The sequence below is a fragment of the Epinephelus lanceolatus genome, chromosome 4, assembly GCF_041903045.1.
Source record: "Epinephelus lanceolatus isolate andai-2023 chromosome 4, ASM4190304v1, whole genome shotgun sequence".
Taxonomy (NCBI): Eukaryota; Metazoa; Chordata; class Actinopteri; order Perciformes; family Serranidae; genus Epinephelus; species Epinephelus lanceolatus.
In genome coordinates, this window is record NC_135737.1 from 22479047 (window position 1) to 22539994 (window position 60948).

The 60948-nt window shown below is 40.9% G+C and overlaps 5 protein-coding genes across 5 annotated transcripts; 4 read left to right on the forward strand and 1 right to left on the reverse strand.

The window, feature by feature from the left end:
* Positions 1-14225: 14225 nt before the first annotated feature.
* LOC144462787 (E3 SUMO-protein ligase ZBED1-like) lies at positions 14226-15440 on the forward strand (the record flags this gene model as incomplete). The annotated part of the gene is made up of 2 exons (XM_078167470.1): positions 14226-14873; positions 14982-15440. Coding segments are annotated over 2 exons (1035 nt in total), but the record flags the coding sequence as incomplete, so codon positions are not given.
* Positions 15441-21947: 6507 nt separating this feature from the next.
* LOC117250920 (extracellular calcium-sensing receptor-like) lies at positions 21948-26070 on the forward strand. Its single transcript, XM_078167499.1, has 11 exons — positions 21948-22177; positions 22481-22710; positions 22787-22878; positions 23079-23258; positions 23373-23561; positions 23669-24124; positions 24265-24474; positions 24589-24712; positions 24916-25109; positions 25235-25516; positions 25604-26070. Exons 1-11 carry the CDS (start codon positions 22005-22007, stop codon positions 26024-26026), a joined length of 2553 nt encoding a protein of 850 aa, XP_078023625.1. The 5' UTR covers positions 21948-22004; the 3' UTR covers positions 26027-26070.
* A 4704-nt stretch (positions 26071-30774) lies between these two features.
* Positions 30775-35114, forward strand: LOC144462682 (extracellular calcium-sensing receptor-like). The gene is made up of 11 exons (XM_078166783.1): positions 30775-31040; positions 31332-31573; positions 31740-31831; positions 32162-32341; positions 32453-32641; positions 32766-33227; positions 33367-33576; positions 33691-33814; positions 33919-34112; positions 34278-34559; positions 34662-35114. The coding sequence occupies exons 1-11, from the start codon at positions 30775-30777 to the stop codon at positions 35082-35084; spliced, it is 2664 nt and encodes an 887-aa protein (XP_078022909.1). The 3' UTR covers positions 35085-35114.
* Positions 35115-40195: 5081 nt separating this feature from the next.
* LOC117259191 (extracellular calcium-sensing receptor-like) lies at positions 40196-44696 on the forward strand. The gene is made up of 11 exons (XM_033630443.2): positions 40196-40461; positions 40659-40900; positions 41048-41118; positions 41410-41589; positions 41714-41902; positions 42037-42594; positions 42753-42962; positions 43076-43199; positions 43349-43542; positions 43693-43974; positions 44065-44696. The coding sequence occupies exons 1-11, from the start codon at positions 40196-40198 to the stop codon at positions 44485-44487; spliced, it is 2739 nt and encodes a 912-aa protein (XP_033486334.2). The 3' UTR covers positions 44488-44696.
* Positions 44697-53909: 9213 nt separating this feature from the next.
* On the reverse strand, positions 53910-60737 carry LOC117260065 (extracellular calcium-sensing receptor-like). The gene is made up of 11 exons (XM_078167038.1): positions 60568-60737; positions 59999-60293; positions 59762-59848; positions 59220-59489; positions 58708-58905; positions 58299-58574; positions 57722-57946; positions 57507-57630; positions 55078-57413; positions 54937-55009; positions 53910-54207 (listed from the first exon to the last, which is right to left on the reverse strand). The coding sequence occupies exons 1-9, from the start codon at positions 60735-60737 to the stop codon at positions 56503-56505; spliced, it is 2556 nt and encodes an 851-aa protein (XP_078023164.1). The 3' UTR covers positions 53910-54207; positions 54937-55009; positions 55078-56502.
* Between the last annotated feature and the right edge of the window lie 211 nt (positions 60738-60948).

Sequence of the window (60948 nt, forward strand, 5' to 3'; positions counted from 1 at the left end):
CATCTGCCATGTCTGGGCCAGATGCAAGTAAGATACTAGCAGTCCTGATATGCCTGCTGTTGTACTTTGTGTCTCCTGCCTCCAAGTTAAGACTATAGTTGCTCTTGCAGTGTTCCGCTCACCTTGGCCTGGTGCTGAAGCTTTGATGAAGTGGTTTGGCCCAGGCCAGCAGAGAGGAAGTGTACGCGTCTTTACCTCTGTACAGGTCAGAGTTGCAGATGCACCTGTTGTTAACAGAAGTATGACTCACTACAGCATTTTACATACATTAACTTGACATTGAGCAATTCTATTTCTTGTCTTTAATCTAGGTTTTTATCTGTATTATTTGGCTATCACTCAGCCCCCCAGTGCCTCAAGCTGACTTGGATATCCTGGGGTTAAAGGTCACCCTGAAATGTGCCATGGCCTCTGTGGTGGGCTTCTCTCTGGTTCTGGGTTACATTGGTCTGCTGGCCTGGACCAGTCTCATTCTTGTCTTTCTTGCTCGGAAACTCCCTGACAACTTCAATGAGGCCAAACTGATCACCTAATGTCAGTTGTTTGTTTTTGCGATGCTGCAAGTCAAATTTCCAATGCATGACAACAATGAACTTAACTGAATCTGATCTGGGGCCATATGCATAAAACTCTGTTTATAGCCTATTCAGGCCTAAAACTGCACGTGCGCATACAGTCAGATATGTGCTTTTTTTTTCCGTCAGACCTATAAAGACGCACCTATGCCTAATTCTGTTTCATGCACATGCACAAGCCTGATCTATACTCCCATTGGTAGCCACAAATGGATGGCCTTAAACATCTGTTTGCATGTCAATAGTTGACCTGTGAGCACTGGGTGGATATTTACATCACAAAAGACAAACATCTTTGATAGTTTTGGCAACCCTCCTGACTCTGATATATTCCCACCTGGGATAAACAATTTCTTTGTGAAGATCTATATCTTAAAGTAATCATGCTATAACATTTGTGAAACATTTTTTCTGTGTCATATACAATAAAGGGTGCCTTATGCAAAATTGTTAAACATGTACAAGACTAATCTGATTTGTGATGATGCTATGGTTTGTCGATTTGTTAACAAAATACAACCTACTGCTTTGTGTCATGAGGATAATTTTTCATGTGTTCGATGTGAAAAATAATGTTGTGCAACCACAATATTTCCAAATAAAGATGCAATTGAGAACATGATTCATTGACTCAGGTGCATTTATTTACATTTCAAACGGCAGTATTAAAAACAAATAGTGTTTACAATACATTCGTTCCGTCATTACCACATTTTACCTTGAATAAAGAAAAATACTGTTGTGACCTGACCGCGTGACAGGCCTCCAAAATGGCTATCGTAAATAATTAATTAATAGTAATAATAACTAGTCCATACCCATTGGTAGCGTTGTCACCTTCTACCTATGCCAATCCTCAATGCCTATGTGCAGTTTCACATAGATTGACCACGTCAGTGAGTAGAAAAACATGGTACAGACAGAATGACTGACTGACAGAATGACACACTGACAGTTTCCGTGATTATGTACAGCATACCATACCATGACTTAGTCATACCAAAAAGTTGAAGAAAAAACAACAACATTCGGCCACAGGGGGAGCCACAGCGATTGGTTGCATTTTAGCTATTTTTAAGCATTTTGCTGTTGTTATAGCGCCACCCAGTTGCCAATTAGAATTAAATTTCTCCAGTCATCTTGAGGCGTCCTGTTCTACATATCTACCAAGTTTAGTAAAAATCGATATGGCGGTTTGGCCTAGATAAGAAATAAGCTCTCTAGCGCCCCCATTTAGGTCAATAATGGAGGGGTCCCCTCAGATTATGTGTGGTCATATGCCTACAAAGTTACGTGGTGATCGGTGAAACCCTTGAGATGTTATATACCTTTATGTGATGAGCCACGCCCTCTGCAATATTCATTGCCTTATAGAAGTTTTTCAACTTTTGCCAAGAGGGAACTTTAGATATTGGTCCCTAGATTATGTTCACCGAGTTTCATGCAGATTGGTCAAACTTCCTAGGAAGAGATTGATTTTAAGTGTTTTTCCAAAAATTCAAAAAGTTCAAAATGGCGGAAAATCTATAAACTGGAAGTTATGGGTTCTTGAGGCAAATTTGATCTTCATGAGAAGAGGCATCTCTGTGCAAAGTTTCATGTTCCTACGACATACGGGGCATGAGATATGCCCATTCAAAGTTTGCAATTTCGATTGGTTGCTATAGCGCCCCCCTTTGGCCCAGGGCCGTGCCTGACCAATTTGGCACCCTAGGCAAGATATTTGCTGGCGCCCCCCCCCGACTCACGGTTCGGTTCAAACCTCGGTTTTCAAAAACTACTAAAGACACATTTCAAAAACTTCCTGAAAAAATGTCTGGATTTTATTAATTATTAAATAAATGCTGCATTGCAATAAAGAACATGAACATTACTTAAGTTATATTAACTAAGGGGCCGTTCAGATGTAGCGTCTTTTGCGCGCACAAATCCATTAGATTCAATGTAGACATGCGTCAAGCGTGCTCACAATCCAAAGCGACGCCGTAGTGGCGCGCAGTCGGTGCGACGCGTCTGTTATTTCGTGCGCGTCCGCGGCGCAGAGATGGAAAAATCTCAGCTTTTTCGAATGCAGCAACCGCACTGCATCTCATGTGAAGAATTAACCAATCAGCTTCACGGACCTGCTTCTTCCTTTCCGTCCAACGGACCTCACAACATCCTGTGGTGTGAAAGGCAGCCTTGCAATGGAGGAGCGACTGATTATTCTTGTCCAGGGATACCCAGAGTTATATGACCTGTCGTCATCCTACTACTTTGACTCCAACAGAAGGAACAGTGCCTGGAGAATTATCAGCTCGGAGCTTGGGATACTGGTGAGCATGATGATACGTGATGTAGTACTGATGTAGTTTGATCTGACGTTAATGTTTGCTCATAACATTTTCTTGCAAGGATAAACATTCCCAATGTCCTTCAAATGTTAAGCATGTTTCCTCATTATTAGAGACAACAATAAATATTAAAACTATCCAACAGTAACGTCCTGTCAGTCATTAACTGTATTGTTTACAACAGTGTAGCTCATAGCTAACTTAACATTACATGCATACGTTAATTGCCGTTATCATACGTTAATTGCCGTTATCATACGTTTGATTTGATTTGATTTTATCATACGTTAATTGCCGTTATCTTGACATTACATCTTATTTACATAGATGATGAGGTCAGAAAGAAATGGAAAGAGGACACGAAACACTAAACATAGTTATCATAATTTAAAGAGGGTCTCTCACCCTAAAAAGATCATTTTAGTTTAAACATTGAAAACGAAAGGAATCTCAAAATCCTGTCATTTAATTTCAGCTGTCAAAACCATAGGACGGCGCCATGTCTGTTGTGTCGCTGGACGTGATGTCAGCGGAGTGGTTGGTTGTCAAGCTAGCGATCGCAGTGAGGAGCAGAGATTTCAAAATGACAGAGAAAGAGCAGCCAACAGGAAAGCGAGTTAAGGGAGGCATGTTTTGCATTGCCCCTGGATGCACAAATGAATTTTACAGAGTGAAAGACCGGGAGAAGACTGTACACTTCCATCATTTTCCACGACAACCACTTGCTCTCCTATGTTGGCTAGCAGCAATCAAAAGGAAGAATCCGCCAGTTATTGGTAATGCTAGGATTTGTAGTGAGCACTTCGTAGCTGAAGACTACCTGGAGGAAAGGTTTTTTGATGAAGCAGGAGTACTGGTGACTCGTAGAAGCAAAAGGTTGAAACCAGATGCTATTCCCTCTATTTTTGTCTTTTCTGCCTATAATGATCGCTCTACAGACTGTCCCACACAGTCCACTTCAGAAGGGGCTGTGCGCCGTAAGGAAAGAGCCCAACGGCACGCTCAGTTGACAGTTCAGAGAGAGGTAAATACACGACCAACATCCCAGTTCATCCCCTCAATCACTGATATGTCTACATCAGAAATTCAGCAGCAGCACCATAACACTGGTGACAAACTGCACAGGATGGAAGTACAGTCACACACCCACAAATAGACTACTACTACTACTCCTGCAGTCCCCAAACTTTTTTGCGCCATGAACTGGTTTCATTTAAGACAATATTTTCACGGACCGGCCTACAATTTGTAGCAGATAAACACGGCGAAATAAAATGATACGACCGGCATGAAAACAAATGTAAAATGCATAAAAAATACAACTCACCATAACGCTGAATCAGTAGGAGCCCTAAGCTTATTTCTCTGCAACAAGACGGTCCATCTGGGGGTAATGAGCAACAATGACATCAGAGGCTCTTTAAAGACGTTTACTATTATTGCTACTCACTTTCACTAGCATGTGAGCGTAATTTTGGGGTAATGAATCACGTGACCGAGACAAGCGCTTGACATGTGTCAAGAGACAGACAGGTGTAACTGGGAGAGTATCCGGTAATTTTTCAAAATGAAACATCTTTCAGACTGATAATAACATGGCAATAATGTAAGTTACTTATGTGCGGCCCGGTGTCCTAAGTGACCACAACTGACAATATGATTTGTGCCCAGTTCCACTAGCACTTCTCCCCCATGTAGCCTACACTATTTGGATAACTTGATTAATCTAAGAAAGCCTGATCATTGATAAAGCAAAGCCTGCGGAGCTAGGTCAGGCAGACAACTCGAGCTGCACCAAGTCCTCATCAGCTGATCAGCCACACGCTCTCCTCATCATCCGATTGTGCCGGGGTATTTAACCCCTCTGTTTACCTGATCATTGCGAAAAAGATGATCATTCCTGGCTACTCTGCTGCTGTTGTGTGCTGCCTATGAAGATTTTCAATCCCACCACCTCCCCAGCATCCACCTGGGGCTCTGTTTCTATGATCCCCAGCAGGGGTCTGCTATTCATTCCCTGTCATGGAGATCATTTTCAGGGAATGAATTAATTGAGACGGTCTATCGCAAAACTTGCTTCAGTCATGATAAAATTATTCATGCTCTACTTCTCTATGCAAAATAATTATGCTCAATAAAGATATTGATTTCAATCTTTGAGTTGTCTGACTGAATTGCGGTCATATTGATTTATTGGTTTGTCCAATTATGTTAGACAGGAAAGAGAGGAACTTGTTTAATTTAAGAATTAAGTCTTTTGTGCATTATTTTATACCATAAATGCACTATCTCACCATATTTATATATTACAGAACTACCTGTCAAATTAAAATTGATATGCGAGTCCAATCCATGTTCTTTCATCAAGCCAATTAAAACCCAGGCTGTACCCATCATGTCTTTTTTTCACCATTGTAAACAGTTTAACAAAGCAAGTTGATTAATTTATGGTAACTGATAAAATTATGCTACTTAAAGAAAATTATGCTACTTAAAGAAAACTGAGATGACAGTTTCACAAGAATAACATTTTAATAATAATAAAACATTATGTTTCCTAAATAGGTTTTCTAAACTACATTTTAAGTAGTTTAAGAAACAAAACAAAACAGCATGCAATTAATATAATTCCAAACACTTAGAACATCAAGGTGGTGAGAGGCAGGAGGTAAAGTCTGCACACTTTCTCGAAGCCATAAAGTGTATTTCAGATAATGTTGTGATCCTACTTGGAAAAAGAAAATTGGAAAACATATTTACAAAATCATGCCCAGCAACAGGCTTACAAGCTTGATGGTGGCAGAGTGATGAACCATTCAGTTTGATAAACACCAAAAAACAATTAACTCTCTCTATGCATTGAATTAACATCATCTTATGCCATGGTCTGGGTTAATACTAATAATTTTCTGTGATTGGCTCACAAGTGTGCATCAAAACCGTTTACTCACACATAGTCTGACTCAATTTTGACTTTGATGAAACCATAGTTATAAGTCACCAGCAGCACAAATCAGAGACAACTCCTACTCTGGGCACAACTCTGTGAAACAGTGTAGACCAATGGATGAGGATTGGAGGGTTCAGCTGGGTCAATCTGGGAGAAGGTTGTCTGCCACAGTCTCTACCTTGCAGCTCTCCCTCTGTGGTCATTGTCTTTGCCCAACCCATTCAGCATGTTGTGATTGATCAACCTTAAGGTGTGAAAAATGGAAGAAAAAAAATAAGGTATTATTATATTAAATATATTTGTCTTTTGTTGTGACAGTTGAGGCAAAAAGTCACTCGTCTGGTAAACAGCAGCAGCATGACAGACAGGGAGAGAGAGATGATCCGTGTTGAGGAGAAGGAGGAGCAGCAGGAGGAGGCTCAGAATAACAGAGTCAGTGTGAGCACCCAGACTGATGAAGACATTGCAATTACTAAAGAGTATAGCAATACAGGCACAGTGACAGACAACATCCTACTCAGCAGCTACATTATCCATGATCATCGTTACAGCAAAACAGTAGACTGCATACCTCCATCACTACCACCACCAACTGAGTTGCGTGACGAAGAAACCGTGTTGTGCATGCAACAGCATGAGTGATGAGTGTGTGAGTGATGTGGAAAATGAGGTCTCAGTGAAGGAAATGAGCATCATGTCACACAAAGAAGCTCTTCAATGTGTGCCACTGGGAAGGTTGTGGCAAGTGTATTGTCCAGCCACCAACTTTAAAAAAATGTGAATTTGGAATACAGATCAAAACAGAATGTACCGACGGTCATGACAATGTCTTCAACTCTCAGCCTCTTGTAAGAGGAATGATGGAGTGTAACCTCTGTATCCCAGCCGCTACCTTAGCCACTGGCAATGAGAGCACTCCATTTCTGGAGATCTGTGAAGCCATTGGTCTGCAAACCATTTCAAGCAGAGAATGGTTTAACATTCAGAAGGCCTACGTCATCCCCGAGATAAATCATTTGTGGACAAAACACAATGAGGCTGTGCTGGCTGCATTACAAGATCAGCCACTTCTTGTCTCTAGAGACGGTCGATATGACAGCCCTGGCCACAATGCAACATTTGGCACTTACACAGTTCTGGATACCAAATCAAACTTGGTGGTGGCACAGGAGACTGTCATGGTCACAGAGGTCAAGAGCAGCTACTGGCTGGAGGTTGAGGGTCTGGAAAGGTGTCTGTCCAGCTTGCAGAGTATGGTGTGCAGGTCTCTGTTATTGCCACCGACTGCCACCCGTCTGTGCAGAAGGTCCTGCAAGAGAAACACACACAAGTGCAGCATGAATATGACCTGTGGCACATTGTCAAGAATCTGCGGAAAAAAATACTGGCGACCCACAATGAGGAGCTATATGAGTGGACAAAAATGATTACAAACCACATCACCAATGTCCACAACTGGACATGTGGTGAAATGATGGCCCGATGTGAGCATCATCCATATACTCCAGAAGAGGAGAGCCTGCAGCCCTGGCTTTGTCCAAACTCTGCTGCCTTTTAACACCTGCAGAAGATTGTTCTTGACAAGGCACTTCTGCAAAAGCTAGAGAAGACGACAAAGGGCATTCACACAGGTTGGGATGAAACAATAATCAGTTTAGTGATTACCATGATAACATTTCTGATGGTTAGAAGTACCATATCAAATTTGAACTATCACAACAATCGTATATGATTATGGTGCCGTTATAAGCACAGTAAAAAAAAATCCCTGCTTCAACCATGATTATGTCATGGATGTTATTTTGCTGATAAATGTTTATGCAAACAAAAATGCATAGTGATCCTAATTTAATTAGAGTTATCAATACAAAAGCCAAATGATTTCAGTGAGTGCCTCAACACTTTTTTTAACCAGTACACAATTTAACAATACAGTAATACAAATGATAACTGTGATAATTTTGGTCACAATAATTGCAATATGAAATTTTCATACCGTCTTTATGCACAGGGCAGCTTGAGAGTGTACACTCCTTGTACACAAAATACGCCACCAAGAGGAAAAAGTTTCTCAGGGAGAGCTTTGAGGCCAGGCTGAAGATAGCTGCACTGGACCACAACCTCAATGTCAGCAGAGCCACTGCAAAAACAAAGAAAGGCCAGGAGCAGTTCAAACAGCAGTATTCCAAAGGTGCAGGAGAGTATGTGGTGACAGCAAGGAAAGTCAAGAAAGAATATACCTTTAGGAAGGACATTGTGTCCGGTGTGTTGCGCAGGGCCAAGGCTGCGTCCATACGTGCGGAACTCCAACAGCACAAAACAGAGACAACACGCACCCTGGCCCAGCACAAAGGGGTTGAGAAACCTGAAAAGGCTCAATCTGTGGCAAGAAAGCTCAGCCGCTTTGAAAAACACAGGACACTAAACAGTTGCAGGTTGCTTGTTAAGTGAATCAAACTGAGCAAGTTAAGTTAGTTGTTACTTAAGTTAAGTAGTTAAGTTGTTTAATGCTGCAGTGAGATAGATGACATGATATTAAATTATCCATTTATTCTATAAAAAAATAAGTCAATTCTTTGTTACTCTGATCACTTTACAGGAGACAAAATTACTACTACCCCACAATTAATGTTCATTGTTAAAACAAATGTGAGTACTAACTTGTCTCTGTAAATTACAATTTTTATTTGCATGATGTGACAGAACAAAACCAAACCAATCCATATGTCACTTCAATACTAACCGACATTAAAAGTCATCATCGTCGTAATATTCAAAGCCGTGGTATTCTGGAGATGGGAAAGCAGTCCTGATGATGTTCACCACACATGCTGGAATAGGCAACCTGTTCCTCCTCCCAAGGTGTCCTCTGGCCCATAAAGTGAACTGTCTGTATGCAGTTAACCTGAACAGACTGACAAAAAGAGTTGTCTATCATTTGTTGGCCTAAACAAGTTATATTGTATGACATTACATGGAAAGACACGTGCTTTATCATAATGTATATCTTGTATCTCAGCCCATTCAACTTATATAGCTACATTCAATCACATTTACTCGTTTATTACCAGTTGCAGTAAGTAATTTACATACATCTGCATTAAATGTTAAAAGCACTTCTGCTTATGTTTAGCTATATTTCAAGGTTTAAGTAATTATCTTTGGAGTGACAGTAACGTATGAAAATGTGGTTCAAGCCAAGGAAATTAAACAAATTGAAGCCTGGTAACATTAGTGTGTTTTACCTGCTAACTAATAAGCATGCTAATGGCGCCAACAGTTGCATGCTAATGCTAACGTTCGTAACGTTAGCATGCTAACAGTTGCATGCTAACGTTGGTAAAGTAGAATAAACTGATGAGATATAACGTTAGTAACGATGGATAATATCAGACAGACTGCTTTTATCTGACAGACAGCGACTGCTGACATTGACATTACCTTACAACAAATAGCATCAACTTTTAGGTTAGCTTTAACCCACCTGCTGTTTATAGGCCGCTCCAATCTCTCTGCACAGACTTCACGCAGGGATAGCATGGAGACTTCCAAGACGTCCCTCTCACAACAGAGCATCTGGAAGGTGCGGGATATGGTAATGCAGGATAGCTCCCCTAACCTACAATCCAAATCTGCTTCACGGCAGCAGATAGACTCCGCGGTGGTCTGCATTGCGGAGCAGTGCCCACACATGCACCATGTAGTGTTGCCGACCCTCTCCTGGCTGCCATCCTTGTCCGGAGCAAAATTGAAACTTTCCACCCTCCTCCTCGTCAGTGGCTCAAAGGCATAGGCCATTGGATTTGATGACAGATCAATAATGTTATATCTTTCGGCTTCGTCCTCTGACATCTTTTCTCTCTGTAAATTTTCTAAACTACTACTCTTCTTCTTGTTCTGCCTACAGACACAGTGTCGTGAAACCAACCAACCACTCCGCTGATGTAGGGAGTGATGTAAAATAAAGATGGCGCTGAGCACGGCCCGAAAATCTCTCATAGTTAATTACCTGTGTGGTAAATGGATTATCCATTCTGGTCTGAAAGAATGGGAAATTGATTGACAGATGTGATTTGATACTGATACTGATCACGCCTGATCTTGTTAGATCTCGGAGAGACCTAGCCTAATCTACAGGTTCCCTTTAACTGGTATGCAAATCGCAAATAGCACTTTGAATTGCACTTTATGAACTCTGACCCCAATCCCCCCTACCCCATGAAAAAAAAAAAAAAAAAAAAACCTTGTCTGACTGACGTATGCTCCTAGGTTTCTTTCTATTTTGGATTGACAGATGTGATTTGATACTGATACTGATCACGCCTGATCTCGTTAGATCTCGGAGAGACCTAGCCTGATCCATGGGTTCTCTCTAACTGGTATGCAAATCGCACATAGCACTTTGAATTGCACTTTATGAACTCTGTCCCCCACCCCCACCCCCATGCAAAAATACTTGTCTGACTGACGTATGCTCTTAGGTTTTTATTTTTATTTATCTGTGTGTTTTGTTTCTCATGCAAATGTACTTTTTGCAAATGTACTTTCTGCAATTTGTTTATAATGCCTGTGCCTGCGGCAACCCAATTTGCCCATATTGGGACATAATAAAGTTGAAGTGAAGAAGTGAAGTGAACGTATCGTAAATGCATTTAAAAAGTGGATTTCTCTAAAATAGGCTGACTTTTCCGACTTTTTATTTCGTCAGTATGTCTTAATAATGCACACATTTCATATGCTGGTGTCTGTTCCGTTGTTTCATGTCCTCTTTAAGGAGAGGAAAGCAGACAAGGAGAAGAAAGGTGGCTCTGAGGGAGGAAACCAAAGGAAGTGGAACTTTATGAGCGCCCTTAGTTTTCTGGAGCTTTTTGTTAAGGAGAGGCCAACTTCTTCAAACATGCCCAAATCCCCAGATCTGCCTGTCTGTGAATTCACTGAGGTAGATTATAAGAATGAAATTATCCACAGATCTAATTTCAGTTTGTTCCACAAGTTTTTATGTTGTTGACAGTGGTGTACCTATTTATTATTTTATTGTTATTTTTTGGGTGCTGTAAGGTGATTAAACAGTTTGGATAATTCAAATATATTTACCTGTGTAAAATTTATTTAAATAATACATAAGTATTTGCCCCATCTTAAGACTTTTCTGCTAAAATGAACTTTGTTTTATCCCCATACGAGAGCCAAGGTGAGACCCTCATAACCCTCACCCTGGTTCCAGTGGAGCCAGGCACCCAGCCAGCGGGCAGCAGCCAGCCAGCAAGCAGCCAGTCTGTGTCACCCCAGAATCTTCTGCTTGTCACCCCTGTCTCCAATGGATGTGCCACCATGGGAAAGAGGAAAAGGAGCACCGAGCCAGACCTCTCCGAATTTCAGAAGAGCATTCTGGGCAACCTGAGTAAACCACAAGACTATGATGAACTCTATTTCATGAGTCTTGTTGGAACATTTAAAAGATTGTCTCAGCAGAAAAAGGCAAAGGTCTGGATGAAAATTGAGCGAGTTCTCTATGAGGCTGAGTTTGAATAAATTGGGGTTACATTCAGTAGAGACAGGGGTGACAGACACAAACACATTGTGGGATAACATGTTTTTTCTCTTTTTCTTTTATTTATTATTGTAGTCCTTGTCTAGTTTAAAATGACATTTTATATTTTTAATTACATGTTAATGTTATATTTTATATTTTTATGCATTGAAATATTTCCATACATATGTTTTATTGTGTTTTCAAATAAGCAATAAATAAACAGATCTTCTGAATTGAGATGATGATGCGTGTTTGTTTTTTTTTTACAAATATAATCCATTTATTTCATTATAATTGTATGAGTATCATGACCAAATTACTTATATTATATTACAAACTGTATATAATGATGCTGTATGCTGTTAAAATATTAAATAACGTCTTCCTGCCATGGCACTGCACCGTCAACAGACGAGAAATATTCTGTGAACCTCTCTCTGATGGCAACAGCCTCCCGTGAAGCATTGTTGCTGCTCATTCGACTGAGACCCCCCATCGCCCTGGAACTGCATTGAGGTTCTGATGTTGCCTGTGGATGGTCATTTGACAGACCTAACCTCAGAAGTTTGTGGAGGATACACGTGTCTTTGATGGCTTTCTCTGCAATTTCTGGTGTCACTCCCAGCACTCTTCTGTACAGCCGCCATTGTGTTGCCAGTATGCCAAATGTACACTCCACCACGCGTCTGGCCCGGGACAGCCTGTAGTTGTACAGTCTTTTTTCTCTCCCTATGTTTTGGCCAGGGTGTGGTCTCCTCATGTATCTTCGCAGGGGAAATGCTTCGTCAGCCACAAATACATGTGGTATAAGCCCCAGATGTTCAGCACCAGGGAGAGGTGTGTCATCTGGTAGGTCAAGATTGCCCTGACAAAGAGCTCTTCCAAATGCTGAAAACAGCCAATGTACCACCATCGCTGCTTCGGCCATAAGCCCCAACATCCACTACTCGGAAGTGATACTGGGCGTCAACAACTGCAAGCAGCACAATGGATCCCTTATAATTAAAATACAGGGATCCGCTGGAGGCAGGGACCTGGATCACTACATGCTTGCCATCCACTGCTCCAACACAGTTGGGGAAATTCCACAACCGCTGGAAATCGGTTGCGATTCTTCCCCAGCATTCCCTCTTAGGTGGTGGCATCTACTCCCCTACCAGGTTATCCCAAATGGCTTCACACACATCTTTTATAATGCCAGCAACTGTGGAGTGTCCCACACGGTAACTGAAGGCGATGGTCTTAAAGGAATCTCCAGTTGAAAGATACCTGTAACAAATAGAACGTGTATATATATATATATATATATACACATTTATATATATATATATGTATATAGTGTGTATATATACACAAATAAGAACATAACAGTAGGATTTAAAGGCATTCCTAGATTTGGCATGTGAGAAACTGGCTGAGGCTTATACTGACAAAGGTAAATTTAATTTAAGATTGTTTATATGATTAAAATGAGTAAACCCAAGTTTAGAATTAAGCAGAATTCTGTAGCACAATAAAAAAACCAAATCTAATAATCGATTATAATATCATATGATGGTGTGATGTGACATGATATATGATATGATGTGATATATGATAGGGCTGAACGATTAATTGCATTTGCGATAATATCGCGATATGACAAAATGAGATTTTCTAACCGCAAGGGCTGCGATTTGACTGGTCACGTGATCTGGTCACGTGACTTGCGAGTGAGCCGAGCGGCGCAAAGCAGAGCAGGCAGGGAGAGAAGTCAACGCTGCGCTTTAACCTGCTGCACAATGGCCTCAGGCTCGTCAGAAGAGCGCACAGCTGAAAGTCTGGTACCAAAGTGGGGCGGCACGTCAGTTGTGTGGAATTATTTTGGCTATAAAAAAGAAGATGCTGCGCAACGTCAGGTATTGTGCAGAACGTGCCTTGCTACTGTTGCTACCTCACGAGGTAACACTACGAACCTTTATCAACACTTAAAAAAAACTCACAAAGCCATGTACGATAGTTGCATGGCTAGAATGCCAACGACCAGTGCTACAACTTCAAGTAAGCAAAGTACCAGCCGACAGGGATCACTGACCGAACTGTTTGAAAGTATCACTCCTTATGAACAGAATTTGAAACGGCACGCGGAAATAACTCAGGCAATAACGGAGTTCATAGCGAAAGACATGATGCCCATTAGTGTAGTGACCAATCCTGGGTTTACGGCTTTGGTAAACACAATGGATAAGCGGTACAGAATGCCCTCACGCACACATTTTAGCCAGGTTGCCATACCTGAGCTATACAAACAATGCAGACAGAGAGTTGCAGCGGAGCTGAAAACAGTGGAGTTTTTTGCAACAACAACTGATCTGTGGTCGAGCCGTACGTCGGAGCTATACCAGAGTCTAACGGTGCATTACATTGACGAAGACTTAAATCTCAAAGCTCGCTGCCTTCAAGCATTCTACTTCCCGGACAACCACACGGGGGAAAACATTGCAGCCGCCCTGAGAGAAGGGCTTGCCAGCTGGGATCTACAGGAAGAAAACCACATCTGTATAACGACGGACAACGCATCGAATGTGGTGATGGCAGCACAGATAAATGAATGGACCAGACTGCAGTGTTTTGGGCATCGATTACATCTTGCCATCGGTACGTAAATTAGTATCATGATGTATGTCGGCATGTGTGTGCGTGATTGTGTGAGCAGAGAGAGAGACAGTGTGTGTGTGTGTGTGTGTGTGTGTGTGAATGTAAGAGGTGGAGGGAGAGAATGTGAATGTGTGTATTTATTCCAAAGTTGATAACCTTAATCACACAAATCAAATTGTATAAATTACACTGTTCTTATATTATTTTGTATTACAGGACATGCACTCAAAGATGACAGGGTGTCAAGAGCAATACGGCTGTGCAAGAAGGTGGTGGGGCACTTCTCTCACAGTTGGAAGAAGAAGGCAGCAATGACTGAAGCACAGAGGGAGCTCAAACTTCCTGAGCACAGCCTCATCACTGAATGCCCAACAAGATGGGGATCCAAAGAAATGATGATTGCCAGGGTGCTAGAGCAGCTCAAAGCCATTTCTCAGGTATTGTCAGGTGACCGATATGCACGCTCCCTCATCCCATCCTGGCAGGATGTTCAGGTGTTGGAGTCTATTCACAATGCACTGCATCCTCTCCTGGACTTTACAGATGCTCTCTCTGGAAAGGAGTATGTGAGCATCTCCTACCTCAAACCAGTTCTTCACCTTCTGGCCACATCAGTCCTGGCTGAAGATCAAGAGGACACTGACCTGACTAGGTCAATCAAAACCAAGGTCCTGGCATACCTCAATGATAAGTACAGTGACCCCAGCATCCAAGAGCTTTTGGATGTTGCATCCTTCCTGGACCCCAGGTTCAAAACCCAATACATCACCGCAGACAACATTCCTACCATTAAGACCCGACTCAAGACTGAAATGCTGGAATCAGCAAGGCGTGCATATAGCCAGGTTAGTAATAATTATGTATCTATGATATCACAAACACACTTTATATTTATTTATTTGTAATCTAACTTCAATACTAATTGCTGTTTTTTTTTCATCTGGTAGGAGAAGAGGTCTCGTACTGAAACCACTCTGAGGCCTCAAGGTGCACAGCCCTCTGGCGAAAAGCTAAAGAAGTCTCTTGGCAGCTTCTTCAAGACTGCTGTGGCCTCTTCTGCTTCTCCCATGCAACTTGAAGATGTCACTGAAGCAGAGTTAAACACTTACCTCATGACCCCTGCCATTGATGAAGAAGATGACCCCTTGGCCTGGTGGAAGGTGCACAAGATCAACTTTCCACGACTGTGCAATATGGCCCGCAAGTACCTCTGTGTCCCTGCGACAAGTGCTCCTTCAGAGCGTCTTTTCAGCGCTGGAGGGAATATAGTGACTTGCACTCGCTCGTCTTTAAAACCAGCGAAAGTTGACATGTTGGTTTTCCTTGCAAAAAATCTGTGAGCTCCTGAGAACTACACAGAAGAATCTTTCTGGCTGACAGTGCCATACTCATTTTGCACTTTAGTATGTTGTGTGCTGCTGTTACTAAGTGAATATCATATTTCCATTAGTGTTCAAAAAGTTTTTTTCCCCTTCTTTTAATAAGAACATTCACTAGTTTATTTTGTGTTCATTGGGAGTTTGATTTACCTAAAAAAATGGTTAAAGCAGATATTTGTTCTCCTTACTTTTCCTGCACTTTAGTATGTGTGATGTTACTGACTGGAGATCAGTAAGCTTTATTTTTTTATATTTATATCTGACTGTATATTTTATTCATTTATTTATAGACTGTCCTGTTAAGTTCAGACAGTGTTTAAGAAGTGCAGTCCACATGTTTACATATCATGTTTCATGAAACGTGAAAAGTTGTTGTAATCTGCACTTTAAATAAATCTGATATTGTTTATTATGAAACAGATGCTTGTGCTTGTTGAAAAATACATGAGAAGAGGACCTTGAAAAAATAATCGCATATTAAATCGCAATCGCAATATTGAGGGAAAAAATCGCAATTAGATTATTTTCCAAAATCGTTCAGCCCTAATATATGATATTTTTATTTTATCACTACACAATGCATACACAGGGAAGCAGTTTGGTTTAATCTGAATATGCGTTTTTATGCTTAATTGTAAAATTAAAAGCATTCAAAAATATGATAATTTAATGGCAAACTATGATTTAATCCGTTTTGAGATCTAAATGCTAGACCAGATAATCATGGCATGAAGATTACTGTTTGTCCACAACTGTGAAAAACTTTCAGATCATCTCTTTGGAAGATATAATTCAACATTGCCTTTAACTGATAAGCACCTCAGACAAATGCACAGCCGTTGCGCTGGAGAGATGGTTTCACGGCAGATGCTCTGTCTTGTGATACTGGGGCCAACTTTTCTCAGAAGCAGGTCAAACTGGTCTTTATCCACTCTGAAATAGGCTTTGAACCTCCCATCGTCCAGACGAAGCTCCTGGATCAGTTGGTGAAATTCTCTGTTTTTTTTCCGAGCTTAAAGGATGAGATGCACCCAGACACGGTGAATTTTTTTCTTCTTTTCCTCAAAAAAATCGAGCAGTAAAGCTGCTGTGAGGGATTTACGGTGCTGGAAATCCATTTAACTTTTTTTGTAAGCTTTGTAACTTTTTTAGTCCCCCTGTTAAGTGACAGTGAGTGACAGGCGGTTTTGGTTGCTTAGTAACGGCAGGCGTGACAGTAGCGCAACCTCCGAAGCGCCTTGGATAAAAGGATGGAAACCGCACACCTGGCGTTTTCCACGCGCTTTTAGACGCTACATCTGAACGGGGCCTAAGACAGTCTGCTCTGCTGCACACATTAGAGGCGATAGGAGAATGTGGAATTATTTCTTCACTGGCAGGCTGCACTGCACTGAAGTAGGGGATAGGAGAATGTGTAATCTTACCTGTTTCTCCACTGGCAGGCTGCGCTGAGGTTGAGGGGATGGGAGAATGTGATCTTATTTCTCCACTAGCAGTTTGTGTGTGGGAGGGAGATGCACTTGAGGCTGCATCACTTGGTGCTGAGATGGATGAGGTGGCTGCAGTTACATTAGTAGGATTTGCAGAGGTGGGGGACAAATACTTCAGAAGTGCCATCTAAAAAGAGGAGATACATATATTTGACAAACTGGGCTTTTACAATATATTATTCAAATAGCTGCTGACTGTGAAACCATCATGGCACAACCATAATAGCACCTAACATTACAGCCTGCCTTGATCTAATGACATTTTAAACACAGCAAACAGCCAAAATATAAAAAAAATGCAACTGTAACATCACAAATTGCACAAATCTGAAAATTGGAAAACATAAATATACAGTATATGAATATATGCCTGGTTGGTAAACAGTGAGTGGTTTGTGCAGCGGCACACTAAACATTAAAAGAAAAGATAGCCCAATATATTCAATTATGTTGCTTATTCATTCCCCCAAACACTTTGAGTCTTTCTTTCCAACTTTCTCTAAGATGGGAGCAACATTAACTGACATTGGGGGGGGGGCGGTTAGGGACCGTGACGAAATTGATGCTGCCTGCCAGAGAGGCAGAGGGATGCCAGGCAGGCAGAAATTTAAATTAGAAATATTATGTCATTATTATTTAAAGACGTATGGCTATATGTAGTGTTGTTGTTTTGTAGTGTATTCTTGTCAATTTTTTCGAATAGAATGGGGAAGAAAAACAAAAACCAACAACAACAACAAAAAAAACACCTCACTCCCTGGCGCTCTCTGGCATGCTGGTGCCTATAGCATTTGCCTAACCTGCCCTATGGGCGGCATGGCCCTGCTTTGTCCAATTGATGTAATATTGCTTCATTCGCATCCTCCCATCACCCTCTACCACTGTGACAAATTTCACATGGATTATCCAATTCAGTGAGGGGAAAAACGTGGAACAGACACACACACGCTGGCAGAGTTTTTGTCATTATATAGTAAGATGAATAAATATAACCACAATTACCATATTAATAGAAAGGGCAAAGGATTTTGAGATGTTGTGGTGTGCTGTTTTTGTTAGTCTGTAGTGGAAGGAAAGAGCTGTGGTACCAGATTCAGTCTTTGCTGTATCCTTGCGCTAAAGGTGCAGATCTGAAGAGACCAGTCGCTCTGTGTCCTTGCAGAGTTAGACGTTGGGGTGCTAACTCAGCTTGGTTCTCCTTGTTGCTGGGAAGCTAGTTGCAACATTGTGTTTGGCACGCTAACTTCTCTGGTCTACAGGTTCTGTGTCTGCTGGGAGCAGGCCACATTGGGAGCAAAGATGCAGCTCCTGTTGTGAGCATGCAGAAGTGAGAGAATGGGGGAAGGGTGTACCAGGCCCTGCTGTGTGATGTTCTACCTCCTCACATGTTTAGGAGCAGAGAGCCCATTGGCGGCTTAGGAGAAAGACGAGCAATGGAGAGTAGAAGCATCTCCTTAAGTTTGCTTGGTGACATCACTGGGTCACATGTCACTGTGACAGTAGTGCCCAGTCAAGCTTGAAGACTAGTCTCTCACTTGGGTGTGACAATGAGGCATCCCGTGGAGATGAGTGCTGTCCTTTGTTTGGTGAACATGTGGTCTCAGCCACCATTTCAGATGGCAAGACCCAGAGTAAAAGCCTTCACATGTCCAGTTTAGATCTGTACAGATGACAAATCTTCTGTAGTCCAGTGAATCCCAACAATACTTAAAAGAAGAAAAAAAAACATTCTATCAAACATTCCATCATTACCATGTTTTTTATTCTACTAGTCCATACCTATTGGTAGCTTTGTCACCTTCTACCTTTGCCAATCCTCAATGCCTATGTGCAGTTTCACATAGACTGACCACGTCAGTGAGTAGAAAAATGTGGGACAGACAGAATGACTGAGTGACAGAATGACACACTGACAGTTTCCATGATTATGTACAGCATACCATACCATGACTTAGTCATACCAAAAATTAGAAAAAACCCAACATTTGGCCACAGGGGGAGCCACAGCGATCCGTCGCATTTTAGCCATTTTTAAGCATTTTGCTGTTGTTATAGTGCCACTCAGTTGCCAATTAGAGTTAAATTTCTCCAGTCACCTTGAGGCGTCCTGTTCTACATATCTACCAAGTTTAGTAAAAATCGATATGGCGGCTAGGCCTAGATAAGAAATTAGCTCTCTAGCGCCCCCATTTTGTTTGATCAGGTCAATAATGAGGCCTGTTTCCACTGAAGAAGTTCCCGGTATTATTTGGGGGCAGGAACTACTACAGGAATGTCCTCTCGCTTGGCCCTCTCAACCACTGTGTCTCCACTGAGAGAGCGGAGTAGGAGGAAGGTTCTTGTAAAGTTACCGGGCTCTGGATGTGACGTAATCGTTGCGTGAAAAAAATATTTTTTCCAGCGATTGTTTTAGTTACAACATGATTGAGCTAACTGGAGTAGTTTCATGTCCTATCCGTAACTAAGATATCCGCTGGAAAAAAGAAAAAAAAAACGTATATTGAGTTAATGAGTTAATATGGACACCGCTAACGGCTAACGGCTAACAGCTAACGGTTAGCCCAGCTAATCTACGATAACCATAGTAATTACAAAACGTCACATCCCTCCTTGAGTATATCCAATCAGCACCAAGTAATCCCCAAGTCCCAGCCAGGAGTCTCTCGGGGCCTTTCTGAGTACCTACTCCGAGGCAGGGACTTGTTTAGCCCCTGTAAAAGTTCCGGAACTCTGTCCTTCGGGGGTGGTTCCTGCGGTGGAGACACGCACCAACGGCCCTGGCCCCATAAAATTACCCCGAAGTTCCTGCGGTGGAAATGGGCCTATGGAGGGGTCCCCTCAGATTATGTGTGGTCATATGCCTACAAAGTTGCGTGGTGATTGGTGAAACCCTTGAGATGTTATACACCTTTATGTGATGAGCCCCACCCTCTGCAATATTCATTGCCTCATAGAAGCTCAGTTTTAGTAAGTTTTTCAACTTTTGCCCAGAGGAAACTTTAGATATTGGTCCCTAGATTATGTTCATGGAGTTTCATGCAGATCGGTCAAACTTCCTAGGAAGAGATCGATTTTAAGTGTTTTTCAAAAAATTCAAAATGGCGGAAAATCTATACACTGGAAGTTATGGGTTCTTGAGGTCTACATAGGTAGAAGGTGATAACGCTACCAATGGGTATGGACTAGTAACGATTACTAAACATCAGCTGTGTGAATCTGACCAGATCTGTAATCTACATGACAGCATGTTGCTCCCCATGCTGAACCAACCCCACAGAGGAATATATATAGTAGTCACCTCTCCTTTACTCCCTTACTACCTTTCCGTTTCCGACTTCCGTTTATATATAATTAAATATGCTGAACCAGTGCGATGGATTCAGAGTTTGCAGTGACGCTAATTATGTTCCGCCTCATTAGTTCACCACACGGACCCTTTAACCTGGCAACAACTGCAGCCGGCTCAAACGTGATTGGTCAATATCATGCGGACCACAAACAGCCTACAGCCGGAAACCAGAGCTCTTCTGCTCTTCTTCCGGAGGCAAGATCTCCAGGGTTTGCCTACAGACTCTACATTCACTGAATGTTGACTCTTTATATAGAGACTAGTCTAAGTGTAAGTGAATATCGTCTTTGGCTGCAGCCTTTTTCTTTTTTAACCAATTGTGATTTTTACTGTTATTTTCTCAATGATACTTATGTTATCCGTATTTTATTCCAGCTGGATTTATTTATATTTTCTTTATTTATTGGCCTCTTTCTATATTTTCTCTATCAGCTTATACCTTTTTATTCTTTTAAACCACCTCCCGGCTTATGGGAGTTCAGCTGCCTCTTTTGGCGCTCCTATCTCTTGGCAATCTTTATAAATTTGGAGTCACTAATTTGTGCCACTAATTGTTATTACCGGTACTCGACTCAATAAGATGTTGGTTCTCTGATTGCTGGATATCCCGCTCAGTTTCTCTTAAACTGACAAAATACGGGTGGTTGGTTCTCCGTTTGCTGGAACCACAGCCTCAGTTATTCTTAAACTGACAAAATGCACATAGTTGGCTCTCCGATCGCTGGACCCACGGCCCGCTCTCTCTTAAACTGACAAAATACACGTAGTCTTTATCTAGACTTTTATAAAAAAAAAACTTGAAATCTTGGTCTCTCTAGACCTAGTCTCTTTTCAGACTTCAAAAAGCACGACTTGGTCTCCCTAAGACCTGACCAATCTTCCGTTTCCCCAGCTGCTCTTTTAATTTCTGGCTGTTTCCTTTTGGATACACTGAAAACCAATCATAATCAAATTTCGTTTTACTCTCTTAAGTTTAGCTTGTTTCTCAGCAGCTGTTCTGTGCTCAGAAGTCTGGCTCTCTTCACCCTTGATATAGAGTGATACATTATCTGCTTCTACACTAGTTTCTCAGTGACCTAGGCTCATTCAAATGACATCATTTGTTACTGCATCAATAGATAACATATTGTACACAGATACACACCACACAACTTCATAAACACTAATCATTTGCAGGCATTTGATTTTTCTTCCACCATCACTCTAGAGAGGAATAATTTTGGCTTGCGTGCTGCTTGTGTCATCAGTTTTACTTCCCTGCAAAAGGCTTTACACCTGTTATAAATACTCACACCAACACTTCACTTGTGCAGAGTGGGGGGGGTAGCCATGTTTAGTCAAGATGCTATTTTCAGAGTTGACAATTTACCTTGTCATAGGAGCGTTTTAACCGACTGAAACATTTTGTGTTTATAATGTTCTGTTTTTGTAGGTAACTGAAATGAGGCTAAGGTTGGAACATGTATAATTTTTGTGAGGTTTGTCTTTGTTAACAGGAACTGTTGAACATTGTCTATGAGGTACCATTTATTGTGAACTTAATTCTTTCTATTATCAGGTTTGATGAGGCAGGTGTGCTGTGACTTGTGTTTGACACAGACTGAATTTATTGATTCCTATTCTGACATTCAGGTAACAGTTATCTATATGTGTTAAATGTCCAGAAAAGTTGCATCTGTGTCTTGGTTCCCCTTGCTCCTGACTCTGTGGCCCTCGTCAGCCCTCTCCCTGCTGCTTCTCAGCATAGTGGGCAGACTGATGGGGCTGGAGGTGGTTGAGGCAATAGTGTGCTCCCGGTGGGGTGCACCGCTCAACAAGAGCCTCTCCCAGGATGGAGACGTGATCATCGGTGGACTTTTTAATCTGTATAACAGACCTTCAGCTGTGGAGCAGAGCTTCACCAAGCGGTCGCATTATGAACCTTGCACTGGGTAAAACTTTAACATGTATTGTTGTTGAATGTTGTTTAGCACATTACTTTTTTGTCATGCTCATATGTTTGTGTTAAAAGACAGATAAAAATCTAACTTAATTCTACAAAATATTAAGCTCCAAAAGTTAAGCAATGTCTTATACTAACCCATTTATAAATATGTTAAGATGAGCATATTTTAATAACAGTAGAATTATTTCAATAGATAATTTTGTTGTCTTTGATGAAATTCATTTCCCTTTCACTGACTGATATAGTAGTTTATTTTATTCACTACTTCTTCCCTCTCCTGTGGTCTCAGTTTAGAGCTAGAGTCATTACAATATATATATGCTATGGCGTTTGCGGTGGAGGAAATCAATCGTAATAGCACCCTGCTACCAGGAGTCAAGCTGGGTTACCGTATACTTGATAGCTGTGCCAGATACCCCTGGGCTCTGCAAGTTGCACTGTCACTGGTTGGAGGAGACACACACAGCTGCAACTTCACAGCCTCTGTGCCTCATTCTGAACAACCCAGAGAGACAGCAGGTACAACCTGATATCCTTATATGATTACAGTATAAAAATTGTCCTCATGTAACTATATGTCTAATGCTATCAACAGGTGGTCAACCTGTTCCTTTGCTCATTGGTCCTAGCACGTCAACAACAACCATAATTCTGTCCAGGATCCTGGGGCCTCTCTCTGTGCCAGTTGTGAGTTTCCTTACCTCACGAAATACAACTGATGAAACTTTTTTCCTATTGTGTTTGGGTCAAATTTGGCCCAACATAAAGTTAAAGCAAACTGAACACAATAGGAAGGTTTAATACATTTAAAAGCATTTTAATTAAAAATGAAATGGTATTTTTGTCATAAAAGCAGTGTCAAATATTTTTTTGCATTTTTCTCTCAGATTAGCTACTTGGCAAGCTGCCCCTGTCTGAGTGACAGGCTGAAGTTTCATAACGTCTTCAGAACAATCCCCAGTGATATTTACCAAGCCCGGGCCATGGCACAACTGGCCATACGCTTCCACTGGACTTGGATGGGAGCTGTGATTGTAAACAATGATTATGGTCAATTGGCAGTACAGGTGTATGTCTGTTACGATACTGTAAATTGCCTAAAAACCTTTCTTGTGGATCTCCTTTATAAATAATACAGATAGCAATATATGTATGATCATATTTGTTGTTTTGACATCCAGGCATTTCAGGAAGAGACTCAGGGGAAAGGGGTGTGTTTGGAATTCATAGAGACTGTCCGCAGAGAAACTATTGTCAGTGATGCCAGACGAACAGCCCTCACAATTCAAGCCTCGACTGCGAGGGTGATTCTGATCTTTTGCTGGTACACAGAAGCAAAGAAAGTTTTTCTGGAGCTGGCCAAGATACATGTGAGCAACTTGTATGGAAATTTTTTATGGACTGAGGTTTGTTGTTTGTACAAATCAAAATGTCATCTGTTGTTCTTGTTGTGATTTATTGTGTCCTCTTACTGCAGGTGACTGACAGACAGTTTCTGGCAAGTGAAGCTTGGAGCACCAGTGATGATCTTCTCCAAGATCTTGTAATCTCTGATGTGGCAAGTGGTGTTCTAGGTGTGGCCATTCGTAGCTCAACGATACCTGGATTTGAAAGTTATTTAAAAAATTTGTACCCAGTTCATCGTCCAGATGATGAATTCTTACGAGAATTCTGGGAAATGGAGTTTGAATGCAGTCCTGGAGCTACGCAAGAACAAGCTTCTCTAGCCCCTTGCAGTGGCACCGAGTCCCTGGCGGGAGTTCAGAATCACTTCACTGACACCTCCCAGCTGCGGGTGACATATAATGTCTACCTTGCTGTTTATGCTGCAGCCCACGCCCTTCACAGTCTTCTGTCCTGCCCTGACAGAGACAGTTCTTCCAGAAACAACAGCTCCACCTGCTCCTCTCCAAAACATATCAAACCCATTGAGGTAAACATTATCCCTGTGTCATCTTATCCATTAGAGTCATGGCTTTTCAAGTTTTGGCTGAATAACGGAAATGCATTTTTTTGTATACACATTTAAAAATACATATATATGTAAGTTTCATCAACATTTGATGCTTTCAGCTGTTGCAACACTTGAACAAAGTGAATGTCACCACACCACACGGGGACATGTTTTATTTCCAAGGTGCTGACATTCCAGCAAAGTACGACCTTGTCAACTGGCAGAACACCCCTGAAGGGTCTCTCAAACTTGTTTTGATTGGTCGTGTGGACGGTTCTGACCTTCACCTTAATGAGTCAGCTATTCAGTGGAGCACAGGATCCAATCAGGTAGTTGCATCAACCAATTGTCTCAAGGCTACTATCAAGTTTGCTATTGATGAAATGTCTGTTTCTGTTTAACAAGATTATGTCATTGAGAATATTATTTGGCTTTTTGTTCAGGTGCCTACTTCAGTGTGCAGTGAGAGCTGCCCCCCAGGTACCCGAATGGCTGAAAGGAAAGGAGAACCTCTCTGCTGCTTTGACTGTATCCCATGTGCTGAAGGGGAGATAAGCAATAAAACTGGTGAGGAAATCACATCACATCATCATTTCTTTATTCACACTCCTGTTAAAATCATGTACAACATACTCATTTTTGTAGTTATTATGTTATGTGAAATGGGACACCCTAGGAAGCTTAAAAAGCTTTTTATGAGGGGCCTGACTCTTAATTTTGACCTTTATGTTTTATTTTCATTCCCTCTCTCCTGTTTTTTCCCTTAGCAGGTTCCCATCACTGTGAGCGCTGTGCATCTGAGTTCTGGTCCAATGCTGATCAAACTGCCTGCATCCCTCGCCAGCTGGACTTCCTTTCCTTTAATGAGACTTTGGGCATTACTCTGACTGCAGTAGCTGTGTCTGGTGCTGCGGTGACAACAGCTGTGTTTGTGGTGTTTCTCTACTATCGTCAAACACCCATGGTAAGAAGTCAGAGTGGTGTAACAGAGAGCTTGTTGTATCCACTTTAATCATTTTATTTCTGTTTATGAAATGCATTGTATTGTTCAAATGGCCACATTTGTCTGTTAATCTGATTCACCCCAAGGTTCGAGCCAACAATTCAGAACTGAGCTTCCTGCTTCTCCTGTCGCTGAAGCTCTGCTTCCTGTGCTCACTGGTGTTCATTGGTCGTCCATCAGTCTGGGCTTGTCGGTTCCAGCAGGCAGCTTTTGGGATCAGCTTTGTACTTTGTGTCTCCTGCCTCCTGGTGAAAACCTTGGTAGTTCTTGCAGTGTTCCGTTCAGCTCGGCCTGGTGCTGAAGCTTTGATGAAGTGGTTTGGTCCCGGCCAGCAGAGAGGAAGTGTCTGCCTCTTTACATCTATACAGGTGTGAATATATTTTTCTATGGATTAAATGATGGGGACATTTCTACACTTGATATAAAACACTTAAATATGTTTACATTTCTTACAGATTATCATCTGTGCCATATGGCTGTCCCTCAGCCCCCCGGTGCCTCAACGTGATCTGGGTTTCAAAGGATCAAAGGTCACCCTGGAGTGTGCCATGGTCTCTGTGGTGGGCTTCTCTCTGGTTCTGGGTTACATTGGTCTGCTGGCCTGCACCTGTCTTCTTCTGGCCTTTCTTGCTCGGAAACTCCCTGACAACTTCAATGAGGCCAAACTGATCACCTTCAGCATGCTGATATTCTGTGCTGTCTGGGTGGCCTTTGTCCCTGCTTACGTTAGCTCTCCTGGGAAGTATGTTGTAGCTGTGGAGATTTTTGCAATCCTGGCCTCCAGCTATGGTTTGCTGCTTTGCATTTTTGCCCCCAAATGTTTCATCATTCTCTTGAGGCCTGAGAAAAACACAAAGAAGCACCTGATGGCCAGGTAGTTTTTCTGGAACTGATGATGATGATGATGATGATGATGATGATGATGATGCCCATTGTTAACATGCTTGCATGAAAACTTCTTGCAGCCACACATAGTTATGGTAGCTGTATACAGTACAGGCCAAAAGTTTGGACACACCTTCTCATTCAATGCGTTTTCTTTATTTTTATGACTATTTACATTGTAGATTCTCACTGAAGGCATCAAAACTATGAATGAACACATGTGGAGTTATGTACTTAACAAAAAAAGGTGAAATAACTGAAAACATGTTTTATATTCTAGTTTCTTCAAAATAGCCAAACTTTGCTCTGATTACTGCTTTGCACACTCTTGGCATTCTCTCGATGAGCTTCAAGAGGTAGTCACCTGAAATGGTTTCCACTTCACAGGTGTGCCTTATCAGGGTTAATTAGTGGAATTTCTTGCTTTATCAATGGGGTTGGGACCATCAGTTGTGTTGTGCAGAAGTCAGGTTAATACACAGCCGACAGCCCTATTGGACAACTGTTAAAATTCATATTATGGCAAGAACCAATCAGCTAACTAAAGAAAAACGAGTGGCCATCATTACTTTAAGAAATGAAGGTCAGTCAGTCCGGAAAATTGCAAAAACTTTAAATGTGTCCCCAAGTGGAGTCGCAAAAACCATCAAGCGCTACAACGAAACTGGCACACATGAGGACCGACCCAGGAAAGGAAGACCAAGAGTCACCTCTGCTTCTGAGGATAAGTTCATCCAAGTCACCAGCCTCAGAAATCGCAAGTTAACAGCAGCTCAGATCAGAGACCAGATGAATGCCACACAGAGTTCTAGCAGCAGACCCATCTCTAGAACAACTGTTAAGAGGAGACTGCGCCAATCAGGCCTTCATGGTCAAATAGCTGCTAGGAAACCACTGCTAAGGAGAGGCAACAAGCAGAAGAGATTTGTTTGGGCCAAGAAACACAAGGAATGGACATTAGACCAGTGGAAATCTGTGCTTTGGTCTGATGAGTCCAAATTTGAGATCTTTGGTTCCAACCGCCGTGTCTTTGTGAGACGCAGAAAAGGTGAACGGATGGATTCCACATGCCTGGTTCCCACTGTGAAGCATGGAGGAGGAGGTGTGATGGTGTGGGGGTGTTTTGCTGGTGACACTGTTGGGGATTTATTCAAAATTGAAGGCACACTGAACCAGCATGGCTACCACAGCATCCTGCAGCGACATGCCATCCCATCCAGTTTGCGTTTAGTTGGACGATCATTTATTTTTCAACAGGACAATGACCCCAAACACACCTCCAGGCTGTGTAAGGGCTATTTGACCAAGAAGGAGAGTGATGGAGTGCTGCGGCAGATGACCTGGCCTCCACAGTCACCGGACCTGAACCCAATCGAGATGGTTTGGGGTGAGCTGGACCGCAGAGTGAAGGCAAAGGGGCCAACAAGTGCTAAACACCTCTGGGAACTCCTTCAAGACTGTTGGAAAACCATTTCAGGTGACTACCTCTTGAAGCTCATGGAGAGAATGCCAAGAGTGTGCAAAGCAGTAATCAGAGCAAAGGGTGGCTATTTTGAAGAAACTAGAATATAAAACATGTTTTCAGTTTTTTCACCTTTTTTTGTTAAGTACATAACTCCACATGTGTTCATTCATAGTTTTGATGCCTTCAGTGAGAATCTACAATGTAAATAGTCATGAAAATAAAGAAAACGCATTGAATGAGAAGGTGTGTCCAAACTTTTGGCCTGTACTGTATATAAAATATTTCTGCTGTTTTTAGTCATAATAAATGCTAATATAAACACTTTTCATCAACCATTAAAGACAACCACACATTGAAATAAAATACTGCTCCCTGGAAACCTTGATTTATTTTGCACTAATTTGTTTTCTCAATCTCTTTTTCTGTGTTTTGAATAAATACTGTACATCATCTGAATAAAAATCCACCAGTTTCTCAGGAACGTACCATTAAAATAGTGGGCCTTCAGAGTGCCTCATCACAATAGTTGAGTAATTTTTATTTCAGTTAGTTGCCATAAAATAAAAATCCTCATGCATTATGTAAAGCCATGCATTCTGCATATTAATTATGTCTCCTGACCACAGAAAGGATTTCACTGAATAATTAAAGTCAAGAAATCATGGATTGCAGTTTTTATGTGGTAGGGAAGAAGGTAATTATGACACTTTACATCCTTTGGAGGTTGGCCAGAAGTAGTATGTCTTGTTGAGCCCAGTCTCACTCTAAAGTCGACAAAATCCAGCGCTTGGGCAGTGACTTGCGGCATCATAAACCAACAACAAACACCGACTTTCACCTGAGAGAGCGGTGTTTTCGTCTTGTAAGATTCTAAAGCCAAACCCTGTTCTTCTTTCCTAAACCCAACCATGTCTGTTTGTTGTTGAAGGAAAAAAATGTCAATTCATAGTGTTGTACCAACATAGTGCAAAAGGCAGAACTTGACAAGGTGTCCCAGAACGTCAACAACCAACACACCCAGCTCACCTTGCATGTCATATGTGGATTCAGAAAATCCATGAACAAACGTCAATATGTGACGAGGTCAGAGTGAAAATGTGTTGCAATGTTATTTTTTTCTACAAAGCCTGTGTCATATCCAGTTTCATTACAAGTGATTTAAGACTGAATAACATTCACATAGGCCGCTTCCTCCTGCAGGGGAGCTGATTGCAGACAATGACCAATCTGGACATAAATGCTGTCGCAGAGAGTTGGAGAGATAGACAGCAAAGTCTGTACGAAATAGAATGCACAATATTTTGACCCTTCTTTCTCTTGTTCCTTTAACCTTTTTTGATGCATGTTTTAATATCTATATATTATGCAAATACTGGATCAGTCACAGCTGGAAAATACCAGTAATAATACAACTCTTAGCCTGTTATTGAAGTGGCAACTTTATTTGACCTGTCCCAAAGGTTGAATTGCCTACAACAGCTATGGTATAATAATTTATCTACTGTAAATATATATAAAAAATAAGAATGGCATCGTGTTAGCTATGATCTGCAAAACAACAAACATGCACACAGCCCTCCCCTGTTCCTCCTCCCTGTCACTGTGTAATGACCTTTAATTGCTTGTTAAATGAACAATGATGGAGGTGAGCAATCGCACACCTGCGGCTCTGAATAATTTCTGATGTAACCTAGTCCTCTCAGGTAAGATGACCCTTTGCTCCTGTCCCAGCCTCAGTGAGCCTGAGCAAAGTCAGCCTCACTTCCACAACTAATTTGTGTTGTGTATTTTTCTGACTGTCCTCTTGATGCCCTGTTGAGGCTCCTAAAAGTCGTAATATAGTTGCTTTTTACCGCACACATACATGTACACAAGCAGCATTGTTCTCATGCTTGCCTGCATGCGTTATATGAAGGATTAACAAGTACAGCCACTCAGAGGCAAATCAGCAAATCGTTCCTGGTTGTCACTGGAATATCTTCTGTGAGAAACACAATTGAAGATGATGTTACTTGCAGAGGTTACTGGAAATTTTGAAATCATGGGCACAAAAATTAGAGTGCCAACAAGTTCAGTTAGTTTCTGGATAAGTTCATGTAGACCGCTAGCATGGGTGTATGTATGGTCAGGAGATGATTTATTGTGGACCACTCAACTGAATATGATATTGCAATACGAGGGCTGGGACTACCCTACAGCCTGTATCAGTGACATCTAGCAAAAAAGGTGGGCTCAGACTTGTTTGCTGAGATCTAACAGGTTTTCTCATTGCTAAGCTGGAGGGGCAGATGGTGGTGACAGGCAAAGCAATGGCCTTCCTCTCGATGGAGGTAGTTGTCCCTCTCATAGACACAGAGGTGGACCAGGCCTGTTTGCTTACTGTCTTAGTTGCCATCTGCCATGTCTGGGCCAGATGCAAGTAAGATGCTGCAGCAGTCCCGATATGGGATGTTTGGGTGCTTCAGAAGCTGGCTGTAGGTTGTTGTGACCCCATTGCTTACTTTCTTTATGGCCCCTGGACACATGTGCAAGTTCTGCAAAGTTTTCATTGAAACTAGTTTCTACTGAAAAAAGTCCCCATGAAAACAGCCCAAACATATACACATATATCTATATATACCTGTACATATACCTCTCACACCGGAGCCCTGCCTAACAACACTGTTGTTTCACTAAAGGTTCATTATGAAGACTTTTTGGATAATGTATGATTAAAAGACTGGTCACATTAACCAATACTGAAAGAACAGTGTTGTTAATCAAGGCGTTAGAATAATGGTCCTGTTTTTATGAGTCCCTGTGGGTTAATTTAGACACTAAATACTGAAGATGAAAATACTTCTTTTGGGATATCTGTGGTCACTACCCTCTCGGTAGATACTCTAGTTTCTGTATTACACAGCAGTTAGTTATAATATTATTGTTTTGCTCTCACCTTTGAGAGAAGTGATTTGATGCACTGTCATACTGCTTCACCATGGGCTTTACAGCTGTTATAAAAACACACAACAACATTTATGCTGTGCAGAGCAGGAGGGGTGTGTGTCATACTTAAGACAACCTTGTCAGTTGTCACTGCAACTTGAACTTGTTGTAATACACATTGTCTCATTGAAATGTATTTGTACTTGCAGGTGGATGTCTTCAGGATGTATTAAGAGGGATTTAATTGACTTTGACATCTTCATTTCCGGAACTTTAAACTGTTTATTGCACCTCTTATTCATGTATATTTATGCCAATGAGAAGCTGACTGAGTTTATTGCAGCTGTATCTATGTCTTGGTTATCCTGGCTCTTCACTCTGAGGCTGTGCTCAGCCCCATCCTTGCTCCTTTTGGGGCTCGAAGGCAGTCAGCTGGGGCTCAGGGTAGGGTTGCAGGTGGCTCAGGCAGTGAGCTGTTCTCGGTGGGGAAAACCGGATGACCAGGGTTTGTTCCAGGATGGAGATGTAGTTATTGGTGGGCTTTTTAGTCTTTATTACCAACCTCCAGCTACAGACAACGGCTTCACTCAGCTGCCACACAACAAACCTTGCACTGGGTAAAACTCTAAACTGTACTATTTACTCTGAATACTGTGCAATGCATATAGATATGTTTGACAAACAAGTGTCAGCTGTATCTTTTCTGTTCCATAGGCAATTACTGATGGTTGTTTCACATTCATGTTAATTTTCCCTTTTAAAAATATGGTATATACGTAATAACTGCTTATCTAATAATGACACAAAATGACAAGCCATAATAATATTAGCAAGATGATTACAGATCTCATGGTCAGTTCAGCATTTTGACTGATATCTCTCTCATCCCCTCTCCCCTGTGGTCTCAGTTTGCAAAATCTTCCATTACAGTATCTCTATGCGATGGTGTTTGCGCTGGAGGAAATCAATCACAGTATAACCCTGCTGCCAGGTGTTAAGCTGGGCTACCACATTCGTGACAGCTGTGCCCTACCCCTTTGGGCTATGCAGGGAGCACTGTCGCTGGTTGGAGGAGACAGCGCCAGCTGTAATACAGCAGACCCTCCAGACTATTCTGCTGGGTATGGAGAGGGAATCGGAGAAAAAGGAGGTACTATATTGAATCGCATAACTGATGTACATCCTTTCATATAAAAAAAAAAACAAACAAGCAAAGTAAATGAAGACAGCATAAACATTGCAGTGTTTTAAAATAGAACAAAGCCCTAACAAATTACTTTATTTTATCATCATTATACTTTTTTTTATATCATCAGGTGATCAGCCTGTTCCTGTGATTATTGGTGGTTCCTCCTCTAAAGCAGCCACAATACTCTCCAGACTCCTGGGGCCTCTCTCTGTACCTTTAGTGAGTTTCATTATATCTCAAATTTCCTTGGTGTTCATTTGAATATTTAAAAAAAAAAACCTTTTAAATTAAAATTGGAATTGTAAACTGCGATAAAGAAAAAATATTTTCAGATTTTCACTCATAATGTTGAAAACTTCACTTTGTATAACACTGTGGTTTAACATGTATTACATTTAACATGACATTTATAGTTTTTTTTAAACCTACTTTGACTGACTTCTGTGCATAGATAGCAGCTCATTTATGTTTTCTCACCTTCCTTTTGCTGTCCTGTGAGTATGTGATTTTAAAAATCCATGTATGAATGTATTTTGTCTTTTACAATAGATGAGCTACACCGCTAGCTGCCCCTGTCTGAGTGACAGGCGCCAGTATCCTAACTTCTTCAGGACCATGCCCAGTGATATTTACCAAGCCCGGGCCATTGCACAGCTTGCCATGCGCTTCAACTGGACCTGGATCGGGGCAGTGGTAGCAAATAATGATTATGGCCATATGGCAATAAAGGTGTTTCCACTTGTAGGAGAAATACTATGTAATCTATACAAGACATCTACATGAATGCAATATGTGAATATTTTTCATTCATTTAATCATTTTGCTCCTTTCAACTGTCAGGTATTTCAGGAAGAGACTCAGGGGGCAGGGGTGTGTCTGGCATTCGTAGAGACTCTCCAAAGGGAAAACATTGTGAGTGATGCCAGACGAGCAGCACTCACAATTCAGGCCTCAACTGCGAAAGTGATTCTGATCTTTACCTGGTACACAGATGTGAGGGAACTGTTCCTGCAACTCGCCAAGATAAATGTGAGAAGCTGAAATAAAACTCTGCACTGAATCTGTAAATAATAGAGCTGATATTATCTGAGAAACATAATACGTTTTTTTTTTTAAAGTTATCATTTGATTTTTTTTGTGTTGCCATCACTAGGTGACTGACAGACAGTTTCTTGCCAGTGAGGCTTGGAGCACTAGTAGTGATCTTCTCCAAAATCCGGTCACTTCTAAAGTGGCAAGTGGTGTTCTTGGTGTGGCCATTAGAAGTTCATCTATACCTGGATTTGAAAATTATATCAGAAGTTTGAACCCATCTCGTCGTCCTGATGACGAGTTCTTAAGAGAATTCTGGGAAAACATGTTTGGTTGCAGTCCTGGGGCCACACCACCACCTCAGGCACACAGGTTGCCTCTCTGCAGTGGCACAGAGTCACTGGAGGGAGTTCAGAATCACTTCACTGACACCTCCCAGCTGCGGGTGACATACAATGTCTACCTTGCTGTTTATGCTGCAGCCCACGCCCTTCACAGTCTTCTGTCCTGCCCTGACAGAGACAGTTCTCCTGGAATTAACAGCTCCACCTGCTCCTCTCCAAAACATATCAAACCCATAGAGGTAACCACAATAATGTCTATTTTAAACATATTTTTAATGGGGACATTGACAAATTATTGCCGTTTTATTATGTGACACATACAACTGTTTGATCTACTTTAAAATGTTGAAATATTTACTGCAATTTCGATGATTTCAGCTGATGCAGCACTTGAGCAACGTGAATTTCACCACACCACAGGGTGAAATGTTTTACTTCCAAGGAGGTGACACTCAAGCAAAGTATGATCTTGTCAACTGGCAGACCACCCCAGAGGGTTCACAAAAACTTGTTTTGATTGGTCGTGTGGACGGGTTTGACCTCCACCTCAGCGAGTCAGCTATTCAGTGGAGCACAGGATCCAATCAGGTGATTAAAAGGAGCAATCTTGATTCAGGCCCATACCAAAATGCCTACTAAATTAAATGTTTACTGTGATTCACAGCATATGTTCTTGAGAACAAGGTTTTACTTTTTGTTCAGGTGCCTACTTCAGTGTGCAGTGAGAGCTGTCCCCCAGGCACCCGTAAGGCCAATAGGAAAGGAGAACCTCTCTGCTGCTTTGACTGTATCCCATGTGCTGAAGGGGAGATAAGCAATACAAGTGGTGAGGAAATTATTTCATTAAATGTTCCTGACTTTGTATTGCTAATCTATACTGTGCTCTAAGTTTGCTCCATATTCCCTCTGTTGTGTGACCTTCTCTCCCAGGTTCTCTTAACTGTGAGCGCTGTCCATCTGAGTTCTGGTCCAATGCTGATCAAACTGCCTGCATCCCTCGCCAGCTGGACTTCCTTTCCTTTAATGAGACTTTGGGCATTACTCTGACTGCAGTAGCTGTGTCTGGTGCTGCGGTGACAACAGCTGTGTTTGTGGTGTTTCTTTACTACCGTCAAACACCCATGGTAAGAAGTCAGAGTACATTCATTTTTGGTCTGTAGATGTCTGACAGATTTCTGCATTACTGCATATTGAAATAGATTTGTTTAAAATAATGTGTTTTAGTCCATCTTAAGTAGTTAATATGCTTGTCTTTTTAATACCAATTTAATCCCAACACTCATTTGCAGGTTCGAGCCAACAATTCAGAACTGAGCTTCCTGCTTCTCCTGTCACTGAAGCTCTGCTTCCTGTGCTCACTGGTGTTCATCGGTCGTCCATCAGTCTGGGCTTGTCGGTTCCAGCAGGCAGCTTTTGGGATCAGCTTTGTACTTTGTGTCTCCTGCCTCCAAGTGAAGACTATAGTTGTTCTAGCAGCCTTTCGCTCAGCTCGGCCTGGTGCTGAAGCTTTGATGAAGTGGTTTGGCCCAGGCCAGCAGAGAGGAAGTGTCTGCCTCTTTACCTCTGTACAGGTCAGAGTTGCAGATGCACCTGTTGATAACAAAAGTCTGACTCACCACAGCATTTTACATACATTAACTTGACATTGTGCAATTCTTTTTTCTTTTATCAAGGTTTTCATCTGTATTATTTGGCTATCACTCAGCCCCCCAGTGCCTCAAGCTGACTTGGATATCCCGGGGTTAAAGGTCACCCTGAAATGTGCCATGGCCTCTGTGGTGGGCTTCTCTCTGGTTCTGGGTTACATTGGTCTGCTGGCCTGCACCAGTCTCCTCCTGGCCTTTCTCGCTCGGAAACTCCCTGATAACTTTAATGAGGCCAAACTGATCACCTTCAGCATGCTGATATTCTGTGCTGTCTGGGTGGCCTTTGTCCCTGCTTACGTTAGCTCTCCTGGAAAGTATACAGTTGCTGTGGAGATTTTTGCAATACTCGCCTCCAGCTATGGTTTACTTTTCTGCATATTTGCTCCAAAGTGTTTCATCATTCTTTTAAGGCCTGAGAAAAATACTAGGAAACACCTGATGGCCAGGTAGCAGAGAAAATTAAGAGTGCAGCTAAGTTATTATTCCCCTATCAATCAGCCTGCATTTATGTATATATATTACTGTCACAAAAAGCAGTAACCATTTCTCAGATGTTCCTTAAATGTGATGTATACTAAAATGTCAGTGTGACACACTTTTGCTACTACCTAAACAGTTTGTGTTACAGATAAACAAAACAAACAAACAAACATTTTGATATTTTTCCAACTTCGTAAAATTGAAAACATAGGCCTGTTTTACTTCAATATTTAGAACCATTACTAATGTAATAAACTCTGTACAGCATAAGAAAAACTGCAACATTATAAACATATATAAAAAGGTTTCAAGGTTGTGTGTTTGTTATTTGTAGTGATGCAAATGTTTGCATCACAGGTTGTGCCGTAAACACTTTTTTATGTTGAGAATCAAAGTGACAGGGAGTTACACCAGACTGCACCTCACACTGATTTACAGCATTGCCATTTTGAGATCAGGTTATAATCGCAGAAGTGAGCCCACGAGAAGTGTGTAGGGAAACTGATAAAATGGTGGTCAGAACTTTATCATTTCATGATTTCATTTTTGAGGTCTTATGGAATTTGAGAAAATACCTTTAATTATCAAAACTTTTCCATATATCTACTGGATTTAAAATTATGGAGCCTGAGAAAAGAAATGGTGGTTTTGAGGACATGAGAGCCCTTAATTAAGTTTCTGTATAATCAATCCAGTTTCTCTGAGGTATGCAAAGCAGTGGGAACAGGAAGTATTTCGAAAAGAACATTTTATTCTATTCATCTTGTTTAAAATAATTTTAGAATAATGACCTTACAAAATAAAATAAAAATAAAATAAATAAATCCCTAAATAACACATTTGTGTGCTCGGCTGTGGCTATTTATAGCGCTCGTACCACTAATTCTAAATCTCACTCATCTCAGTCATAGTATATCACAAAATATTTTTTTAATGTTTGTTTTTCCTCTAAATAAGTTAAAAACTATGCCCATTTTTCCCCCCAAAATATGTTATCTTGATGGAGTTACGTGTCTGTCCTCTGCATTTGACACCATGCATCAACAATATAAAAAGTGATTTAAAAGAGGCCAATATAGCTCCAAAAAACATTTTATCATTCAATTTCCGTAACCGCTTTTCCTGTTAGGAGCCTGTCCCAGCTGACATTGGGCGAGAGGCAGGGTACACCCTAAACAGGTTGCCAGACTTTCGCAGGGCTGACACACAGAGACACACAACCATTCACACTCACATTCACACCTATGGGACATTTAGATCATCATCAGTTAACCTGCATGTCTTTGGACCGTGGAAGGAAGCTGGAGTAGGGCCTACCCTCGCTGACACAGGGAGGACATGTGCAATCTGCACAGAGGGGCTCCCTCACCCCAGGGTTTAACCCCCCCCACCCTGGACTCGAACCACAAACCCTCTTGCTGAGAGGCGATGATGCTAACCACTGCACCACCCTGCAGCCAGACCAAATTAAAAAACGAACAAACAAAAAAACAATCAAACATAAGTACATTAAAGAAGCAATAAGCGAAATTCATCAGTTCTAGATTGAAGGAATTAAAAAAATGCTATGTGAAGAACTATAGGTGTAATTTCATCTGGAGTATAGCATGACCTCACACACCTTCTGTCTGTGTTGATCTCCAGCCCACTGTTTACAAGCTGGTCGGGCTGCGCGTTCATGTAGGGTAGACTGAGTATAGTTGAGACATGTGTACAGTTGAAACACCCTAAATATCTTGCCTGCGCTACAAGCCTGAGCCGTGATTTTTACTCAGCACATGCGGATTAGCATCCTCTTTGGTGGTGGGACATTTGAAGAGTGTTAGCATTTCCAGTCTGAAGATATCAGCAAAAGTCTTTTTACTAAGGTAAGAATTTCACTTTACCATGTCCCTTCCACAATGAATAGCTTATTATCCTTTTGTGACCATCAAACATAACTTACATCATTGCAAACATTATTCTGTGCCCTAAAAACTCACATATTTCATGCTATCCTAGCATGTTAGGTCACTGCATAATCTAGAGAAATAAACAAGGTGGTTAGCGGGATACAGTTGAGACACAATGTCTCAACTGTACCCGTGATAGAATTCTATTACATCACATGCTGTTAAGTTGTGCAGCGTAAAGATAACAGGTTACAAGTCATAATAAGACAACAAACAAAGAAAATGAAAATAAAATTTAATATTTGTGATACTTGAACTGTGTTATATTAATGGACATCTTTTTAACCATGAATGATATAAGGATAATTTAGCGTGTGGTGTAATAGGCAAGGTGGTAGAACGGGTACAGTTGATACAGCCTTTATTGGATGTGTGTAGCCTAGCCTACTTCAGAGTTCAGAAATAAAAAGGCATGCAGTGTGTGTGTGTATGTTAGCTATGTTGTGTAGCCTGTATGGATTTTTTTGTTTATGTTTGTCTTCTTGTGCTATGCCTATTGCAGGATATCCCCGCTTCAGAGCTAGGACCACAAATAGGGGAGTGCCAGCACAGGTCTTGACATTTTAGGCATTGCTGGTGTTTTATTATTGCTTGTTTACAATAATATTCCATTGTTTTTAATTTCAATAAAGAGAAATGAATTTATATTGAAATATGTTGTCAAATTGTCATTTTTTTTAAAAGTTTATTGCATTTACAATTGATGTTCAGTCATCATCAATGGGTTTCAATAGGTGTCTCAACTGTACTATGGTACTGTCTCAACTATACACATATGGAGTATAGTTGAGACAGTACCATGGTAAAAATGCATGTTTATGACCTGATTGTGGAAAAAATAAACAACTTATAAATGATATTCATCAATAATAACAAATTAAACTGCATATGAAAAATCACTTATTTTCAATGTATAGTTTTTGTGCAATATCTGTTCAAAAATGGAGAAGCAAAAAGTATCTCAACTGTCTACCCTACATTCATGTGAATCCTCCCCCTCCCCATAGCCCTTGGCCCTCCTCCCGATAAAAGGCTACAGCCAGTGAGCAATGGCAGCGCGTATTTTCGAAGTGAAATGGTGGAGTCAAATGTCTGTTTTAATTAATGTTAGCTAGCTTCCCAGCTAACGTTAGCCCTGGCTCTCCGTTTGGATCCAACCGGAGCATCAAGCCCTGGTTTGTTATTCAGGTTAAAGTGGGAAGAAGCAGCGAGTATATCGGGCAGCTGAGTGAAGTGGAGCCTGCTGAAGAAACACCGGGACCGTCTGGATGTAATAGTCCATGGAGATGCTGCGGTGCTCGACTGCACAGACGAGGCGAGTGGGGTGGGGGGTGGAGAGCAGAGGTAGAGGGAGGAGTGGCTCATGACACACTTTGTTTTGGTCTGTAGGCAGTGCACAACCACAAACCTAGCCGTGAAACGATTTCGCTTTTTGCCCCTTTAAGTAAGAGCCACTAAGTAAGAGCCAATGATATGAATACACATAAGAAAATCCAATAACAACAAACATATTTTTTGGACCTATATTGACTTCTATAGAATCACTTTAATGTCGTTCATGCATAGTGTATACTGCAGTGGACAGACATGTACCTCCTTCAGTATAACATATACTGGAAAAAAAATGTAAATATAAAAATTAAAAACAGATTACTTTGTGATTGCTGGTAGTTGATGGTTGGCTTTCTTTGCCTTATTTCTACGGGTCTAATGAGTGGTGGAGCAAGCCAGGTCTGAAGCGATAGACTGTATACAAATAATGGATGTAGCCATGTGATGTCATTCACTGGTTTGTGGACTGACATTTTGAAGCCCCGAGTTCAGCATTTTGGCCGTCGCCATCTTGGATTTTTGAAGTCAGAAGTGATTGCATTTGAATGAGAGGGTGTAGCTGTGGAGGAGTGCGCAGTGGATTTGACTCATAGACTTCAGTGAAACCCCACAGACATCCCGTCACTCAAAGCAGCCACACCCTTAACTATGCTTAACTTTAGGCCTTAATAACATTTAAACAGGTGTTATATAAAAATTCACCCCCTGTATAGTTGTCCTAAAAGGGCGAAATTAGCTACAGGGACTAAACCGCTTTTTGTAACAGCCTGTAAACATGTTTATTTCTGCTGTAAATTTGGGCCTTTCAACATGGGGGTCTAAGGGGATTGACTTAATTCTGAAGCCAGCATCAAGTGGCCATTTGAGGATCTACAGTTTTTAGCACTTCCATGTTGGTTTCCTTTTTCAGCCCTGGAGATTGCTGCTTACTGATCATTTGTAGTTTTTGATGCAAATCCTATCATCCTAAGCTAATTTCATGACGTCATGACAGAGATCTTAACAGCATGCAACAGCTCTTGAAAAATAAAGTCAGTTTTTATGACAGAGATGTGACAGTAATTCCAGCCTTATATGTACCTCTCCAAAAGAGGTATCAGCCTGCTTGTGGCCATTCACTTTATAAGCTTTTGATTGTTTTAGTTTGAATGTTCATTTGTGCTCTATGTTTGTCTCATCATGTCAGTCTCACAGATAAAGCTAAGATTAGTTAAGTTAAGAACAGTTGTATTTGAGCAAAATATTAAAACAAACAAACAAAAAACCTCACTTTTGATCCTGCATACAGGGCGAAGTATTGAAGAACTCAGTTTCATAAAGGAGAAACTAATATATTGGCTTGCATGTGCACACACTTTGCACTTCTAGCACCTACACATCTACTAATCATTTGTAATCATGCTGTTGTTGTACTTTCACTCTTGAGAGGAGCGATTTGGGGTTGTGTGCCATCCTGTTTAATTGGTTTCAGAAAGGCTTTACATCTATTATAAATACCCACATCAGCAGTTAAGCTGTTCAGAGGAGGGGGGGGCGGGTATGTCAGAGTTTGGATACCGTGTCATTAAGTAACATCTTGTGTATTGAAATCTTTGCTTTTACTTCAGGTTGTTTTTTTCCTCCACAGGTGGATGTCTTCAGGTGAAAATATTAACCTTTTTTTACTGCACTGGGAGGGATTTTATCTTGTCTGACTTTTTATTTCAGGGAATGTTTTGGAGACACTGAATGCCTTGCCTATGAGAAAGCTGACTGAGTATATTGCACATATACAAAGTTTTCAAATCAGCTGCATCCATGTCTTGGTTCTCTTGGCTTTTCACTCTGTGGCCTTCTTCAGCCCCATCCCTGCTCCTTGTGGGGCTTGTGGGCAGACAGCTGGGGCTCAGCGTGGTAGTGGAGTGTGTTCAGACAGTGTCTTGTTCTCGGTGGGGAACACCCAGCAATCAGGGTCTGTTCCAGGATGGAGATGTAGTTATCGGTGGGCTCTTTACTATTCATTACCAACCTCCAGCTATAGACAACGACTTCACTCAGCTGCCACACTACAAACCTTGCATTGGGTAAAACTCTGAACTGTACTATGCACTGTAATTACTGTAGAATGGCAATGAATGTATAACTATCATTAGAATCTCTGCATGTTGGGTCTTTCAGATATGACAGAATGTAAAATTCTAGATTAATACCAGTAGCTTCACAGAATAAATCAGAATTTTTGACTAATACTTCTCTCATGTCTTCTCTCCTGTGATCTCAGATTAGAACAAGTTCCACTGCAATATATACATGCTATGGTGTTTGCGGTGGAGGAAATCAATCGTAGCACAATGCTGCTACCAGGTGTGAAGCTGGGGTACCATATTTTGGATAGCTGTGGCCGACCGCCATGGGCTCTCCAGGCAGCACTGTCACTGGTTGGGGGAGACAGCCCCAGCTGTAATTCAGCAGACCCTCCAGACTATTCTGCTGAGTATGGAGAGGGAATTGGAGAAGGGAGAGGTAGCATATTTGTCATACTCTGTCCATTGCATAACCAAATGAAATCAAGACAGCAAAACAATGCTGTACTTAAAAGGACATGTTTGGCTGTGTAAATGTTATTTTTCATGTAACATCTTGTAATGCTGTCATTATGTGATCACCCAGTTCCCTTGATCATCGGTGGTGCTTCATCCGTAACAGGCCAGATACTGTCCAGGATCCTGGGCCCACTCTCTGTATCTTTGGTAAGTTATGTTTTATATACTGTGCTGGGACTTTTTTTCTCCTTTTTTTTCATAAAACCTGGTGTCATCTTTAACTTAAGCTCTTTAACGCGAGTCACCATTTTTGTTTTGCTCCCTGGGAGAGGACTTCATTTTAACACGAAAGTGCAGAGAAAAGTTTCCTCTTAGGGCAGGAAAATAACCTTTAGAAATCAGTTTTTAAAACATTTGCTTCTTTTAAGTATATGTGGTGTATTTTAATGAAAATAACAAATTATGTAATTTTTTTTTTGTACATTTTAGATCAGCTACTTGTCGAGCTGCCCCTGTCTCAGTGACAGGCGTCAATTTCCTAACTTCTTCAGGACCATCCCCAGTGATATTTACCAAGCCCGGGCCATTGCCCAGCTTGCCATACACTTCAACTGGACCTGGATTGGGGCAGTGGTAGCAAACAATAATTATGGCCACATGGCAGTAAAGGTGTCTCTATGTATTTGTTACGTAGATAGATAACATTATATAGTATATGGAAAATGTATATTCATAAATACTGTATTTTAATGCTTTTCATTCATCTAATCATTTTGCTCCTTTCAACTGTCAGGTATTTCAGGAGGAAACTCAGGGGAAAGGGGTGTGTCTGGCATTCATAGAGACTCTCCAAAGGGAAAACATTGTGAGTGATGCCAGACGAGCAGCACTCACAATTCAGGCCTCAACTGCAAAAGTGATTCTGATCTTTACCTGGTACACAGATGTGAGGGAACTGTTCCTGCAACTTGCCAAGATAAATGTGAGAAGCTGAAATAAGGTTATGTACTGAATTAAGTAAATGCAATGCAGAACTGAGGCATTTTATTTTCTAAACATTATGGCTCACAATTAAATTTTGACTAGATTGTGATCTTGTCCTCCTGCTGTAACTAGGTGACTGACAGACAGTTTCTGGCCAGTGAGGCTTGGAGCACCAGTGGTGATGTTATACATAATGTTGTCTCAAGTAAAGTAGCAAAAGGTGTTCTTGGTGTTGCCATTAGAAGCTCAGCTATACCTGGATTTGAAACTCATATCCGAAGTTTGCACCCATCTCATCATCCTGATGACGAGTTCTTAAGAGAATTCTGGGAAGCCGAATTTGGATGCAGTCCTGGGGCCACACCTTTCTTTTCACATTCCTCTCAATCCTTCAAATTTGTAACCCCTTCACAAAGGTCTAGCCATCTACTGAATATTTCTACTTCATCAGGTGGAAAGGGGTCCCCTCACAAAGCTTCTCCAACACTCTGCAGTGGCACTGAGTCACTGGAGGGAGTTCAGAATCACTTCACTGACACCTCCCAGCTGCGGGTGACATATAATGTCTACCTTGCCGTTTATGCTGCAGCCCACGCCCTTCACAGTCTTCTGTCCTGCCCTGACAGAGACAGTTCTTCCAGAAACAACAGCTCCACCTGCTCCTCTCCAAAACATATCAAACCCAAAGAGGTAAGCATGATAATCAGCCTTGCTTTTCAACAACCTATACTTGGCAATGTCAAATTACCATGAGAATAATGCCCTAAAAACACATCAGTCATAAGCATCATTTTACACAGGCTCTGTCGGTTACAGTATGAACAATTTCCCTATTTTGATGATTTCAGCTGTTGCAGCACTTGAACCACATAAATTTCACCACACCACAGGGTGAAATGTTTTACTTCCAAGGTGCCGACATTCCAGCAAAGTATGACCTTGTCAACTGGCAGAGCACCCCCAAGGGTTCACAAAAACTTGTTTTGATTGGTCGTGTGGATGGTTTTGACCTCCACCTCAGTGAGTCAGCTATTCAGTGGAGCACAGGATCAAGTCAGGTATCAAACAGGAAAACAATGTTGATTCAATAACAAATTTCTACATATTGAATTTGTGTTGTTAACACACATTTATTTTTATCACTGAGAATATTTGTTGGCTTATTCTTCAGGTGCCTATTTCAGTGTGCAGTGAGAGCTGTCCCCCAGGCACCCGCAAGGCCAATAGGAAAGGAGAACCTCTCTGCTGCTTTGACTGTATCCCATGTGCTGAAGGGGAGATAAGCAAAACAAAAGGTGAGGAAATCAAAATCTAGAACACCAGCAACTCCTGTCCCCGAGCTTCCAAAATGCAGCAACCCTGACTCCTAAGTCTGTCTGCTTTAAGTTCATCTCTATTTTTCAACCTTTTGTATTACCCTGCCTTCCCCTCTTTTCTCTTCCAGGCTCCCTTCACTGTGAGCGTTGTCCATTAGAGTTTTGGTCCAATGCTGAACAAACTGCCTGCATCCCTCGCCAGCTGGACTTCCTTTCCTTTAATGAAACTTTGGGCATTACCCTGACTACTGCAGCTGTGTCTGGTGCTGCCATTACAACAGCTGTGTTTGTGGTGTTTCTCTGCCACCGTCAAACACCTCTGGTGAGAACCTAGAATATTGTGAAAACACCAATACCGTACATTTCCAACAAACTGTCATTGTTGTGCAGTTGCAATTGCTTATGATTAGTTTGAATAATTTCCTGTTTGGCTGTTATGGGCTTGGCCTTATTTTCATCTTTACATTTGCAGGTTCGAGCCAACAATTCAGAACTGAGCTTTCTGCTACTCCTGTCACTAAAGCTCTGCTTCCTGTGCTCACTGGTGTTCATTGGTCGTCCATCAGTCTGGTCTTGTCGGTTCCAGCAGGCAGCTTTTGGGATCAGCTTTGTACTTTGTGTTTCCTGCCTCCAAGTGAAGACTATAGTTGTACTTGCAGCGTTCCGTTCAGCTCGGCCTGGTGCTGAAGCTTTGATTAGGTGGTTTGGACCAGGCCAGCAGAGAGGAAGTGTCTGCCTTCTTACTTGTATACAGGTACTACGGATATGCTTTTTATTCAAAGAATATAATAATACTGGTACACTATGTTTTACATTATTTTGAATACATTTTATTTTCATCCAGATTATCATCTGTGCCATATGGTTGTCCCTCAGCCCCCCGGTGCCTCAACGTGATCTGGGTTTTCAAGGGTCAAAGGTCACCCTGGGGTGTGCCATGGCATCTGTGGTGGGCTTCTCTCTGGTTCTGGGTTACATTGGTCTGCTGGCCTGCACCAGTCTCCTCCTGGCCTTTCTTGCTCGGAAACTCCCTGACAATTTCAATGAGGCCAAACTGATCACCTTCAGCATGCTGATATTCTGTGCTGTCTGGGTGGCCTTTGTCCCTGCTTACATTAGCTCTCCTGGGAAATATACTGTTGCTGTGGAGATTTTTGCAATCCTGGCCTCTAGCTATGGTTTACTGGTCTGCATCTTTGCCCCCAAATGTTTTATCATTCTCTTAAGGCCTGAGAAAAATACTAAAAAACATCTGATGGCAAGGTAACATAGATAATGAACAATGCACACATTTGAGTTGATCAGATATGATATCCTCTTGATTTCTTTTCTGTTTGCATGCATTTATTACATTTATTCAGTATTGTATCTTAAAAATAAAGAACTTACATCATAGATTTGATTTTCCAGAAAATCCAGGAAATGATGATGCATTCATTATTGTTTCTAATAGTGTATCAACTTTAGATTGCCTAACGGCCCTATCCATAATTATGAAAGATACTGAACATTTGACCAAAAAAAAAAAAAAAAGTAAAAGTTCTCAAATTTTTATTAAAAATCTAAGAGTGAAATCCACCTGTCCTGTCTTGTGTTATTTTTTTGTATGGAGTTCTGATGTTTTAAGATTATACTATGGATGTACATTCAAGGTTTTTACCAATGGAATGAATCATTATCTGTAACTGATACCGCCATACATTGTTGTGAAGTAATTGTGATCAATATAAGGAAGGCATGAGAGCTCAGTGAACTGCAACAAAAGAAAATACATGCAGGCACAACAAATACAATGAAATATGGAAGCATTGCAAATTACACAGAACAAAACAGAGTAGAGTTAAAACTCAAAACAAGTTTCCTGGGGATATCTGGGAAGAAAAAAACCCCCACATGCAAATAGGTTTTTTTTTTTTCATTTGACAACATAGAAAACACAACCATACATAGAAATGCACTGGAAAAAAATAATTAGAAAACATTAGCAAGTAAAGAAACTCTGCAAATTCAGAGACCAAACAGAACTGAGTTACAAAGGTATTAAAAAAACAACAACTAATGAGCACGTATGGACATGTGGCATTTTGCCATGGTTTGTGACTAATGGAGACTGTATATAACCAACCTTGTAGAGCTGGAGATACACTTTATAAACATGAACCTGCATAGACAACCGGCTGCACCATAAATGGAATTGTTCACATACTTGCCACATGTGTTACTGGAGGATTCCACTAGAGGGCACACCAGAGAACTCAGACAGTGTAAAACCTAAGATTTTAATAATAAACACAGCAAGACTCAAGGAGATCATGGTATTGTTAGTTCTGAGATCATGGCAGAAAAAGTGACTGTGTTGCCATTGTAGATGGTATGTAAGGCCCCTAAATCAAGCATGTTTTAACAATGGTGAGTATGTTTCTGTTGTTCTGCTGATGTGAGAAATTGATGATTAGAAACACCACCAGGACAATTTGCTCCATCAGATTAGCCCCTTGATGATAGCCCACAACACACACAGTGAGACAGTTAGGTTAGCAGAGCGGCTTGCCATCACTATCCGGCTTCAGCAACAGACATCAGCTACCACGCCTTGTCACCATACTGCTCCTCCATTGCCCTTACTGTCTATGTCTATCTTGCATTCATTTAGTGTTTCAGAGGACTTACACAACCAACAATCCAAAAAGAAAAGGTGGTCACTGACCCCCATCATGACAGTAATCAAATACTTCCATAATAACTTTCTGTTCCCTTATTCATTCCAAACTTTCAACATTTGAAATCAAACCTAACCAAAACACAATGTTGTTGTAAATTATAATAGCAGACCTCACAGGGGAACACCATAAATGTTGGGAACAATACTGGGCGTCACACGGAGGCACCAAAATGTAGGGAATCTACTGGTGATACTGTAAAAGAGGGGATACTGTTTGTTGTGATCTAGGCACCAGTGCTATGTTTTACATGGCGGCACCATTTGTTGGGACTTAAGCCTTAACACGAGCCTGACCTAGTAATAGATCTCCAATTAAAGTATCAAATTGAAATAATTAATAATAATTATTAATAATTATTAATTATGTTAAATAATATGACTTTATTTACATTAAATCACCTCTTGGGGCACCATACCCAAAAAAGAAAAAATGATAGCCAGTTAAAGATATCAGTCTCAAAAGGTTCACTACACCATCAGTTTTGAATTTAGATTAATAATAAAATGAATAACAAAAACCAAATTTAATAGTAAAGCCTGAAGGATTTCAGAGTTCTTCACGTATTCATTCGTATTCGACTATTCATTCACTCTTGTGCAACATCAAACAGACAGCAGGTATGATTCCAAATATATTTATCCATAAAGGAAGCAAAGCTAAACAAGACACACAAATTCCAACTAACTAACTAACTAACTATACAAGCTCGGTGTGCTTGCCGTGGGGTCAGGAGGAAAATAAACAGGACTTTGAGTTGCCTCTTTGGGTGTAGCTCTGTTGAAAGTCTATTTGTAAATGAGTCTATGTGGATGTGATATGTGTTGCAAAGGGTCTGGATTAGTGCAGAGGATGTTTAGTTGCATGCAAGACTCTGTCTGAGAACAGCATTAGCAAACTAACCTCACTTAACTTTGGCAAAGCCAACTAACCAAAAATCTAACTGCAAACAATCACAACAACCACTCAGTAAACAGCATTAAATCACATACAAGTTAAACAGTCTTGCTTAGCCTGTACAGCTGTGATAAAGCTATGCCCAGTGGTTACTTCACCAATCCTTGAATGGATGGAGGGAAGAGTTGGTTTGAGGGTTGTTGCTTTTTTTAGCTGGCAGGGGAAGGCTGGAAAGACCTCAGGTTCCCAGCTCTCAGAATGTAAACCACTTCTATATGGCATATTCTAGTTATTCTTACTTGGACACATCCAACTGAAGGCTGGCAAACCACCCCTGCAGGTGCCACATATGCTGTAAGCCCCAAAGATACCATTGGATGGGCTGTCGCCATGAACCCAAGCGCTTGCATGATGGTCAGTGCCATCCCTGTTACACCAAACAGCAGTTTGCAAACTGCTTGCTGCAGGGTCGTCCATCTCTGTTCTTATAGAGTCGCCTGCAGACTGCATGTGTTGAGCACAATCCCTGGATACTCCACCCATGGATGTGGTAGAGGGCTCCTCTTCCAGTTCATTGCAAACCTCAACTTCATTAGGTGTAAGATGAACTGGACTGTCTGGAACATAGTCAGTTCCTTGATAAGTATCAATATCCAAGATAAAAGAAGACCCTCATGCCATGGTTGTGCAGTGACTGATGCGCCTAATCAAATAGGGCAAAAAAGACACTTGTGTTCTTTCATTTATTTATCTATATATGTTGATCAGAGCTGACGTATAGGTGATATTGGTCTTGCAAGAACATATCAGATCACAGTGCTGTTGGGATTCACTGGGCCACAGATATTTGTCACATGTTCAGATCTAAACTGGACATGTGAAGGCTTTTCCTCTGGGTCTTAGAAATGGTGGCCGACACTGCATGTTCTTTGATCATCAAACAAAGGACAGCCATTTTGCCCTCATCTCCACAGGATGCCTCATTGTTTCACTAAAGTGAGAGTCATGCCCATGGACACAGTTTCCAAACTTGATTGGGCAGTGAATTGTGACTCTGTGATGTCATCAAGCCAACTTAGGGAGAAGTTTCTACTCTCCATCCCCCTCTTGGCCTGAACCTCTGAAGGGGGCTCATGCTCCTAAAACTCTGATGGCTCTTTCTCCTGGGCCTTGACCTAGGTAGGACATAGGCAGGAAGACCTGCTGCGCCCTTCCCCTATTCTCTCACTTCTGCATGCTCACAGCAGGAGCTACAGCTTCACTGTCAATGTGGTCTTATCCCAGCAGACACAGAACCTGTAAACCAGACAAGTTAATGTGCCAAACACAAGGTTTAAAACTAACTTTCTAACAAAATGAGAACCAAGCTGAGTTAGCACCAGACTTCTAACTCTGCAAGGATATCAAGCGACCTGTCTCCTCAGATCTGCACCTCTGGAGCAAGGAAACAGTAAAGACTGCATCTGGAACACCAGTTCTTTCCAATCTTCAACTGCCACCAGCATGCCACAGCATCTCTTTTTCCCCATCATCTACTTAAGGATTGGTAACATAACCACTGGGCATAGCATTATCACAGTTCAATCAGGAGAGACTTGTTCTATAGTTAAAAGAATATTATTTAACATGCACACATAAGAATGAAAAATGTGAAAAGTCTTCAGGGATTAGAACTCCTCCATCCCCCCTCCTTACCAGGAGGCAACAAGCTTCTAATAAGATAAGTGAAGCGAAAATTAAAGGGGAAATGCATAGCTAGAGAGACACGCATAAAGCCAAATGAGAAAAACTATGACATGTATATCTGCATAGTTGAGTATATGACTGAAATAAGCCCTGAATGAGATAGTTTAACTCTGATGAGAAACGTGTGTTAGGAGTAATTCTGGAATGACAACTAGGGAGCCACTATCCAGTAGATAATGATTGATGCAAAATAAGCATTGAAAAGGAAAGTGGCAGTAGGGAAAGGTGTTGACGTCTAATCACCAAATAATATAAAAGCAAGAGATGAAGTAAGCTGTGACAGCAAAAATAATGGTGATATGCCAGAAAGGAAGGCTGAAAAAAGTGCATGGGTCTGCAGACCATTGGTGCCTATTTGTTGAATTTAATCAAAGGTCAACAAAGACCAAATGAAATCAAAGGTCACGAGAACAAACAGAAATTAAGGTCAGAAGACCAACCTAAAATGTAAAAAACAAACAAAAAGGTCCGAGGTCCGACGACCAAACATAACTTAAGTCAGCAACATAAAATAATGGTCTGATGACCAAACTGAAAATATCATGACTGGTGTGAGTACCTGGTGACCTAGGAGACTATAATTAGAATATAATAAAAGGTCATAACACCAAACAAAAACTAACGTCATAAGACCAACTTAAACAAAATGATGAAAGTAAAATAAGGTCCTGCGACCAAACAGACATTAAAGTCAGCAATGACAAACAGAAATTAATGGTCCTAGGACCAAACAAAAATACCATGTATGAGCATGAGGTCCCGCAGACCATGGCTGCACAAGGTGGGGTCCTAAAGATCATGTGTAAAACAAACCAAAAGGTCAATGAAGACCAAACTGAAATAAAAGGTCATAGACTGAACAGAAACTAAGGTCATAAGACCAACTTAAATAAAATGATAAAAGTAAAGTAAGGTCAGACGACTAAACAGAAATTAAGTTAACAATGAGAAACAGAAATAATGGTCCTACGACCAACAAAAAATAAGTGTTGCATGGGGTCCCACTGACCACGTAAGGGCATACAGCAAGCGGCCCTGAAGACCATAGGTGTTTGTGCATAGAGCATGAGGTCCCACACACCATGATTGTGTATTTTGCACAGTTGCAAAAGACCGTGTAAATTGAGTGAACAGCATGATTTATGCAAACAAGGAAATAGAATTGAACCAATAGAATTAGATTAATGTATGACCAACTTGAATAAACAAGTACAGCAAAATAGGCCCCAAGGCCAACAGATAATAAATCAGCATAAATAAAGCATAATAAAGGTAAGTTGATGTCAGTTGCTTATGCTTTACACAGATACAGTCTTGCATGCAATTAAACTGTACTAACTCAGACCCTTTAGCAACCCATATTGCATACACATATACTCACTTACAAAACGGCTTTCAGCATAACTACACTCAAAGAGGGGACTCAGCATTACCACATCATCTCCTTTGTCTTAGTCCTGACTGATGACATGGTCAGGCAAAACCTCCCCTGGTCTGGGCCAGTGCCCCCGTAACTCGGAGTCTGGACCACCTTGTGGCCCCCCTGCCGAAGGGCAACGCGGAGCGCGGAACTAAATCGTCTCAACAGGTTGCCGGTCAGACCACTTAAAGTGCCGCACCCACCGAAAACATCACTTGAGAATTGTGTGGCTGTATTTAAGACAATACCATTGAAGTAAGCTCTGAACAGTAAAATTTTAGAGAATAATTCCAGGGGGGGACAAGGAAAAATAAGTTTTAGCCTGTCTTTTATACAGCATCTTTTACCGCAATTTGACGCTTTAATCTTCTCTCTATCTCTCCATTTTACCGGCAGTGAGATCATAACTTTAAAAAATGTTTGAAAGAAAAGTAACCAAAGAAAATGTGTAATACTGAATATTTCGTTTGTTTACAAGGTAAACAAGGAATTTTTAAACCTGTTTTATTGACCTGTTCATAATAAATTACTTTTTTTGGACTTTAAACATTTATCTCGGCATTGCAAGTTATTGATAACGAGAGTCAAGACTCAAGCCAGCAGCAGCCACATGTAGAAAAGTGGATATACAGTGAATGTCTATACTTAGGAGAAATGGCTTAACAACTAAACATTTCCTGCAGTTAAACTGGTAAACTGGTTCATAAACAGTGTGCTGTGAGATCTGCCACTGCACACCTCACAACCATGCATATAGTCGCGCGTAATGACTGCTCCTCGTTGGTTAAACTGCACGTCTTTCATGTTTGTCTCACCGACAGGTGGAGAGCCTACAGACAGGTACCCATTAGATACGAGCCGCTCCACCACTGACTGCTCTTGTCCTGTCCTCTCCCTCTTCTTTCTCTCCTGTCCTCTCTGACTATCACTAAACTCTGAGCTTAATCATTAGCTTTTAGCTTAGCAGCACTTGTAATTGAGTAGGCTTTTGAACAATGCAGGAGAAATGTTGCAGACAGTTTATATCATCAGCCTGGGCCTGGGGCTTGTTGTAACAGTAAATGGGATGTGTTGTAACTTGTGTAAGTTAAACTGTGTCTGTGTGAGTGTACATCTTACCCCGTGATGCGCGATGTGGGCACTAACGGCTGCTAGCCCCGCCTGTTGGAAAGAGTGTGGGATATACCACTACTAGGAATGGGGGGGGGGGGGACTAAATATTTTAAGATTTAAATAGCACATTATTGCGCGATTATAATGAGCACTGCTTACATTGTGCTTTCAATAAATACTACTGCATTGTTGAAAAATTATTAATTGTGTCTCAAATTATTCTAGGGGGGACAGCTTTACTGGAGGGGGATTCATGTCCCCCCTGTCCCCCCTGTCCCCCCTGGGATTTCCGCCCTTGGAGTTATTATTGCTTATAGGAGCATTATAAGCACTTAATCAAAACTTTGGTAACAGTTTATAAACCTATACTAAATATTAATAAGATGTCTATTTACATTCATTATAATTTATGAGGGTTAATTATAGAATAATAACCACATTTATTACTGGTTTATAAGACACTATAAGACCCTATCAGATGAAATTAATAAGGTGTTTATTAACATTAATGAGACTATAAGAAGTTAATAGAAATGCCATATTACGGTTAATAAATGTTTAATTATGCACTTAATAGTAAATAATGATCCTTTGCAGCTACCAGATTCAAAGTGGGAACAGTGTCATATAAACGTTAATAAACTATTAATATGCACTTATTAATAGCTCATAATGCATCTTTGCAGCTACTGGATCTAAAGTGGGAACAGTGTTGTATAAAGGTTAATAAATTATTAATATGCACTTATTAACAGCTCATAATGCATCTTTGCAGCTACTGGATCTAAAGTGGGAACAGAGTCGTATACAGATACATAAATCCAGATATCAATCATTATTTCAACATTAAAGAATTCTGATGCGTTCTTTTCACTCTAGTATGTTATTATTTTCTTTAGTAAAGGATCATGAGAATCTCATTCTCTCAAAATGGCATACTAAGACAAACATGTGTTATTTGAACTTAAAAAAATTGAGTAGATTGATTAAGAGTTAGCTGCTTTATTCACTCGTGATGAGACCTCAGCTTACCAGTGGTGGTGAAAATACAACATAAGGACATATTTCCTTTTCATATTGATTTTTAATGCAACCACTATTGTCAAAAACAGAAAAAAGGCAAAAAAGAAAAAAAGTGAGTGCTGCACTGGGTCAAAATTGTCAGGAGACAAAAAACTGCTCAGGTGCTCTTCAAAGACAGGGAATGAAATAGATGTAATAAAAACAGGAGGACTGTCCTGATTGTAAACCGAAAGTTTCAAAAAATGTTCAAAAATGCAGTCCAAACTGAAAAGTCCAAGGCACTCCGTGGTAATATTAAAAATCCTTTATTTAAACACAGGGATATCAACGCGTTTCAACTGTTTTTTTTTGCTGTCCTGAAGTTGTCCCAGACACATCATCTTTGTGTCCCAGTAGCAATTTTTATAGTCCCCAGGACGTCAAGACACCGTTAGTTTTCGAGCCCTGAGAGCATATTAATAATTTATTAACCTTTATAGGACACTGTTCCGACTTCATCGTTATTAACTATTAATAACACCTTATTAATTTAATCTGATAGGGTCTTATAAACCAGTAATAAATGTGGGTATTATTCTATAATTAACCCTTATAAATCATAATTAATGTAAATAGACATCTTATTAGTTAATATTTAGGATAGCTTTATAAACTGTTACCAAGTTTCTATTAAGTGCTTCTAATGCTCCGATATGCAATAACTGTTAATTATGCTATTATTTACACTTATATAGTCTTATTAATGGTAATAAACATCTTCTGTCTTATAAGTGGTCATTAACTGTTAATTGGTGCTTGTTAAGCATTAATGCTTATTACAGTACCTTAATATAAAGTGTTACCACTTTTTCTTTTTGTATTTTATATTGTTTTGCGTATCTGTAACTGTGTTTGTGAGTGAGAGAGTTTTAAAAGAATACTTTGTCTGCACATGATTTAAAATAAAATAGCTCTCCAGAGGCAGATCAGTACGTTAGTCATTTTTCTTTTGATTACTGAAATGTTTAACCACTAATCCTTAGCCGTATTTTAAGTATAACCTTTTACCATAATATACCACTAGTGTTTTTATCAGTAAAAATAGTACATTTTTCACACATAAAAAGCACAAAGATGTTGAAGGCATATTCTGCCATCATAACTTGGCTCTCAGAATTCACCAGATTGATGCCTTTAAATCAAATACAAAATTATTCATATTGTTCAGACTAAGATATTTGACCCTACTTGTATGTGCCCCTGTATCAAAAGGACTGGCCCTAGCTTGAAACTGGCCTAGAACCGCCACTGCACATACTATTAATATACAGTGCTCATGAGTGGATACAGAACCTTTAATTCCTCTCATCTCCTGAATGTCTGGTGAGGGGAAAATAGACATGTATTTGTCAGTGAAATTCAGTTATGGCTTTTGGTTTTGTGTAAAACCAAAGATTTTCGGCAGCTCCATCTGACCATACCCATGAAAAATATGTGGGGGTGCCACTGGTGAACCCATAGTTATAGCTGTCACTAGATATGCAATTTTCTTTTCCAATATGCCAAATCTCATACTGTTTTGAATTCATTCTTACTGCATAGTGCAACAGAAAGACATTTCAGCTTGACGACACAAGATTTTATTGAATCAAAAAACAAACTGTGGCGAGGAGAGGAGTAGGAATAGTAAAGCTAAGGTTGTCGACAACGCAACCCTGGGAATTGCGCCCAGAGAATTATTTTTGCACTACAAGGCACACAGGTACGTTACTGAAGAGGCGTGAGACGTGGTTCCAATTGATAAAAAATACGTTTTATTAAACAAACTGGGTAAAAGCCGTAATTAAAATGTCACATAGGGAGGGGAAAAAGAAACTAATCAGGGCTGAGGCCTAGTTGATGGACGGGGCCTAGTGCAGGGGAAGGATCCACCAAAAAAAAAAAAAAAAAAACAGAAGTCAATTTCTATCACCGGACACACATGACAGACACACACTCAGTGAAGTAACCCACTCCCAGGAACACAGCAGACAAGACAGAAGGGTGCCAACACCAGATCACCAACACCGCCACCACCGGCCTCCAGCCACTGAAAAGAGGGGGAAGATAAAACAAATTAGTGGGGTTGCAACAAAAACACAAAGCACAATCTAACAAAATTGTAATTAAAGGGGCAGGGCACAAACTTAAACTTAACAAAATATATCAACCAATAACTACCCAATTCGGTTTCAAACAAATATAACCCAAACAAAAAGGAAAATAAAGAACAGAAAAACAAGACTTTCCTAAGAATTTTCTAATTGCATAGAGAACCTTTCAAATTAATTCAATTAATTAACAAATGAGTTACCCAAACAGACCGAATCAAGTTCAACCCAAACAAAACATACAAATAAACCTATACAAATAACCAAAAATAATGGTGTAAATCCACACTATCACACATGTATTCCATATAAATAGAGAACCGTGCCCCGGCGTGCGGCCGAGCAACTGCCCGCACCAGACGTTGAAACAGAGTCACCAAGGGTCTATTTTGTTTAAGCAGAGCTACAAAGTGGTTTAATAGACCGCCGCGTGGCGCCGTGCCATAAAAGCGAAGCCGCAGCAGAGACACGCTGCAGACGCGGTGGAGACAAAGCAGCAGCCACAGCGCAGACAAAACAGCAGAAGCAGGGGAGACAGCAGCAGCCGCAGTGGAGACAAAACAGCAGCGCCCCAATAAGCTGGTTACAGTAATTCCCAATCAAGAAAAATACTATTAGCAATATTAAGTACACTGATGATGACGCGGTGCACGTTATGCTACACATACCTTTTTAGCAGCGATGGACACACTCACGAGAGGAGGGAGGGAGAGAGGACCCCTGGCAGCCACCAGCATTTACCTGTGATCACACTAGCATTAGCCACCGGATAGCATCAACCATACCGCAGAGAGAGAGAGGACACCTACCACAGACACACGCAGCAGCGCATACAGGGGGGGCCGGAGCAGCACACAGGCAGTCGCCCTACAAAACACCAGTGCCTTAAGCACATTGAGAGACACAAACAACCAGCGAGGTGAAGCAGCATGCAGTCATACCTGTCGGATCAAATGACCGCTGACCCGGAAGTGACAGAGGTGACAGAGGCGCAAAGGAAGAACTGGTGGGTGAACTGCCGCTTTTATACTGGCCCACCTCATCAGCGGCCACCAGCGGCGCTCATTATAAACAGTGGCAAATCACAAAGGATAAACACCTCTATGCTGCTACAAAACAAACACACACAAACACAAAAATAACATTCAGAACACTGTAAACTTTTATGTATTCAGCCTCTTCCACAGAACTGGTTATCCCACTTCTCCATTTCATCAGTGGCTAGAAGTTTACATTAGAATTCAAATGCTGGTGGATGGATATAAGCTTGCTATAAGCAACAAATGGCCTGTCCCCCCCAGCCACTATGCTCAATTGTTGCATGAAAATCATTTCATACATCTGCAGAGCTACTCTTCAGGGTAAAAATGCAATAATTGAATTATTTAAAAAATGAAAAAGGACACTGGTGATGTTCATGGAAATAAAGAAGTAGTCGTCAGCTTATGATCACCAAGTCTCTTGTGCATTGCAATTGCTTTAAAATAATCGTGAAGTTCTGTGGCATGGATACTAAGCATAATAACTGATATCAGACATAATGCCAACATTAAAACAGTAAGTAGGGTATATAACTCTAACCTTATTATGCTTATAGAGACAGCAAAGCTGGTGTTAAATAGAACATAGAATTTGTAAATCTCATTCTATGTTGTAAACATGAGCTTTCTAACCTTGTGACAGTGCCATTCTTACAACTGCTAACTTAGTGAGAGTTAGAGGCTCTATATAGTCAGAATAGGCAAATGCTATCACAGCCAGCATCTCAGATGCTTTCATTTGGTACTGTGCTATTCTATCAACATTGTCTGCAATTCCTTTATACTGTACTTAGGAAGCTACAGATTACTGCTTCTTTAAAAGACTGACTTTGTGTCTGTGAAAAAAAATCAACATCTGCTTCAGACAGGTCAAGACTAAATGCATATAATAATGTGGGATAAACCCATATAGTGTCAGCTTTTTTTCTGAGAAAGTAAGTTGTTATTTAATAAGGTGTACCGTTACCATTCACCACAAAAAGTCGCAAAGGCGATAATATTTGAAGTGCAAGTGCTTTGTACTTTAAACTGTATCCTGGGAAAAAAAATAACTTCTTGTATTTGAGTTCATTATTAGCCATTTTTTCTTAGTAATTGAACATTGCTACTACTCTTAACCTATTTTTCTGCCTGTATTTTTGTACTGTACAGAGAAGATTGATTAATTCTGTCTTATGAAACTAAGTGCAGGTTTTATGACTCAATGCCACGACCCATGATCGCTTTCTTTGTGTTCCTCTCTGGTCTCAACAGGATAATGTAACATTTGGGTCCAAACAGTGACACCAAGAGGCCAAAACTGGAGGCTAGGATGGCAAATACCTCAACTGCATCTGCATACTTGCCTGGTGAACTGACATAAGCAGGGACAAAGGCCACCCACACTGCACAGAAGATCAGCATGCTGAAAGTAATGAGTTTGGCCTCATTGAAAGTATCTGGAAGATTCCTGGCGAGAAATGCAATCAGACAACTGAGGATGGCCAGTAAGCCAATATAACCCAGTAACACTCCAAAACCAACTGTGGACCCAACTACACACTCATAAACTATCTTGTCATTGTGGTATTGAGTGTTTTTATGAGGAGCTGGTGAGGAAGAGACAAGCCAAGCAGTACAGATTGCTGCCTGAATAGAAGTAAGAACCAGAACTGTTCCTCTCTGCTGCAGTGGTCCAAACCACTTCAGATGGGCTCCACCTCCTGGCTTGGAGGCCTTGAACACAGCCAGAACCACAATGGTTTTCACCAGGATGCATGATACACAAAGTACAAAGCTGATCCCAAATGCTGCATGTCTCAGTTGGCATGTCCACAGCCTGGGACGTCCGATAAAGAGCAGTGAGCAAAGGAAACATAATTTAAGAGACAGCAATAACTGGAAACTCAGTTCTGAATTGTTGGCGCGTACTATAGGGGTGCTACGATAATGGATAAAGATTCCCAGCACAATAACACATATAAATGTGCCCAACAATGAGGCAGTTGTCAGGCAGATACCCAGAGGCTCGTAGTAGGAGAGGAACTCTGTTTTCTTAGGAACACAGTGGTCACGATTAGGGCTGGACCAGAAATCCTCTGGACAACTGGTGCACTCCATGGAGTCTGTGAAAATTGGTAAAGTGTTGAGATACATGTTAATATCATATCTCGAAAGTGCAATAATCAGAAGTGCAATATTTAAAACTGTATACCAACCAGTCTTATTAGTGATCTTTCCCTCAGAACAAGGGATGCAGTCAAAACAGCACTCAGGTTCTCCCTTCTTTCTGGCCATGCGGGTACCTGGAGGACAGCTCTCACTGCACACTGACCGGGGTGGCTGTAGATAAAAAAATAAATATGTCTTATTCTACTCACATTGACTCTGCTATAATATGTTATCCATGGGACACTAAAAAATCAGAAGTAACCTGTTTGGTTTCAAAGTTCCAGAAAATTTTGTCTTCATGAAGTGTGAGTTCTTCACCTTTGGCTGACTCTTTAACCTCACCTACATTCTGAACTTTAGTTTGTCCATCAGGGAGCCACAACCAGTTCATGACATCATATATTGGTAAGACATCACCATTCTCATCAAATGACACCTGATCACCAAACGGTGTGGTGAAGTTGACCTTTTCCAAGTAATACACAAGCTATGGATATCAGAATAAGAGACAGAGGAAGACCAGTAATGGCAACAATGTTATTATGACCATTGTGAACACAGTGAAATCCAGTATTCAGTAATCAAACTGCATACTGTACTTATGAACATATGAGCACTAACAGTCCGTTCAAAGCATTTCTTTTATAGTAAAGTCACGTCACTGATACTATTGTATACCTGGTGCAAAGACATTGCTGTCTGTGACTTGATAACACTATAAAATGCTGTCACCCAGTGGTAAGGAAAATCATTTCAGCTATCTGCTATGCGGTCGTGTGTGTGTGTGTGTGTGTGTGTGTGTGTGTGTGTGTGTGCGTGTGTATAAACTGATATCACACCTGCCATGGTACCAGTCTTTGCAAAGTAGCACAGCTGTTCCCACTGAAAGGTCCTCTCCCTGGCTCACACTGCAGCATGTCATCAAGAGCATATGCCAGGGCATACACAGCCTTGTACACATTATATTCTGGCCTGAGGTTTGAAATGTCCAATAATTCAGTGTCCACATTTTCTAGATCTTCCTGTCCAGTGCATAGAGATCCCCCAGCTTCCAACCAACCTGCTTGAGGTGGTGCAAATCTACACTGAAATGTGTGTTCCCAAAACTTTTTTACCTGAAATGTATTGAAAATAGGGGTGTTACATTAGACAAAAGTCCCGGGTTGGAGTCACGGTTTGGTGTGTGTTCAGTACAGCAGAGAACAAAACAAAACAACAACAAACTAAATTGCAAGGTTAAATTCTCACCAGGATATTTCCATAGCTGTTGTGTTGTAGGTCAGACCGCATTTGTAGCAGAAAGTCCCTGAACCCTGGTATGTGTCCTCGACGGATAGCAATGCCCAGAGTGCCACCCAGGTATGGCATGAACTGAGGAGTCTGAAGCACGGTAGTAAAGGCTTCACTGACTATCCACTGCAGGCCTGTAACATTCTGCCTCACCACCTGTGCATTGCATTGTACAAAATACATAACTTCATACTGTCATGACATGGTTGATATCTTGTCTTACTCATAAACAGGTGCAGTACTGTGTTTTACCCAGTATTATGAACAAAGTTGTGCATGTCATTATAACTGGAGGTCAGTAAAATTTGTCTAAGTTAGTGCCTATAACAAATAAGAGGTGTGATTTATTCAAATAACTATTTGTAACAGGACAATTTTTTATTGTAACTTAAATCCTTTGGTTTGACCATTAAAACATAAAGCTGTATAATAACATGACATTACAATTAAGATGTTTTTCCAAGCCTAACCTCTTTCATGAGGTTTATCATGAGATTTTCATGTGTAAACGCAATGACCACACGAGCTGTAGATTTCCTCATAACATCCACAATCCTTCTTAGTTTAGCTGGATCATTGCCCCAGGGCAAAACCTCTAAGTAGGCCAGACAGCCTCCACCAGACTGGGCCAGGTCAGATTGGAAGGATCGGGCAGCATGGAGTCCATAATCATCATCACTGACCAGCAGACCTGCCCAAGTCCAGCCAAAGTGCCTGAGAATCTGAATCATAGCACGCACCTGAGTAAATACAGAGCGGAGGGATTAGTGCACAGGCTGGAATAATGTTAGAGTGGAAAAGCTGCTAAACAGGTTTCACAGTGGATCATGTTTAATTATTGTCTTTCAGCTTTGTTAGCTGAGACCAAACAGGTCCAGTGATGCAAAGAATGTGACAGATTTTCCACAAAAGGAATATATTGTTCCTTTCAGTACAGGGAAGTTATTTCTTAAGAATGTCTAACTGGACATGCTTTTTCAAATGCATTTGTATTTTGCTGATAGATGGTCACCTGGAAAGCATCACTTGGGATCGTCCGAAAAAACGATGGGAACTTCTGCCGGTCACTCAGGCACGAACATGTGGCAAAATAACTCACCTGTGAAAGACAGACTGTTCATCCTAAAAAACATTATAAAACTTAATCGCCTCTTTCAGCTTTTGGAGTTTGATTAGTCAATATTTATAATTGACATTAAATTTGAAATATAATCAAAATGATCCAAAAGAATTATGGTGGAAAACTTACCATAGGTACTCTGTACAAACCTAAGACAGCAGAGATGGCAATGGAACGTGTAGAGGAAGCATCACCCACAATCCCTACTACCGGAGGGTTTCCTGCACAGGTCTTATCTAATATGAACTGCTCCTCTTGACCACTGGCTAATGACAATGCTGCACGGAATCCAATGCCTAGTGAGAGGCAGTTGTCATAAAGACTGTATCCCAGAGTCACATTAGGCAGCAGGTTGGAATTTCTGTTGATCTCATCAATAGCAAAGGCCATGGTCTGGGCCTGCCTGAATCCTAGAACATCAAAACTAAAAGAAAAATATCACTGTTGGAAAATACAACAACTGATATTTACATGCACAAATACAGATTTTACTAAAAATTAAACAGTTGAACAGCAACAATTATTATAATACTTGAATATGAAATGATTAAAAGAACCAATAACAAGTGATAGGTCTGAAATGGCATAAATACAAAATGTAATCTGTAAGAGTAAGATCTTATTATTAAAAACACATTCAAGTCATGGGACTGATTTCCCCCAGTCTTTGCTTTTCACTATTTCACTGACAGACTGACCTGTGGCAGGTAGGGTGTTGTGGCTCTGAGGTAAAAGACAGGTCAGGAAAGACAGAAAAGATGTGGATCTCAAACAACCCACCCAGAACCACATCTCCTGCCATGTGCATCCCATTTAGATGAAACTGTCCCAGTAACTGGCAGGAGGTGGAAACAAGAGGAGAGATCATGGCATAAGAAAAGTAGAAATACAACAACATGAAACACATGAGAAAGAACAAGTTGATATGTAAAAATGCAGACATGACTTTCCTCCTGTTTACCCCTATCTTACCTGATGTCAACTTCTTTTATCGACTTATTTAATCTTGCACACCACCCATCAGGGCATAAGCGAAGGTAGGGGCAGGACTTAATATTCATTACATTAGAGAATTATTT

Bases quoted from the DNA above. Each gene is read 5' to 3' on its own strand.
- LOC117260065 (XM_078167038.1), bottom strand. From the start codon at position 60,737: ATGATCTCTCCTCTTGTTTCCACCTCCTGCCAGTTACTGGGACAGTTT. The intron at 57,631-57,721 runs GTTACTTCTGAT...TTTTATCTACAG, and splicing joins GGAACTTTGAAACCAAACAG to CCACCCCGGTCAGTGTGCAG. The intron at 57,414-57,506 runs GTTGGTATACAG...CAATTTTCACAG, and splicing joins AAAGATCACTAATAAGACTG to ACTCCATGGAGTGCACCAGT.
- LOC144462682 (XM_078166783.1), top strand. From the start codon at position 30,775: ATGTCTTGGTTATCCTGGCTCTTCACTCTGAGGCTGTGCTCAGCCCCA. The intron at 32,642-32,765 runs GTGAGAAGCTGA...TGCCATCACTAG, and splicing joins TGCAACTCGCCAAGATAAAT to GTGACTGACAGACAGTTTCT. The intron at 33,228-33,366 runs GTAACCACAATA...CGATGATTTCAG, and splicing joins AACATATCAAACCCATAGAG to CTGATGCAGCACTTGAGCAA.
- LOC117259191 (XM_033630443.2), top strand. From the start codon at position 40,196: ATGTCTTGGTTCTCTTGGCTTTTCACTCTGTGGCCTTCTTCAGCCCCA. The intron at 41,119-41,409 runs GTATCTTTGGTA...TGTACATTTTAG, and splicing joins GGATCCTGGGCCCACTCTCT to ATCAGCTACTTGTCGAGCTG. The intron at 42,963-43,075 runs GTATCAAACAGG...CTTATTCTTCAG, and splicing joins GGAGCACAGGATCAAGTCAG to GTGCCTATTTCAGTGTGCAG.
- LOC117250920 (XM_078167499.1), top strand. From the start codon at position 22,005: ATGGGGCTGGAGGTGGTTGAGGCAATAGTGTGCTCCCGGTGGGGTGCA. The intron at 24,713-24,915 runs GTGAGGAAATCA...TTCCCTTAGCAG, and splicing joins GGAGATAAGCAATAAAACTG to GTTCCCATCACTGTGAGCGC. The intron at 25,517-25,603 runs GTGTGAATATAT...CATTTCTTACAG, and splicing joins GCCTCTTTACATCTATACAG to ATTATCATCTGTGCCATATG.